We start from the raw sequence: 54,474 nt of genomic DNA, 5'->3' as shown, positions 1-54,474 counted from the left end.
TGATTCCTCTCGGTTCCATAGCAACGGTGCACCACAGAAATGTACCGGTATTTTTTTTTTTCAGCATCAGAAATACAATGTGTGGCGGGAGTGTGTGACAAAAGACCGAAAAGAGTGACTGTCACGCTCAACGCGTGAGACTTAAGAGCCCTGAGTGACGGGCCAGCTGTTTTACTATAGTGTACAGTTTTAATCGCACATATGTATAAAAGCCCAGGCTACACTCTTCTATATCACGATGATTACAGGTGTTTCCCTTACCTGACACGTAGGACTGACTGTGCAACAAGTCCTCACGTGCCGGTATCAACATCAGACGTGGCAGACCTGAGAGACGCGCGGCTCTGACGTAACCACGCACCGCGTACGCTGACTGTACTTTCGTTTTCTCAACTTAAGTTTTCACATCGAAGGAACAGAAACTTGGCTGAAGCCGCGGAGAAGGAAAGACTTTTGCGCAGTAACTACTCTAACATAACATAACACAGCACGACACAAGGAAAACGGCGTAACGTAAGTTCATCCTAAGGTGGCTGCTGAAAAGTGGTTTGATTTAAAGCTAGCGCCTCTGGGCATTACTTTTGTTTATGCTAATCGGACAGCTCAAGTAGAAAGTTGGATTTAACTAATTATGTTAGTTTACTACACAACTTGCTGAAGTGTAATACATGTGGTAACTGCAGATGGCTGGAGAACCTGTTGAGAGAACTGTACTGGGAGATGAAGAGGAGGAGGAAGAAGAAGGGGACCTGACGCAAGACCAGACCGATGCCAAGCCTGACCGCAGAGGGAGATTCCTGCTGTTCGGAAGGTGACCTCCTTTTCAGCTTTCCTACTGAGGGAAACCTCACATTTGTTGTAATTCATTTGTGCACATAGTTTGGCTTGACAGTTTTGCAGCCGCAATCAGTGTGGTTGTCTATTAAAGTTCTATCTATATTGTTCTGTTTCTTTACTTCAGCCTTTCTTTCTGTTTCAACTTCCTCACTTGTGGGGTTGCTCAGCAATTTGTTGTTTGTCTTGTTCCTCTTTTCACAGCCTGGTACTCTTCCAGTGTTGTTTACGGTTTCATTTTGCAGTTTAGAAGAAACAGAAATGCGTTGTTTTAACAGCAAATCTGCTGCGTATATGTCTTATTTTATAATTCCACCTTTTCTCAGGTGATGGCTGCGAAAGTATTGCTGTGGTGCTACACCGCTTTCAGATAAACAAAATGTTCATAGACACTCATATTTATTTGCTCACACACTTTCTTATCACAGTGAGAACACATGACAAACTTCAAAAACTTCACACTGTGAAGTGTGCTTTCAGTAAGATCAACATATCTGTACCTTCTGTACATTTCTGTATAAGAAATACATACCCTTGTTCTGACACAGCAGCCTATTTTTGGATAGTCTAATTAGTATTATGGGGCAAGGAACGTGAACACAATCTTAAAGTCAATTTTAGGACTGGGGTCAGTCCTCAAGCGGCAGCTCAAAATTAGACCGTACCACATCAGGGTCTAAAAAAATTCATTATGATATCATAGAGTGTGAACCTTTTACAGTGTCTTGTTTCTGATGTTGTTTTGTCAAGGTCTAAAACTAGGCATCGTTATTGTTGACATGAGGGAAAAGCCTCTGTTTGTTCCAGTCTGACTCACAAGGTGGTGCTGTGAACCTTTGTAGTGGAGGAACATATGTCACCCACGATTCTCCCAGACACAAAGCCTGTGTCCTCTATCCGTCTCTCTCTCTCTATCTTTAGATTTTTACCCCAGACTGTCAAGATAACAATGGATGATTTTTATTTTTTAAACCATAAAACAATTAAAAAAAAAAAAAAAAGAAGCATTTATTTGAGATTTATACTAATCAAAGACAAGGGTTTTTTTTTTCATCAGATTATTTAAAGACAAATAATGTCATAGTATATTAAAAAAATTAGCATGCTCTGACATTGTTTAAAAGCTGTATTCCTAATCTGCTGAGTGATATGTGTTTTGCATAACCGCTTAGTCACAGCTACCTCATAACAAACATGGGCTCTATATCTACAATGGTACGAAGAACTGATATTGCCTTATCTAGAGTACGATGGTGTGTTTCGTTTACTTTGGAAAAAGGACGTGACTAACAAACAGATCAACTTGCGATACAATGCTTCTGAAATCATGCCTGTCATGCTTTATCATCTGTAAAGCAACTGTATACTGTATCATAAAGGCAATGATGATAACCATCTGTATTTCCTTCACTGGTTGGATTTAGGCCAGATCTTTCTTTAACCAAGACAGAAATTATTAATCACTAAGACTGTTTAGTTACATGTAGTATGTTAAGGTGATGAGTGAGGTGGCGATTTTCTTAGGAATTAATGTGTTTTTGGTGGCACCCCTTCTTGTCCATGTAGTGTAAAGTTTGAAGTAGGTAGGCACTCACAGTATGTATGTCGGTACAGGTGGATTCTGTGCCTGTCAGCAGAGGAACAACTTGTTGCCCTGTCTGACCTCAGCAGGGATCGAGGTGCAGGGGCCATGTGTGAATAGGCCTTTAGAAAGCGCTGGTGTGGTGGCGAGGCTGCTGACTCAGGGGGCTCACAGTGCGCCGCCCCTGTCCTCAGCACCCGCTGGCCCAGTCAGGTCTCCATCCAGTACAGAGAGCATGTCAGTATCCTAGCACACAGCCAAAAATTAAGCTGCCAGATCTGGAGAAACATACTCTTTTGGGGGAAAAAAAAAGAAACGAGACAAAACCAACGCGTTTCAGATGCAGAGTGGCGTAGCGCTTAATGACGAACCCAGGTAAGACCGACAGAACCACCTCATGTTCCTCTTCGCCGTCCTCCTAACTGCTGCTCTTTCTGCCAGGCCCAGCCCACAGCAGAACAGAGGTGCAGCTCTTTGCCCACCCTCACGCAATTGTTTGGTACAGTATGTTGGCACAATTTGGAGGTGGGAGGGGGGCTTCAAAAAGTTCTGGATCACATGTTTATTAGAATATGGCTGTGCTGCCTGTGAGTGCATGTGTATGAGACTGTGGGTCCACATTGCTGTGTATTGTTCCTGTGCTTGAGTAACCTGATGACTAGGCTCTTCTGGAACAAGCATGGATTTTTGTGAGCCCCCAGTGGGCCACTGTGGGCTTAGCTATCTGGATGGATCTTTTAAAGAATGGAAATATGACAGGTCTGTTGGAACTCGTGGAAGATTTCCCGTCGGTCAATCTACTTTGATGTGGTTCTGATTTTTTTTTTTAAATCTGCGCTAAGCAAAAATGTTTTAGTTTCTTCTTTAACCCGACGGTGGATTACTGCGACCAAATTTGGCCGTGACGTTAATGCCTTATTTGAAAATGTATGTACTCTTGGGTGTCTGAGTAAGTTGTTCAGTGTCACTGTGTTTTCAGTGTCATGTACGTTTTACTTGTATTGACTTTTAATTATGCTAAAGTTACTGTTACGTTTAGAAACATTTCAACTTAAGAGACGCTGTCATGCTCTGTAATAGTCAAGAATATGTAATTTAGAAAACTTGTGGCATACAAAACGTTGCCATGTACAGTAAGTTTTTACTGAGCTGACCTGTTTAAAGATGAGTATTTCTTTTCTCACTTGTAGCATCTAAGAAGTTATGTTTGGCTGTATCGAAATTCACTTTTTGAAATTGAAAGGCCAGTACATTTGTTATTTTTACATTTATGTTGGGTTTTTTTTTTCTTCATTTTTATTTCAATTCTAATTTATGTTTTGTTTATTCCTGAATATTTTGTTCCTTTCTGACTCCACTAGAAGGAAGAATAAGGATGGCCAGACGCGGGAGCAGGACTACTCTTCTGAAAGCCATTACAGAATTGTTTCACCAACATTCCAGTATAAGATGAGCCACCAGCGAGTTGGCAAGTGTATCATCATCAACAACAAAAACTTTGATGAAAGGACAGGTACAGCGTATACGTTTCAAACACATTGTACATTTAAATACATTTTGACTGTGTATTCTAAGCACACTGTTTCGACAGGGATGAATGTACGCAATGGCACGGACCGAGACGCAGGTGAGCTGTTCAAGTGCTTCAAGAACCTGGGCTTCGACGTCTTCGTCTACAATGATCAGACGTGTGAGAAGATGGAGCGTCTTCTCAGAGAAGGTAAGTCCTCTGTCATTCAGTGCTGGCACCTTGGAAAAGTGTTAAAGAAAATGATTGCTGCTTCATAGTGTACTCGCTGGCAGATCTAGTGACTGAAAGGGATGGAGGCCCATCATAAAAATGTGTTTATTAATACACATGAACATATTGTAGTGTAGTGCATATTGTAGTGTCATGTGGTGATTGCTGACAAGTTGAACTTCACCCAAACCTCAGCTGCTCCTCTGTAGCTCTCACTAGCCACTGGTCAGACCTAAATAAATCAATTTAATGGTGACATAATGACATCTTTACTGCAGCTCATTAATAAAAAACCACTGTGGTTACATCATTTTTAGTGGAGGGAATGTGAAAATTTATGTTTTAAAGTCCTGGAAGCACAGATACTTTTTTGGCAAAGACACAGGACTGATACCAGATTTGTTTTCAGCCCTTCATTAGTTTTGATACACACGCTGTCAGGTGCTGTTAAACATTATTACTCTTTTAGATGCATTGTTATCTATTCAAGATTGTTCCTCTCAACAGATGTTGTATGTTTCTTCTTAGAAACACCAGGTCAGACAGCTGGTGGTGCTGTTGTAAAAGTAATTGCAGAAATGGTAATGACTCCTTAAAAAGTTGAAAGGTCACATCTCATCTCATCTCATGTCATGTGCCTGTAGAAACCACTGTAAATTTTTTGTTTGATACGATATAGCATTTAATGGACTGCTGTTCTTTAGAATTCACACAGTTTTTTTGTCAGTAGTTGGACAACTGAGTGTCTTGAAAATAGAACGGCTGGATTTCCATGATATTATTGTTGATACTCACTGTGCTCAATTCACAAATCCTAATGATTTTGGTTACTCTTTTTTTTCCCTAATGTCAACATCAATCCAAAAATTTAAGTTTTACCAAACACATTTCAAAATCTAACAGTGTTTGTAATTTATTTTCATTTGCCCATTAATGATGCCCTGAGGACAGACACTTGACATTTTGTACAAGTCAGTTAGCTCAAATGGTCGTCAACTCAATATTAACGTAAAAGACGAATGGCCAAAGGAATTCCACGCGACGCCATTAAGTTATTGAGATTACACATTTACTCTAGAGAGGTACAGTGAGGCCCGAGCCGAGCTAAGAGCTGAGTATTTGTTTGTGTGTGTATGGGTCAGCCTCGGAGGAAGACCATAGTGACAGCTCGTGTTTCGCCTGTATCCTGCTAAGCCACGGTGAGGAGGGCATGATCTACGGCACAGATGGAGCCATGCCCATCAAGACCATGACCTCGCTGTTCAGGGGGGACATGTGCAAAAGCTTAGTGGGAAAGCCAAAACTCTTCTTCATCCAGGTATGCAGTTTCATTTATAAATGTTGCTGTGATTAAAAAAAAAAAACAACTATGCTTTGTAAGGATAATGTTTGAGTTAATCTTATAGATTTATATGTCAGGTCAACCACCTTTGATCCAAATGGTCATCCTAATGGCTTTCAGTAGCTTCCCATGGACAGATAATGGTTACTGTGTAAAATGTTGCCCATCCCAGTTTTTAAAAACAGTTAATGTTTTAATTGCTTCACCAGGTCATCGTTGAGAAAGCTACTCAGGATCACAATGAAATGTCATTTCATTTACTTCACCAGGCTTGTCGGGGTTCCGAATTTGATGATGGTATACAGACAGATTCGGGTCCGCCAAACGACACCCTGGAGACGGATGCTAATCCGAGACATAAGATCCCTGTAGAGGCAGATTTCCTCTTTGCCTACTCCACTGTGCCAGGTAAAGCACTGTTTTGAAGTGAAGTCTCATTTTAAAGTGTATATTTTTATTGCCACGTAAATGAACAGTTGAAGTGAAAGTGTTTTGGATGTGTAACATTACCTTATCAGTGAGCAGACACTTTGGAGCATAGTTTCAGTGCTGAGTCGTGTTGATTTTTCCAGGGTATTACTCATGGAGGAACCCTGGACGCGGCTCCTGGTTTGTCCAGGCGCTCTGCAACGTCCTCAACGAGTTTGGCAAGCAGCTGGAGATAATGCAGATCCTGACACGGGTCAACTACATGGTGGCCACCAGCTTTGAGTCGTGGTCCGAAGACCCGCGCTTCAGTGAGAAGAAGCAGATTCCCTGCGTGGTCTCTATGCTGACGAAAGAACTGTATTTTAACTAACCGCCAACCTGACTGACTGTACTGTATGACAACAATGACTGACTGACTGACTGACTGACTGATTGACTGTTTCAGTTACCGGCTAAGCGGTTAAAGCATTCAGGGATGATTCAGGCCCAGCATTACACTGCACGTCTGGAGCACATTTTAACATTTTGCATGTGTAGTTGGGCCCGAAAACCAGCACTCTGTTAGGGAAAAAAAAAATATTTACAGTGGCACTCCGCGTTCATGTGTTGATGGAGAAATTTCTTCCTCTTCTTCAGGTTGTTCTTCAGAATAATGGCGTCACATTTGATCTGATCTTTGTCGACAGGCATTGTGAAATATCCATGTTATTCTACCAGCCCGGAAAATTTGCTGCCAGTTTTTGTGGGTTTGGGGAATCATATCTGAATATGTGTCTCTCCATTTTCTAGCACTTGCTATAGATCTTGACAGAGACTGTACCTACTGGACAGGAGCAAGCAGGGACAGGCAAACGTTGGCACTTGCATTTATTGCATGGAACCAACTTTTGTGTAACTGATAGAATTGGCATTTGGTGTTCTGAGAGAAGTCTCTCCAGAAACTGATAACAAATCTGCATCTGTAGAGTCTACAATAGTGTATCACTATTACACTATAAAGAGATGAGGGACCTGCCTTGGTTACAAACTTGGTCCACTGAATTGTTAAAAGCAAAAAAAAGCATCTGGAAAATGGATCAGATCATTTTCAGTTATCCGTGTTTAATGTTTTCAGCTGTCAGTTTTCAAAAAAAAAAAGATACAAAAGAAAAAGACAACACTCCTCTGAGCAGAAACACGTCACGATGCTCTTGCCAAAGGCTCAGTGTCTCTGCCTTCCTAGCTAGTTTAAGTTGGTAGCAGCACGCTGGCATCCTCAGGTTCTTTAATGTCCCATGAAGTGGGTTAATGTAATGTTAAAGAATTTCATATACGTATGGCTAGGAAGGTGTGATCTTTTGCTGTGTAGTGATTAGTTCTATGAGATTTTGGGTCAAGTGCATAGTACAGAGTCCACCCCCATGAAAGCGAGCATCATTTGCAACTTTTCCAGTTTTCTCAGCGTGATGTTGAAGACTTCACTTGCTTGTTGTTCAAGCCAGAGAAGGTGAAGTTCGTGTATTTGCAAATGATCAAAATAATGCACTTGTCTTATTTATTAGTCAGGGTCTAACAAATCAGTTTTCTGAATTTCCCTTTTTTTTTTTTCTTTTTTTTTTTTGGAATACTTAAAATTAGACATTCCTCTTAAATATCTTTACTGAATAATATGATTCACGCTGCAGGAGTTTTACAGCAGATAGAGAATTTAAGAATGTCTAGAACTGTCATTCATTTTGGAAATATCATAGTGTAAAGCTGGACTGGGGCCCAAAGCACAAATGCCACATCATATTACTGTATATTAGTGTTGTACATTGTCATAACGTACTCTACACTATAGTAACAAGACAGGTACCAAGCAGTGTCTTACTATTTTAAAAGTTATTAAAAAATTAAGCTTTGCTTTAGAATGATTAAAAACCCAAATCATAAAAAAAATTATATATTTTTCTACAGTGCTCAGTGCACTTTTCCAAGTTTTTTCAAAACAGTATTGCATAATTAAGTAAATGAATTGATAGAATTGATTTTATACTGTAAAATCTGAAAATCTTTTTTTTGAATATATAGAAGGCACTTGCTGGTCCTTACAGTTTACACAAAGTTTGTTAATGCAAATACACTCTAATTGTACCAAAGTCTGTCATTCACAGAGGCAGCTATTACCGGTGGTGACAAGTCTGAGAACACACACAATCCACATGTCCACAATACACACTCTCACTGTTGCTGTGATGTTTTTACATTATTCACATGATTGCATGTATCAGTAATTTAGGGGGGAAGTTCAGCAGTAGCTTTTATTTCTTATGACACACACTCTCCTTTTCTCACTTTGTATTTTTTATCAGTCATTTTTAATTATTTTAATGACACTCGCATAATATTTATCGGTGCCAGGAGTGCGATCAATACTGGCATTCTCCACTCTTGTCCAAATACAGCCACAACTCTTGAGTCCTCTCGACACATGGATCTCTGATCAGTGATGTGGTGCCCAACCTGTGCTGAAAGGAGTGTTTGCTCCACTTGTTTTGGAATGGAATTGAATAGAGGGAAAAAAAATTTATTTTGAGGGGTAAAATTTTAAATGCTTTCCGGTGTTAAATGCTGTTGTCCTCAGGAATATATTTGAAAATATTTGGAAAAATGAATTACATTGAAATTATAATCTGGCCCAATATTTTATAAGTTGGGGCAATACCTTGTTTAAGTAACTTCAAAACAGAGGAATGCTCATGTAAACATTTTATTGTATTAAACATAAATAAGTTATTGTGTATTAAGTTGTGTGTCATTTTTCTTGCACATCTATAAACACAGGTCCCCAGCAGTTGCGCTATTTATTGCTGTTTGAATAGCATGATAAAATTTAGACTGCCCACCTGTTTTTGGAAAATACTACCAATGATGTTGACTCAGTTTAAAAGATATACAGGGGAAACAATGGTTTTGGGGATGTGTGCTAAAGATAGGGTTTTGGAAGTTCAAAAGTATTGAGCGGTGGACTAACATATTGTTTGTTTTTGGTATTTTCATGAGATTTGTAATAATAATAATAAAAATAGTTTTGTCATATATATAGAACAGCTTTAGTCCTTAAGTTGAAGTAATGGTAGGCAAATCCAAAATCCTGATCACCTGTTGAAAGCAGGTCTGTCCTATCAGATATCTTTTTCATTATGTCATCTGGGTATTCTGACTCATTGTAGCATTAAAAATAAACCTTCTAAAAATATCCTTCCGTCCTTCGTTCCCAGGATATGAAGGACAGCTCTAACGTTATGTCAGGTTTGGTATGTCCATTATAAAGAAAAGCATGAATGACTGGAAATAAACAACATCACTGGTGATTGTAACCTTATATTGAAAGAGACATTAAAAATTCCTTACTGTCTCCAGTGACGGTGTTAGGTCATAAGATAAGAATGTAAGATAAGGCATCTGATGCGCATGCCCCACGGTGCAATGCATTCACTCCTCTGCCCCATCCTTTCTGCCCCAGGCATTCCTGCCCCGGCTCAGAGAACAGGAGCTGATCGGGAAGCATCGCACACTTTCAGGGATTTCCAGTTTGTGCCTTCATTGTCGTGACCGGGACATAATGCTAGATGCAAGGTGTCCGTGAAGGTGCCAGCACAGAAGCAGTAGAGGGGGGTCATGGTATCAGCTCCTAGGAAGCACACCAAACCCCCGGGGAAGCTGCAGTACACCCCAATGCGAGTGAACTGTTTTCCTGCCAGCAGAGACAGCTCATGCTGGACACCGCCATGCCATGCAGTGTAGTCTCCATTGAAGTATTCCACACACCAAGACTCTTTGCCTCTGCCCAGCCAGCAGTCCTCCTCTCGGCCCTTGCGTGGGATGCTTGGGTATGTGAGCCCCAGCTCCCAGTAGGTCTTCCCACTCACCTCCACCTCCCAGTACTGGCGGCCCTCGCTGGAGCCTTTCTGGCTGATCACGTTTAAGGTGTTGTCAAAGCGGGAGGGAGTGTCAGGGACATCCTGCCAGGTGTCTGTGTAGGTGGCTGAGTCGCCTTTGGGAGAGACGATCAGCTTGGGGTGAGCAGTGTCAGCATCAAGGACACCATCTGCAGCATCTGTGTGAGAGACATGAGAAAACTTGAAATGTGTCATACAAAACATAGTGCAATGATCTGTCATGTTCTCCTCACAAGTGTAACAGTTGTAACCTTTGACAAAACTGGAAGCAAGACCCCTTCACATGTCAATCTACCTGTCTTTTAGGGTGAACTCACAGCTCTGAAACAGTTTCTTGGTGACAGGGACCTGGGACCTGATGAACAGCAGCAGGTTGATAGTAAGACTCAGCAGCTGTTCATTCTTAAACTCGTCCACCTGAATCAGGTCAGGGTCAGTCAACTTCAGCGTCTCAGAAATTCTAAATACAAACAGAACAAACAGTTGATGCCAGTCGCATAACTTAGAGGACTAACAAAAATTAGACATTCACAATTCACACTGACAAATATTTATCATAATAATAAATTGAAATATAAAAAGATATGTACATGAGTCATCAAATTTAATCGGCATATCATTTGATTAGAAATTTGTTGTATGAGCATGATCATGTATCGTCCAAAATATGTTAAAAAGTTTAAATTTGTCCTTCAAGTTGACAAGGAAATGTTGTTGATCAAAATAAGATGTTGATTTTCAGTAAGTGGGAAACTGACTGCTACCTGTAAGTTATGTAGACTACTAGATACCAGGTAAATTACACAGCTTGAATTTCTTCTAATTTTCCCCTTTGGTATTTCCCTTTTGAAAAGGAAAATACCAAAATGTTTGGTATGTTTGATAGTTACTGATGTACTCTGACCTATTAAAGCCACAAATGAGAGATATCTACCTCACACAAAAAGATTTTGTATTAAGCTTTACATATACGAAGTTATATGTATTTCTAGAAATGTAAACATACCTTTTTTCTGTTTCAGCTTTCTGTAGAGGATATAAAAAGAATACATAATCACTGAGCTTTATTCCACCGAAAGAGAGTGAGACACAGTAAAACGTATTATATGTCCCATGCTTGAAATCCTAACTTTGGTCTACCTGGATGTTAATTTCTTGTGTGTCCTTTTTCACATGGGCGCTGAGCTTGTCCAGTTCTTGGTTCAGTTCCTGGGTGAGGCGGTAACACTCCTCTATCTTCTCCTCCACTAACTTCTCTGTGGCCTCGTGCTCTGTGTCCAGCTGGGTCAGAGTGATGCGAAGATCTTCATCCAAAACCCGCTTCATGTCCTCATACTTCTTCCTGATTTTCTCCTTCACTGCATTGGTCTTTTTCTAAGGTGAGAGAAATACATTTGTAATGGTTTACAAATGACAACTGTACACTTATGATCTGGTGTGGATGTTCTTTTGTGAATCATAACCAGCAAACTCCACTTTGAAAACCATGAAAATAATCCATTTACTGTCACATAAGATGAAGAAAAAAAACTAGATACTAACAACTGAGAAGCTGGAGCTGGATTTTTTTTTAAAATATATTTTTGTTTAAAAAATTACTTAAATGATTAATCAATTATCAAAATAGTTGCAGATTAATTTTCTGCCAGAAGACTTTTGGATTAATTGACTAATCATTTCAGCTCTAGACCACAGTACGTGATAACAACATGTAAAGTAGTTATGAAATGAGTTTTCTTGCAGCACAGATTTTACAGAGTGCAATAAATAAAAACAAGCCAAATTTATGGGAAACAATTTGTGGATGGAAAATGGCAAACTAGAAGGACCACAACATGCAAAAAAATTAGACAGGATAGCAAAGATGTTCAATTTCAGAATTCATAACTCATTTAACCTTGAGGTGAACGTGCTTCAGAAGTACAAGGACAAACTCTATGTTCCACTGCCGTCAGCTAAAATCATGAATGTGAGGCACTGAACAAACTAAACAAACCCACAAAATATCTTGAAGGTTACACGGCATGCATTGTGATTTGAGGAATATGACAGTGACCCTTGGGATGTTTTGCAACATAATGTTCACAGACACTGACGCTGAAGGGACAAGGTGGACCAAGATTCCTGTGTTGATTTAATACCCCGAGGAATTCAGCCCCTCCTTGCAAATGTTCATTAAATGTTATCTTATCTCTGAATAAGGCACAGAGAGTACTGATTGCAGAGTCACCACTTTCACCATGTGGTCCCCACCCTGTATGATTTAGCAGGTGTTAGCTATTAGGCCGCAGGCTAATAGCTAACCAGGTGGGAAATATCTTAACTAGAGACAGATCTCTGCAAGCAATTTGTGTTGCATTTGTAAGTCAAACAAAATAACGCACTTACTGTTATCTCCTCCTGCTTGGCCACCAGCTTCTTCATCCTGTAGGTAATGACATCTCTTTGTCGCTGCAGGTGCTGCTGATGTTTCAGAAGGATTTCCTTTGAAACACATACAGACAGGAAAATCGAAAGAAAGAGTGGTGAAAACAAAGCCTGAGAGTGGTGGGTCAACAGCGTCACTGACATTTCTTCTAGAAAAGAAGCCAAAGAGGAAGTGCTTACTTCGTTTGTGACCTTCCCTCCAACCTTACTATTCATCTTCTCAACAGTAGCACAGATTAAACTCCACCAACCGGTGACAACATGACCGTGAGGGCTTTTATAGGCCTGCCACAGATGTGAAGGCTTTGGTATGGGGGGAGGGGGAGGGCAGGGTTTATATCTGCCATCCGCCACCTCCACAGTCCCAGTGCACTTGCAAGCATGTGCCTTGTTTTGTTAATGAGAGACCATGAATCTAAACTATGAAGACAAGAGGAAGGGAACAAGGTTTAGGGCAGAGAAGGGCTGATGGAGCAGGACAGAGCCAAACTCTTAGACTCGAGGAAGAGTTATTTTGTGTCCTACAAATCGAGAAGCGCATAAGAGCTCTATATATACCAACCTGACACTGACCTTGATGTACTGTAAATGTGTGTGTGTGTTAGATTGCGACCCACATGCTCCTTTGAAGGAGTGATATCCGAGTGTTTTTTGTTCATACACAGACCACACTTTTTCGCAAATATTCCATGTGCACAAAGTGATTTAAGAGTCTGTTGAAATTCAGCATAAGAAAGTTAAATTTGTCTACAGCTCGTGCCTGTTTAAATGCTTGCCAAGACCCATGACCTTTTACACGCATAGCACAAATGGCCAATGAGAATGCACGAGCAGAGGGACGTCAAATGCACCAAAAGCAGCTGACTCCCGTTCGTCTAATGACTAACAGGACCAGGTCAAATTTTCGTCATGCTAACGTCACTGCACAGAATATCCCTCAAATCTGCTACTTCAGGCTCTAACTGACCTCCTCCAGTCCCCCCGACTCCCAACGCCCCCCCTCAGTTATCCTGACACATTTTGCATCAGAGGACATGGAAAAAGTGGCACGGCACAGCAGGGCCACATGCCTCCATCTGAGTGCTCCATGGAGACTGTGATCACTCAGACTGACATGCCCATTTGCAAGATAATTTCTGAATCGGAAATGGTGAAAGCAGCTGCTTTAGAGAGACATTTTCTTGTCTTCTTAGATTCCTGGATACATATGACCCATGCCAAAGTAAATTTAAACACATTTCACACTGAAAAACATCCATGTGTGCATAAACCTTTGTGCTTTTCAATGGGTTTTCAAAAGGATTTATAAGACCAGGGATTGGTACATGTGTCATACTTCCCAACAGAAAGTTTGCAAAGGAATGCAAGCATATTTCCTAAAATGTGAAAAAAAAAGAGTGAATGTGTACTTTTTCCAAGGGGAACAGGGTCCTTCAGAATTCTGCAACCCAAAGAACATATCAGGTCAACTAACAGCAGGTAAACAAATCAAGCGAATAAAACACTTGAAGCAAGTAAACAACTGAAGCGAGGAACCAGAAACTCCAGTTCCCATTATGAATATCTTGTTACTGTTTGCCAGGCACAGGAAAGTATCTGGCTTCCTCATGCAGTAACACTTATTGTTAAAGACAGTGAGGTGAGCAGAATCTCTGAGCGGCTGCTCCACAGGTAAGCATTCTATGTTTTTTTTTTTTTTTTTACACATATACACATTTATATATTTATACATGTACATGTTGTGATGTGTTGTAATGTGTTGGAATTTTAGTTTTTTTCCATCTGATTTACATTGAGATGTGACAAATAAGTAAACGTGCATCCACCAGCCAGCACATGTTTGGTTCTGTCTTAGAAAAGTGAGCATTAAATGATGTAAACCTTAACAATGGTTTGTTAAAAAGAGGATACTAAATATTCTTGAGTAAGCATTGCTGAGATATTGTATGGTGATATTTATTATTGTCTTTTTTTTTTTTTAAATTAGTGCGCCAATGCCGTTACAAGCAACAGTCATAAAATCTTTTTTTTTCTCATACATGTACACATGAACCTTACACACCTTCTTTTGGTGAACTGATCTGTTTTGACTGCTCTGCTTGCACAGAGGCATGAGCCTATTTTTAAACCCTACATTGTTAGTTTAAAAGGTTAACTATTTCCTATGGATATTTTTATACTGTTTTGAAGAGACAGAGATGATAGATCCCTGTGTTGTGTGTGTTTTTTTTTTTTTTTTTTTTTTTTTTAGGTGCAGTGTCACAATGAGTAAGGCCCAGAAGAGCACAGGTACTGTATCTGGATCTGGAAATCAGACTTAGGCTTTGATTTAGGTGCCTGTGGTTATTTACATTGGCATTTTGGGTTTGTTTAAAGTGTATCAGGAAAACCTGTTTTTACAGCTGAGCTTGTCAAGTCATAAAAGATTCATTTGACAAGGACACCTGGAATGTGCTAATGTACCAAAGTAATGCATGCCAGTTTTAACCACTTAGTCCTTTGTTTAAACTACTTTTTGAAAAAAAAAAAAAAAGTTATTTTCAGTTTTCCTTGACTTGTTCATTCTTCCTCCATAAACTGGTTTTCCCAAATAGTGCCAACAGGAAAATAAACTTATAGATTTCTGGAAATAAAAACAAGATTTAAGCAAACGATTACAGAACAACTGGATTTTCTTTTGCCCTCAGGTGGAAGTACTGTCTTCTACAGACCAGCTGGAGTTGTGAAGGAAATAAGATCTGGATACCTGTTCAAGTCTCCTCCTACAAAACGGTTGACGACAGAGGTAACAGCACAATGAATGTAACACATTTCATTAATCACATTTCATTAATCACATTTCATTAATTACTTTGTTGTATTTTTCCTTCAGAAATCATGGAAGAGGAGGTATTTTGTGCTGTTCAAACTCAGTGATCAGGAGCATCACCTAAAGTATTTCAGGAGTTCAGAGGAAAAGGACAGGCCACTTGGAGGGATAGACTTGTCACAGTATGTCATTAAATGGGCTATTTAATAGCAATTTATTATTGCTATAATGGTGTATAATGTAACCTAAAAAGGACATTAAATAAAACATTAAGAATATAGAACAACACACGTCTCAAATCCAAAGTAAATGTTGTTTTCAAAATCTGTATGTTTTGTGTCCTTGTATCAGTATTTCACTGTTGAATGTGAGTCCTCAAAACCACCAGAAATGGGGATGGATCCAGAAGAGCTTCAAGTGCCCTCCTTCCTGTGTGCTCTACATCAGGGCTGCTGAGCGGGACTACTTCCTCGTCGCGGAGAACAGGTCAGCCATCTGGTTTTTTTGAAGGTTTTTACGGGTGATATTGAGCACCAAGGTGGAATTTATAGCTCCTTTATCAACTTCAATGAATTTTATGACACTGTACTGTAAAAACACCTGACATACCACAAATACACAAGAATGTCTTTTTCTATGACTGTAAACAGCCGATTTACTAGATAATTAGGTGTGCATGCTTTTGCTCTTACTATATTTGGACTCTGCATAAACGATATAACTTTTTCAAATGAGATTAGGTTTGGATTCTGCAGTGGCAATGTGCAGAAAAACAGTCCCAAATACGTAAATGCATTAATCTGAAAGTGAGTGATGGCGTAACCGAGATTGAGGCCACAGCTGAGTTGGCCAATCCTCCTCTCAAGGCCCCCGCTGACACTTTCACAGTGCCTCATAAAACACTTCCCTCTGCCCTTTACACCATCGACTATTTTGGGAGTCCTAACAATCAAAATTAAATTATGATGCTGCCTTCCTGTTTGGTAACAGCCTATCAGCTGGTAATGATTTTGCCTTCCATTTTGCCCTCACTAAATTGTTGCTAAATGTCACTATTTCCACTTTATATTTGACTTTATAATTGAATTTTAAATTGAATGTAATAGCCATAATTTGTTGGGGGGGCAGGGGGGGGGGGGGGGGGGTGATTTTTATTTTTTTTTTAAAAAGCTTTTCGTATGTCCTCCTTTCTTCTAGTGATGAAGTGGACGGCTGGTTTGCTGACCTGTTTGAAGCCCTGAAAAACCGGCCACATAAATTTGTGAGTTCAGAGGTACATTTAAACTCCAGTTCTTTATAATATTTTGTTACAGCTTATGGAGACCAAAACAACTTCTTCTTTCTTTTTTTTTTTTTTTTTTTTTACATCTATCATGTTTGCTTACCAGCTATGTCACTGTCACTGACAATAATTATCTGATGTATTTTCTTACTCTTCAAGGATATGACTGATGGGCAGCAAATAATTGAGGTAAATATTCACATCACCTGGCTCAAATGGATGCCAACAAGTTTTTTTTTTTAATCCAATAAGTTGCTTTTTTCTTCTTCCATTCCTTTCCATTCACTTGTTTCACTACTACTTTATTTCCTTCTGTCGTCCTCTGCCTCCATTCTCACAGCACTTCATGTGCTCAGTCTAAATTCTCCCAGTGTCCCTGAGAAATCCAAGTGAAATTCCTCACCCTACAGTTTCACCAGTCTTCTATTAAGCGTGCTTATCAGTCAGGTCTTTGTTTGACTTGAAAATAGAACTCTCTTCCTGTTTTACCAGGTTATTTCAAAGCCCCTTACACGGAAAAAGAGTTCAGCTGTTGGGTGTGAAAAGGTTGGTCCATTGCAACTAAAGCTCTGCATGTATTTGACTAATTCTCTCTAAATTAATCCATCCTGTCAACCTAATACTGACTCAGGCAAATCAAGACTGTCCGTTTGGGTTTGAGTGGACAAGACAAGACAGGATGATCCGGGCCTTTAGCTGTAGTGTCACGTTTGTTATCCATGTGGATACCCAGGTACCTCAGAAGTCCACCTGAGCTACAGTATGATCATGGATAACCACTGATGAGTGATAATCAAAGGGTTTGGGGTCAAAATTCATCTCCTCTCATCACCTCTCACAGTCGTCATAGTCATCGTTTTAGAGCTCACCATGGTTTTCAAACTCATAACAACACTCAAAATATTCAGAAACAGAAGGCTCCGCTTGATAATTGTGCTGTTCCAATCCTAGCTTTATTTCAGTGTATTTAACTTTTTTGCTGCAGCGCCCTGGTAGATGAATGGTTACAGTGCACGTCACATGCGTGGCTTGATTCTGGCTGGGGACCTTTGTTGCATGTCAAAAACCCTTCGCTCTCTTCCCTTCTTTCCTGTCTCCCTCTTCACCATCAACAAATAAAGGTAGAAATGGCAAGAATTATTGGCAACCGGAGCATGAAGCACAACCGTTTTACTTTTCTGTTTATATATCTTTATATACTCATATATATTGTCTCATTTCTTTACAAACAAAACCCTCTGCTGTCAGAACAACATGTGACATGCCCTAATCACAGAAATCACAGGCGCTTTAATGTGTGTTTTTGTTGTCTTTTTCAGGCAGCGAAATATAAAATACGGTCCATGTCAGATCCATCCTCAAATGCTCTGGGTAACAGCACTGCAAAATCAAAGGTGCAAAATGTTGACTTGATTGTTTTAGTGATATTAGTTGGGGGAATTGGAGGTTATTTTGCTTTTGGTGATATATGGCATGCTGCTCTCTGATTTGCCAGCAGGATGAAGTTTATTCCAAAAGACGTGCATCAGAGCCTGTGAATCCAATCTACGACTACCCGAGATCCTACTTACAACAAGTACAAGTAGGGCTGCAGCTTTTAATCGTTTTCAATACTGACTGCCAGTTATTTTCTTGATTGATCAACTTATTGTTTCAGCTCTAAATAAAGTGACTACCAGTAGAGCTGAATCAGATATTGGGATTGATTTAAATTAACTTTTGGCTGTGATACTGCAACTAATGTGTACTGTAGCTGATAACTGTTGTAATTTCTGCCCTTTTCTTTCTGGGAATCAGGTCAGGGAAAATGGTTCAACCAATGGCAACGCCGTGGAGTCACTGTGAGTGTTAATTACTGTTTCCCTTTGTCAGACAAAAACGTTTAGTGTCACTTTTGTTCAAGTGACATGTGATGGAACTGTGATTTTGACTACTACAGTATTTTATATGGTTTGTTTCTCTGTTGATTTGAAAATCTGTCTCTTGTAGATATGAAACGATGCTGCAAGTTAGACATAATGGCCAGGTGGTTCAGGAAGTGTAAGCGCCAGATCACTGAAAGAAAAAAAAGATCATATTTTGTAATATTGATAAATAATTGCTGGTTAGTGTTTAAACTGACGTCAGTTCATTGTGCCAAATGCTTCTAGGGACCGTGAAGTTGAAGAGGTTACCGCTGGCAGTCTGATGAGGACTGTTACTCAGGTCTTTGACAAACTGAAGACCCAGATTTCCCCACTGCCTCCGTTCAGTGAGGAGGCAGACGCCGAAGACAGGTAGATCTCAGATTAATTACAGTCATTTTTTTTTTTTTTTAAGTGGGCCGTGGGTGTGTATTTTTGACTTTTCTCTTTGTCTTCGGTGTCAGTGCCCTATGCTCCTTGTGCAACATGTTTTGTCAATGCCCTAAATACCAAAATAGCTCACTCATCAGAGGCAATCACAGCCTTCCTGGCTCAAAGACCTAGGCTGACAACAAGGAGGGTGTTATTTTTACTGCATACAACTGTTGACACTTCAGGACTAGTCAAGAATCTCAAAGGGCACCTCAGAGCCTGTTTAGCAACTTATGCTTTCAACTAAATGAAAAGGTATCTTATCATCTAGTGAAAGAGGTTATACCTGAACAAGATGGCACTGATCATCTTCACTGATTTATATACAACTGAGCCATGAAAACATTGTATAAGCTGTACTTGGTCTTACATGTCAGGTATAACTGATTAACATCTACCTCATGTTAGCTGTCATTTATTCCACCACTGTATCTCATGCGGTTTGCATTGTAGATAACCAGATGCTCACCAGAGCCATGCAAAGTACTGTATTTAAATACAGTAAAAATACAAGCATTTAAAGTCAACTTACGTGACTTTTGCTAAAATAAAACACACTTAAACCACAAGTGGCAATCAAGGGATAAAGGTAAAGCACATGTAGGCTAATATTAGCCACCATAAGCTACTATTCATACCAGGTGAAGTAAGACTGTAGCCGGAAAATCTCTGCGTGTAGTGAATTGAAAAAGGGTGTGTTTCATTGCTTATGAGTCAGCTTTTAGTTTGGAAGAGGAGCAATGTTTCCTCTTCTAAATATTTCTTCTTTCTAAATCTGACCTTGTCTTGCTTCAAGGCCGTGAACATTAAAAGCAAAATAAAGAAAGCAAACATTTTCACAACATTGACCTTATAAATCACTGATGCTCTATTTTTTTTCCATCAAAAAAAAAAAAAGGTTTTCTGTATATTAGATGCTCAGGAAATCACACATATATACACAATATATACACAATAACACAGTCACCATTTTGAGTGTGCAGATCCGACTTTGTGTCTGTGTAACAGAGCTTCTGTTTCCTATAGGGCAAGTTTTAGCCAATCAGATTTGACCTTCCTGTTTATTAACACCATTGCATTAATCACCAACACAGCAAGTGATCACATCCACTTTGCCTCTGTCAGCTTTTTTTATATCATCATCTCCTGTATAAAAATACTCTTTTCTGCTGTTTGCTTTCTTAAATCTGCTGTAATATCAAACTATGTGATAATGTTGTGTTTCACACTGACGTCTGATTTCTTTCTAAGTGGCCAACCACTGTGCTGCCTCCCTGAAGACCATCACCCTCTCCCATGCTGATTTTATGAACTATTTAAAAAAAACCTCAAGACATCTGGTCTCCTTTTTATGTAACTGAGAGAAATCTATTTTGGTTTCTGGCGCATACACCTTTATCAACCATTTCTTCTTCCGTTATTATTTTCTGCCACAAGGGCAAATGTGGACTTCTTTCCATCCGAGGCTTCTAACACAGTGCCAGAGACTGTTGTTATGCGATCTGGCTGTGAGTCACCCTCCATGACAGTGCATGCAGATTCAGATGGTTCTTCCTTTGTGTCATTTCATAGCTTCAGTGAGTGTGGTCAACATGAAGGGTTGGTCTTGGTTCCTGCTAAACAACAGCCTTTTTGTGGTTTATCCTTAGTCTCTCTCCAAGCTGTCTCAAGGCCTTTTGTTGGATGCCAGCCAACAATACATAAGTGACTATGTACCCGATACAATCTCTGACGCTATTACTTGGTTTCACAGAGAAGAAACACACCCTTCGGACTTCAGCAGCAGCTCCAGTGACAACGGGGCCATGTCTCCTGTACAGATGCTGGAGATTCACAATGTGCAAAGCTCCACTGAGTGGTGAGATTATGAAGTAACTCACTCTGAAGCCAAAAATGTAGCTCCACGGTGGGAGGCACTGTTTGAATTTTAAGGGCCTCTTTTGCAATGAGACAAACACTAGAGATAAAGACATTTATGTGCGATGTGATGATTAGCTGAAGTGAAGAGTTAGAGTGAGGCATGAGCGCTCTCGTTCAACAGTTGCTCTACTTGTGGAGTAATAGTACAAGGACACAACCCCTGCTGTGGCGCCCTCTGAGCTACTGCCAATCAAAAAGTCAAAAACAGCTTTGTAATGGTTACAGAAAACAAATAAAAAAAGACATCATCACATTTAAGGTGACTCAGTAAAATAAATAACCAGAAAAGGAATGCTGGGACCAGCGCTGACATGTTGCACGACTGGTTAGAGTAGTTCCTGGAGGCTTTTGCAAGCAGAGGGGGGTATAAAAATAGTCGAATAATAATAAGCGCTGCTCCACATTAAACATGAATAACTCAGAGGACTTTGCAAACAGAATTTAAATGAGCTGTTCAAAGAAAATTAGAAGTCCTTATCTATACAGACACTCATCCCAATGTAATGGAAGAAGGAGACAATAATAACCGCAAACGTCTGCTTTCACTGTACGTGCCTGTTCACCGCATCCCCAGCAGACAAAATTTCATCTTAAGAATCAAAGGTTTCACTTAGTTTTTCTTTATTAGTTGGAATTTTGTGCCTTTAAATCAGGGAGTTGGTTTCGTAACTTATGCCATAATTTCTTCCCTAACATATACAATACCATTAGATAAAGCTTTCGCTGCTGTTATTTTTTCTTTCAAGTCTTGAACCCAGCACCGCGGAGGAAAGAGATATTGAGGTCAAGCAGGCAGATTTGAAAAAACACCTGACACTAACAGAAGTGGATGGGAAACCAAGGTGAGTTACTCAGTGAAAAAGGACAAATTACCTGTTGTTGTTGGACAATAAAGTTTTGCCATGTCTGACATATTGGATTGCTTTGACTGAAATATCTGGAAAGGCTTAACCAGTGCATCCCAAAGAAAAACAAAAAACAAACAAATGTTCCAGCCCTTTTTTAATCTTATTTTTCAGTGTTCATTAATAATAATAATGAAAGCACTGAAACCACCGATGTGTGTGCCACATTCACTCCTGTCTGTTCTATTTCAGATTTGTCTTCATCCAAGTAATTACAGACTGGTCGTAATGCTGCACGGCCTTGTTTTCTCTTTTTGCAGCTGAGAAAAGTCAAGCTCAGTGCTGTGCTGTGCTGCAGGAGCTGTCTATTCATTGGTGCTGGATGCTTCAGAGCATTCAGCTGAAATTTATAAACTGCTCTTTGCATTAATTCTTTTAATTGCACAAAATCCAAATTCTTAAACATCTTTTGTGATGTAGAAAAAACACTAGTTCATGCACAGTGTTCAGCGTTAAGTGAGGATGAAATGCGGGCCGTCACGCCTGTGTAGACAGCTGGATTTATTAAATAAAAGCATGTCTTGTTTTGTCAGACGTGAGAGACAGATGCGTGAACAACGCCTCCAAAATGCCTCCTGTGTTGACAAGCTGTAAGACATAAGCCAAACCTGCGGTAGAACACACAGTAGTACTAGTGACTGTGGCAAATATATTAGTGGGTTTTTGTGGCGGCTGTGAATGAAAAGCATGATGATTACAGGGGCCCACAGCTGGAAGGGACTGACAAAGGGCCAAAGAATTCCTACCTGAGTCTCTGCTAGTCCTAATGGGGGATTTTTTAAAAATTATTTTCACCTTAACACTAATAGACATAGTGCCTCTGACTTAAAAACAACGTATATGTGCTTTTGTGTGTGTCACAGTGTGTCTGGGTGGACAGGCCAGCCACAGTCGGTGTGCCTGTTCCACAAAGGAGACCAGATTCTGGCAATTAATGACTTGCACGTCGGCAGCATGGAGGACTTCAACATGTACATCAGCAAGTCACTCAAGAATGAGGTACGTTCATTACTAGCACGCGAGGTGCAAAGACGCCAACACGTTGTCAGTGTATGTGTCTGTGCATTCTATGATTTGAGAGACGAACTATTTCTCTTTACAGCTAAAGCTGACCATCCTGCGTCAACCTGGATGCCATCCGCTGCATTCCCAAAACTCTATCTGCTGTGACTGACTGCAAAATGACCATTAGAGATGAGACGCTCACTTCCACTAATCTGCCTGGGTGTGTTTAAACAACTCTTTGAGGCACCTCCTGTCTACAGTCGGTGGGTTTGTACCACTTTAGACAACAGACAGTATTTCCCCAAGGCCTGGTCAGTTCCTATCGATCTGTCCTTCTAATAGTTTACTCGATTTAAAAGTCTACAGGAGCTTTAAGTGAAGGTGAAAGGTAAACAAATATACTTAAGTTAGTTTACCAATCTCATACACTATGACTCACATTATATGTACAAAGATATTTGGTATGTAAACAATCACTTGCAGTCAGAGCATGATTTACGACTTCTTGATTGTGTGTGGTATTTGCTGTAAATACTTGTTATCAAATGTTGTGATTAGACCATATTTTCCCATTATTGGAGAGGGATACACAATGCACAGCAAGTTTTTTTTTTAAATGTAAAGGGCCCCTGGAAAGTAAAGTGGAAAGTAAAGCCAAATACTTTGGGACTGTACCTCAAGAATGGTTGAAAAGAGATGGATGGCTGGTGACCTGGGAAAAGACTCCTACCAGGGAATCAGGAGAGCCAACCTGTAAGTGCACAGAAGGAAATTACAATGGACATTTACAAAATGGAGAAGAAAAAATTGGTTAAATACATTATGCCCATCAGGCCTGATCCCATTTTCACAGATCAATGATTATGGTGTAAAGAACAGACCACTCCCTACTTGTACATAGTTTTTTTTTTTTTTTTTTTGTTTCTTTTTCCATATGTTTATACCTTTGATAAGTACTATTATGAGACTACTGGCAAACATGGATATATGATTGATGTATCTGAAAGACATCTTATGGAAATGTTTGATGCTGATGCCAATAAAAAAAAAATTACAAAAGGAAAAACAAAGTTGTGCTCAGAAGGAAACAGAGAGCTGTTTTACAGAAACATGTTTCCTCATACCTCTTGTATGATGCCAAATTAAAGGGCATTCTCATGGCACAAATGTGTAAGGGAGATAAAACTATGATAAACTGTGCATGTAGCACCAAAAATGGGGCAATATGCAGACAACTTTAAAATCCAATGGCAGCGAAGGTTTCGGAGGATTCTGGGCATGTGTTGGATCTTTTCTTGCCGCTGATTGCCTAATGCGAAATCTTCTATTTTTAGTAATCAACTTTAATCCAAGATGAAGCAACAGGGAGCATAAGTAATTCAAAGAGCATGAGGATGGTGTTAGGCATAAACCAACATGCCAGTTGTGGCCAGAAATATTGAAACCACATTTGCATCTTAAAACTGACTGGCTTGAGGAGGAACAACTGAGCTGCATGAATTATCACCCAGAAATGCTGATTCATTTCCAGTTTGCTCAGTATTCAGCACCTGTGATGCCTTTTCTTTGTCAGCCTTTCTCAGCTAATGACACAATTTTAGAGCATAAGTGGTTAAACTGCATGTTAAAATGTACATGCTATTAGTATTTGTTTATATGAAAAAAAAGTCCTAGATACATTAAGATTTTAATAGTTTGACAGCAGTTAGGGCTGGATGAATAACCAAAGATGTACAAAGAGACTGGTGTTTCTTGTTGCCCACACCTTAGGGAGAGTTTTGTGAATTAAAATGCCGACAGAATGGTGTTGCACCTCAGGCTATGTTTCACCTGTTTCTCTCTGATTTGAGACAGAAATGGTGAGTCAGAGAACGGAGGATGCTCTGCGGAAATGTAATTATAATGTAACTTTGGAAGATGGTTTTCTTTTTCAAATTATGCCTAGTGACCAATGCCACTCCCGAACAAAGACAACATTATCTGCATGGCGTATTCTCTTCAACAGGCCCTATTCTCTCTCTCTTTTTTTTTTTTTTTTTAAACTAAAATCCCTTTTTTTGTTATGTCCAGTGACCAGTGTCCACAGAGGGCAAGGATAAAACGTTCCACTAAACTCCTAACATCAAATATGATCAGATACTGTTAATATTCAGACAAGTCCTTATCCTGAGACATCATGTCAGCTTTTCCAAGGTTAATGTTTCAAGCTTTAATGGAGCTATTAAAGCAGTATGAGTACTGGCAAAGAAATGATTCAGGACATTGATTTTTTTATAGTCCATTCTTCAACTGTGATATTCAAACTGTGCTGTATTTTACAGACGCTCCATTATAAATAAATGCATCCTTCCGTTCGTATTTCTTTAACAATTTTAACTGGGTTCGAGGAATATAAAATACACAGCACATAAAATGGGCTGCTGAGTTTATGCAGCAATATTTCATAACTCAGGGGGAATTGTTTTGAAAACTTATTTTCTCTCAAATAAGACACCTGAAGACACTCCTACAACACTGTTTTTGACCAGTTTCATAAAAGCTCTTCTTCTTCAAAGATTATCAGTTCATTCTGGTTTTAACTGAAGATTACAGCGAGAGCCAGAGGGTTATCTCATTATAAAAAGTTGGCAGGGATTCAGTACCAGGAACAGCCGGGTGATTACCCAACCTGAACATCCAGATTCATTTCTTATCTCGTCTCATCACCCTTCAGGCCACAATGTATGGAGCCATCAAAATCATCATCTCTTAAGGATACAGGATGATAGTGCTTGGGGATTTTCTGTTACCATGACAGACTCCTCATTATTTGTGGACGCTATTCTTTTTTCCAAAATCAGACACTAGTAAGTGAGACATACCTACAAACTGAAATAGAAAGATACTTCAACAAGCGTCCCAGTCAATCCAATTTCAGTTTGGCAAGACTTAATATCACTCATGCCTAGGGGAAGAATACCAAATGACTTTATTATTAGACGCGGCTTACTGGGAATCGCTTGCTGAGAGCAGATTGTAACAGTGGTTATTATATCAGTCACCTAGTAAAGTGGGTGACAAGCATGGAAACACAAGCTGGACATAAAATAGGAAGCAATAAGTAAGAGGCAAGAGGTGTAATGAAATGTCTAGAGATGGCTGTAAAACAGCAATTTCCTTGACTAACAACTAACTTAATATTAACACTGCAAGAGACTGTGTACCCATAACAAGTGATGGAAACTTACAAGGAGCTCATGGTCCTTTTGCAGGAATCAAATATGAAAATCAAATCCTCATCCTTAAGATTCAAACATAATACACTGCATACATGGGGACATATTGTAGGAATCTACAGAACAAAAAAACCTTTTCAGTGTTTAGAATCTAGGTTTTATGACCAACAATTTCCCCACTCTTGCCTCTGAGATTGAACACGCAGCTCAGGCAGATGCAGAAAGTTGTTCTACATGAAAGGAGAAACCACGCAGAGATTCTGCTGAAAAGCCTGCTTTGCAGAGAGCGAGATTCAAAAAGCTCTCCCTCTGTGCCACGTCTCTGCTGTCTCAGAGATAAACGACTGGCAGATCTGACAGCAAACCCTTCAAAAACAAGCATTTTCAAAGCCACGACACAAGAGTGGCATTCCTCCCTACCACTACGTTTTGCCAGAGGAAGCATTGACTGTACTGCACAAGTTCATCAGTATGGAGGATCTGAATAGCAGAGATGTCAGTACGTACAGTAAGAGTGAAAAATCCAGATAATGCAGCCTTGAAAACTACTGATTGTGACAAAAGAAAATAAAACGTGTAAATAATGTATAATAAATAATGTGGAAAGTGTTAAAGAATGTTTAAAATTTATATTTTCAGCATAAAAATTTTGATTACATACAAAAAAAAATACAGACATTAGGAAACAGGAATTGCACAGTATCAGAGCAGCATTTGCATTTTGGTGACAAACAGTAATATAACTGGAATTGGCCAAAGCCACACATCCAGTTAATTCGGTTCCAATGTAAAATACTTCTGGGTGAGGGAGGTCTAACTGTGGGTCGTGATACATGTATGACCTCAGATCATGTTTACACACAACAGCTTTAATTCAGGACACTGTGGATAAAAGAAAAACCTTTATATCTCTTTAGTCTGCGCTGAAATGCTACTGTCATGAGCTCAGCACTCTGAAGCAAGAAACTTCAATAAAAGTAATAAAATAAGTAGTGTTGAATTATATTTGTTAGCCGTGGTCATACAGCGTTGAAGTAATGAAAATTAACTCGTTTGTTCTCATTACCAACAAGCAGCAGAGTTTAGTGCATTTTAACGGTAATAAGCTACAGTTTAGCTTTAGTTTCCATGAGCCACTCACTAAAGCACTTCTCCATAGCCTTCCTGTTAGACCAGCTGCCATTGTTGACTGTGGGAATGATCTTGAGAGGCTGGATCCACTGGACAAAACGCTTCAACTCCAGAAAGCTGCTGTGCTCACTGTATGGGATTCCTGTCAAGAAAACAGAGGAGATGCAATTTATCATGTATCCAAACTTTGACGCTTTAAACAGATCGTTGCTTTACAAGTCGGATTTGTCAAACAAATTCAAATGTAGCCCTGCTGAAAATGACATAAGCCTGAAGATAACTCACATTTTGCCATTCTCTCTCAGGGTTATTTTAAGTGTAAGCTGTAATTATCTTCATTTCCTTAATTTATTAAGGAGACAAGTCCTAAAGAGGCCAGTAGTGGTTTAGAACAGAACCCGAGGGACTTTTCAAACATTATTTTCAATTTCAGCTCACCTGCTTTGATATATTTTCTTCCTCGTTTCTCTATTTTGAAATGTCAAGCTCCTTGAAGAGATCTGATTTAAGGTCTCTGAGCCAAGTGTCTAAAAGTATGGGGAAGCCAGTCAGACCAGCAACAGGGCAGAGTCTCAGAGTAGGGATCACAATGTTCCCCTCTGAGGAGACAAGGCACATTTCAGATGCTGAAACATTAAGGCTATCAAATGCCATGATTTTTGTTTGGAGGTGAAAATAAGAAAACGGCTTGGAACTGCTGCAAAGAGCAGCCGCCTGTTGTTTGTCCTCTTTCATCCCTCCACAGGTTTTAATGTGCTCCACCACTGCTTTTTTTAACAGATCTAGCTGAAACTAAGCCTTCTCAAGTATACAGTCAATCCTCCCACATGCAGAGAACAATATTAGGAGCAGTAGTAGCATATGGCTAGGAAGGGCACGGAGGAGGAGATAAACACAAGGCGGAGAGAGAGAGAGAGGGAAATGGAGAGAACGCGCAAATTGGCTTCCGCCTGAGTGACACACAAACTGCTGAGGAGGAAGAAATTATATGCGAGTGCTCATCGCAAAAGCCTTTAGCTGGTGATTGTAGGTTATGGGCCAGATGGCTGATGCTGCTGATGGATCTATTCAGAGCAGGAAACAGAGTATAGGAAGAAAAACAAGCTAAATCTGCAGTGGCAAATCAAATCCTGACCCATTTCAGCACTGGGGTTTAATGCCAGACTACTCTCCAGTAGTGCTGTCCATGACTGAAGATACAACCCAGCATCCTTTTACTTATGTGCATTCTGGTCACCAAGCTGAGGTAAACTGAAACTGAGCCATGGTCTGTTGTTAATCCTCACACTCCTTCCCTGAGACTCCTCACCTTGCCAAAAGAGGGAGCTGTAGGATAAGTACAATAATGTGAGGGAACATGTTTTTGGCAGGGGAAAAAAGCTTGTAGCCATTCCTCCTCACCTGTGACTCTTTAACTTTTTAGACATTCATGGTTGTTCTGTGTGAATGTATGCTTGTAATGCCTTCTGTCGAATAACCGGATACAAGGAAAATGAATGCGTACCATAAATGGAGATGTTGCCACTGATCTCAGGCTGAATGGCTTCCACTGATTCCACCTGCTGGCTGAAGGTCCAGCCGGTGGGTTTAAAAGCCACCAGCCGATCATACCGTTCGGAAAACCGTGCCAGGTGATCCTGCAGTTTCTGGAGACCAAGTGAGGGTGAGAAGGGGATCCATGGATATGAGAACTTAAATGTTAAAATTCAGATTTCCAATTTACAATAAAGTTAATGTAAACATCAAACTTAAAATGTGGCTTCACACAGTTGTATCCATTAATGATGTAAGTTCTTAGTGCAAACCTAAACTGCATCTATTTCCCCTCATGTCAGCCTTTCTGTGCTTACCGATGCGTAAATCATACCAAGTCTGGGACTTACCCATGGTTATACAGATGGAAAATTTAAATGCTTTAGTCCTTTTGGAGAGATGATGTGCTTGGGTCATCATAATTAGCATTTCCTTATTATTTTACCTCCTGTCACAGATACTTGCACAGGAATAGAACACAAGCAGAATAAACGATGTGTTTGCACGTCACAATAAACTGTCCAGAAATAACTGGGAACACAGCAAGAAAAGTTTACACAAAAAAGTCTGCAGACCATTTGAGGAATAATTTATAACTACAACAGCCAGCTCTATTCCTCTTCATCTCACTAAGTAGTTTATTATTAAATGGAATAGTTAAACTCTTCTCACTGAGTGTTTATCACTGGAGTACATGGACTCATGCCATGAATAAACAAAGAAACTGAGGGCTATGTTTGATGTGATATATTTGCTAGTTGTGTTACTGTAATTACTGATGTACTGTTTCCTAAACATGCCCCTAAAATAGAACATTTTAATACTCCTGTGGGCTCAGAGTTTCCCCGTAACGAGGCTGCTGCACCTACTTTGAAGGTGAGCTGCATCATGGGCAGCACATGGACTTGGGCCGCCTTCCAGTCGGTGGTTATACGTTGTCTGACTTGCTCTGACTCCAGGCAACACATGGTGTTGTATTTGTCTCTAGAGAGGCACACTTTAGACCCCAGGACCTCTGCCAGTGCTGCGAATGAAGCAGAACAAGGTTTGAGTAAGAACCAGGAATGTGGGAAACTCAAGTCTTTTTCATTTTAAGACCCAATATGTACTTGCAGTTCAGAACCCGTTGCTGTTGTTACCCCCCACTGACAATTTGTACATTTTACTACAGAACAAAGTTCACCTGTCCTGGAGAACTCCAGAAAAACAACTGATTTAACTTCAGCTTCACTGGAACACATTGTACAAAATCTACAGGCTAAAACCAAATTAAAACAAACAAAAAAAACAAACCAAAAAAAAAACAGTTCAATGCCCCCTCTAAAACAATTTGAATTATCTGTATTGCTTTCCCTGCCCTGTAAAGTGTGTGTTTTAAGTGTACAAATACTCTGTGGATGAGTACAGTCATACAGACAATTGAATCAGCTGTCATTTTTTTTTTCCTGTTCCAATTTCATGCAGGGCTTGTTGAAGCAAAGTTGATTAGAATGAACGCATGCTGTTCACTGTGGTGAGGACATTAGTTTTTGAGTACTTCAGTACATCAAAGTGGAACAGACGATTATTCATGTGTGTCACCAGAGGACCGTTTGCCTCCACATGAGGACAATGCATATTGAGTGGCTCTTTTCTCAAAACACACTAATCCACAAATTCTTCAAACCGCTCCCATTTCAACAAAAGGCTTATCTGACGACCTTTCAGTGGAAGGGAATGTCAGGTAGTGATATAAGGCTACAGAAAAATCCACTCACCTTATTAGTTTCAGAAATACATTTACTTTCTGTCCATCAGTCTTATTTGTAACACGACAGTCACTTCACTATTCAGCTGCAACAACTGCAGTTTAAGCTGTTTTAAATGTTTTAAAGTGACTTAACAGACAAACATTTTCATTAGTGCAGGAAAAATTTTAAAAAAGCCACTTCATAAACTTAAATGTCATGGTCAAGATGAGAAAAATCAAATCTCTTTAAAAATCCTGACAATGATTGGAGATACAAGGATGTCACCCCAATGCATTAAGATTCTTTCAACTGATCCCCTTCATGTGAAGTTAGACATCAACTGAGTCAAAGGAGTTACTCTATTTAAATAACAAAACTCATTATTCTACAGTCCATAATAATCTGTAGTTATAAATCATACAAAGCAGGCATGCTTTGTCTTCTGGTGGCAGATGCACGCTTTAAAAAAAAAAAAAAAAAAAAAAAAGTCAAATATTAAGTCTGCATAAATTCCAGACGCTTACCTAAAAAGACCTTCTCTTTCCCCACAGAGTAGGACCCACACACCACAAGCGTACGCGGGTTGAGCGTCACCAGTTCAAAGGCTGTGTTGGCTGCAAAGTTGATGGCTTCTTGCTGTCTGGGGAAGGTGTACTGAGGGTTGCAGTAGCTACAAGGATAAGAGAGCTTACATTGGAAATCTGAGTCTCCTCCAAGCTTCTGCATCACTTTGACTGACTCTTCTTGCTTTCGTAGATTAAAGACATGGAGTTGTGCACAGTTCACCACAACAATTAGAACTAGGGAATCATCCTCAGGGAGTGGTTGTCACTGTATGTTTATGTATTAGCTAATATTGAGCCATGTTGACTGATAAATTCTATCTAAATTAACCCAAAAAGGTGATGCACACATCTGAAAGCAGTACAGTACAACCACAATCCTGCTTTTGGTACTGGTACATAGACCGTATTTAGGAAATACTTACGTGGTGTCCAGATAGAGCGTCTGAACCCTGCAGCTGAGTAACTCAGGGTAGGTTTCCATTGAGGGATCAGCTCTAAAGTCTCCAGTGTGGAGGACTGTCTGTCCATCGGGCAGGAAGAACAGCAGCATGGCAGCTCCTGGACAACTGAAAGAACAGCCATTTATTTTCCTCCACTATTAAGCAGATGATCTCTACTCAGTGGCTAATGTTGATGTCAGCTGGATGACTCACTGGTTGGCGTCCAGGAGGATGACATCGACCCCCTCCACGGTCACCCGGGTGTTCATGGGAAGGATGTGGACATACTGCTCTGCCACCTTCAATTTGCTTTTCACCAGGTTCCCTGTAATCTGACCACAAGAAGCAGCTGTTAGTCAGCTCACATCACACTGATTTAGCAGCAGTAAACAGAATGATTGCTCTATACATCGTACATGAACTTACAATATAGTGAGAAACACATGGAATACAAAAATTTACAAGTAGGGATTCTTAACAACTAAAAGTCTGCAAAATAAGAAATAATCTCAGCTACTAATGCCTCAGCATCAGTGCTCATCATGTCGCTGTTCACTGTGTAATTCGCCCACAAAACCCTTGAGATCTTATTTCCAAATCTACAGGGCAAATTTCCTCAGTGATTCTGATCAAACTTTTCTGGGCTATGACCCATCTAGCGCCCATGTGTAATTTCTGTGACCTACCAAATAAACAAAACCCCAGTGGAGTCCGTTTTTAGTTTTAACCCCTAGAGAACACACACACCACTGTGATAAAACATGACCTAATTGACAGGAAAACTATCATATGTAACATCCACTTTCCCCAGAACATTTTATTCAGGAAACCATCTAACAGGTTATTAATTTCAGAGTTTTTAAACGTCCCAGTAAGATAAGAAAATGTAAAAGAGCTGAAGTTACGACTGTAAACAAATTATATGTCTAAACTAAAACACGAAAAAGGCAATTTAAGTCTGGATATTATACTATACCTCTATTCATTCAGTTTATTGCTTAATTCACACCTTTATTGGTGGCAAAATCTACACAGTGACAAGAGTGAAAGAAAAAGACCTATTGAGACCCAGACAAACCTAATTTCCTGGATATTAAGTGTTTTTCTGCATAATTGTGGAAAAAAAAACCCACAAGGATCTTCAAATTTCAATCAGCTCCAATATGGTCTGAGCCACTGGCAAATTGGTATTCATAGCTGCCAAAAGCAAGTGAAATTTTCATTAGTCTGAGTCAGTGCAGTGCAGTGAGATAACAAATGGATCAGGCATTTACTCTATGAATTCTTTGGAAAAGAGCAGACAGGAAGCTTTTTAATGAGGTGCAAATAAATAGGATTTCTGAAGAAAAAAAAAAAAAGATTTGTAGCAGTGAAGGGAATATCTTCCATTGTATCCAAGGGCTAACAAGCCTTTGGAGGGACACTCCTATTTACTGCATAAAACTTGAACCATCATCCATATCAGTTTCCTGTCCAAAAGGCACAAAAAGGACAGTCTTATGCAGATCAAAGCATTAAGTTGGTTATATAGTAAAGTATTTGACTCATCAACTAATGAAATGAAATAACAGACGTTATTCCTATTTCACAGTACAAAACATGACTTACTCTGTTACAGTAGATAGGAAATGTAGAGTTCTTGGTCAACCCCCCATAGTGGTCTGAGTGGAAATGTGTTAGGAAGTATGCAGTTATGCCCTCGATTTCCCCGTACCGAAAGGCGTCTACGACAAACTTTGTACCTGAACACAATTAACAGATGCTTTAAATTACAAACACAGAACTGCTTAACCTTCAGATTCATGCAGCAACATATGATATATGGTCCCTCACTGACCTGGAATCTTCTTGTAGAACGGACAACGTGGTAATTCTACTTCTCCGTCAGCGTTCCCTCGGTTCCACCTTCCTCTTCTCCATCCTCTGGTCTGACCTTTCCTTTCTTCTCCCTGAGCATTCGCTACATCACTGCTATCTACAGACACTGTCCCCTGTGAGGTATCCGCAGTTGTGTCAGCCTTATTTTTCCTCTGCCTGTCTCTCCTTTGTCGTCTGTGTTTTAGGTTCTCACCAAGTGTTGGAACAGAGGCGGAGGCGACTTCATTTGGTCCATTCTTGGCCTCTTTCTCCTTCTGCTTGAGGGGTTTGAGGCCAAAAAACACCCCAATGTCCGTCTGCTTGAGACAGGAGGCCTGAACAACCTTGCTCTGGCCCTTCTGTGGTGGCATGATTTCAGATGTAAGGGAAGTGGAGATTTGAGTTGAAGGCACTTGATGAGAATTTGCGTTAGGCTGCTCTAACTGAATACTGTTGTTCAAATTTTTAAAATGCAGGCTATCTGAGCTTAGAAGAGTTTCTCTCAGGCGTTCTAAAACAATACTCTGTGGAGACTGAGCACTAGTCTTGCATGGACTGATGGCACTGTGAGCTTGGTTTTCAGGAACCTTAGCGGCTGCAAGCTGATTAGTAGGTGCTAATGAGGTAACTGACTCCAGCTGGGTGTTTGAGGAAGACGGGTCCTTTCCCAGCACATTATGGGTTTCCAAATTATCTATAAACTGAGTTAGGATCTCGTCTTCACTTGAGAAGCCGTCACTAAATAGCACCATTGAGTCCTCATCCTCATTTTCAAATGCATCCCTATTAAAGAGGACTGTTCTGCACTTACTATTATTGACTTCAGTTTCTGTAGGAAACTCAGAAAGAGGAGAGTAGGATATGACTTCATCACTTTCAGGAGAAGGCTCAGTTTTGGGAGAACTTTCACAAGCTTGTTCTCCACTGTCTTCCTTTACAGGAGTGGATGAAAGCTCTGCTTTACTTTCTTGTGAAGCACTGATAGACTTGTGGCCTTTAGTAGAGGATGACCAGCCTTTCTTTTTCTTAAAATCCTCTGGGCCAGGTGAGCGCAGGAACATAAGTCCATTTGTAAGTTTAGACGGAGGTGTTCCAGTGATATCATTGCAAGGGGATAAGGCAGAAAGACTGACAGCACTGTCCTGTGAAGAGTCTAAAGCAGAGCCCTCCACCTCGTTGTTTTTCAGTCCTGGGAGACAACTGAGGCTGGTCTCCATGCTGGTTTCAAAATGCTGGGACAGACTGAGGAGGGCTGCGTCACTGTTTGCTCGATTGTGGGCCAGGAGTGTGTGGTTGAATTTCTTGTAATGGTTTGGAATGGTGGAGGAGCACTGTAGACCATCTGGACACTCTGTATGAACAGATAAAACATCCAAATATTACAGGTACAAATGGTAATCAATAACCAAAAGGTTATTATTGTATCACATTGCATTATGGGAAATGTAGGATTTGGTGTTTTTGTCATACATTGTTAATCTGAACCTATGTAAGAGCTTTTTATTTGGTAAGAAGTGTATCAGTCAACATTTAGATGAAGTATATGATGTAGTATGGGTGTCTGTACCTTTGCATTTGTCCCTGGGGGTGTCAAGACATTCAGCAACATGCCACCTTTGAGTCTGTACCACCAAGATAGAAAAGGGCATCTGACACATAGGACAAAAGTCTCCCTCTGCAGCATTGTCTGTTTCAACTGTCTTATAAGTAGGTGATACCTTTGATGGTAGAGTATGGGTCTCTACGTTAACAGCATCAGTACTAAACTGTCCACTTTCAGCTGTCTTGACTTTCTCAGGTGCCTTGACTGAGAAAGCAGTGTCTCTCTTGGAGGTTTTTCTGGAGGCATATCTCCTTTTAGTGACAGCTGTAACTGCAGAGGGTGATTTCTGTCTCTTCTTTTTCTTCTCAAGAGGTTTATACTCCCAGATGTCATTTTCAGAGTCGCCCTTTTGTGACATTTGGAGGAAAAGAAAGCGTAACGTCCGTGATATTATACAACGACCTCCTCAGAACCACAGTTATTACACAAGAGCTGATGTTTGGTAACATCCCGCGTTTGCCGAAAATTATAAACGTTACAGTAGACTAACGACAAAAGGTAGATTCCTTGATATTGCGAGCATAAGCGACTCTGCTAAAACAGTTTCTCATTATTAACAATTAAGACACGGAGCTATTTTTTTTCTATACATGCTCTGTGTTCCCGCAAGAATATGTTAGCACCAGGTTAGCGCTTACCGCCAGTGCACCAATGAATGTAGTAAAGACAGCTACAGAAACACAGCAGCACTTTCCACAAATTTGGCAAACTTCACTTACATCGTAGTTCAAATTAAAGACAAAGATATCCCCAAAGTATTTTCCTCATACTTTTTAATACCATGATTTAAATTTCAGAAAAATATTTCCAATTAATTGTATATGTATATTTTTTTTCACCGTTATGAATCTTCGTTGTGGATTTACCTAACAGGCTGGTTGTTGTTGGAAACATGGCGTCCCTGTGCAGCCTCTCTACTTTATTTCCTATCCAAAGTCAGTTGGATTTCGCCCTAGATGACGCTACATCATCACAGGAAGAAGAAAATCTGATAATCCAGTATTTGAAAAAACTGGACGAAAGAGAAGACCTGAAGATACCCGATTTCCAGACAGGTTAGACCATGTTTTAGCTCTAGCTCGCTTAGCACTGTCTCTCTCTCCACAGCAGCTGTTCGAGTTTTCTAACACTGCAAGTCATAACAGGACACTCAGTACAGGCTTTTCGGGTTGGCTTACAAGCCAGCTTAGACATTTATGCGTCCTATGTGTATATGCGTCTCACCGTTATCGCGTAACATGTACATGTTAATCTTAATTTGTCAATACTCTTAAGTATCACATCTGTCAGGTACTTTACTTGAGCATTTTAATGTCAACACTACTTAAAAACTGTGCACCACTACTTTTCAGAGGGGAGGATTGTACCGTTTACTCCACTACATTTATCTCAGTTAAGAATTTACATTAAAACATATGATAAGCTTATACAACATTAAACCAGTAGTGTCCACACTTACTGACTTGTGAACCCTCATAAGGAAAAACAGTCTGTAGTTGGTCCTACAGACTGTCTTCCACCAAAGACATTCCCCCACTTAACATCTCACATGGTTTAACTTCAGTAACAGTTCATATTATCGAGTATTTCTGAAAACGATTAGAGAAGGGTCTCATTTATTATCATTACACAATATTAGCCTACAATAAAGCCTCTTCTTACTCAGTGTTTTAGCCTGTGTTTACAATTTTTGTCATTACTTTTTCTTAAAACAATACTCATCAGCAGAATAAGAATCAGAATACTAGTATGGCAGTTTGCTATTATAGCTGCTACAACTAATTGATTGAAAAATTAAATTTTATATTATTGCTGCAAAATGATTCACTGTAACAGGTTATTACAGGATTCTGGTGTCCAGTAGAAGTTATCATTTATAGGATGGTCTGTAAATGCTGACAGGTTAAATCTACAGTTCTATGGCCCTCTGTTTATGGTCTGTTTCTGCATCATTTTGGCAGTATCTCATCACACCAGTAGATGGGGATCTACAGTAGTACATCAAACAGCCTATTAAACAGGGCTTTATAACTGGGCCCTCAACCCCTCAGGAGCAGTTTTTTTTTAAACTGTGTAGCAGACACAGGTTTGAAATGTAAGCCTTTTTTTGTATTGAGAGTAATTTAGGGTCACATTTTCCAGAGTTTTCCTTGGCTCAGCCTGAAGTTATGTAACCGCTGGCAGGGCACCAATACAAAAAGGTGTTGCTTACTTTGATTACAGTGTGTGTTGGAAATTTTAAATTCTCCAGAGCAGAAAAGGGTCAAAAAGCATTTATGGGTGTTTTTTGTCACTATGACTGTGCCCTCAAGTCATTCATTTCACAATTTTCCTTAAATTTGCCCAATTACTTACTTATATGAATAAGAAATGGGTTGTTAGACTTTGAAACCAGGAGAGCTGTTTCTTCTTTCTCCTACTTGGTCTCTTGGTCTGCGCTTGCATCATTCTGAAAGATAGAAATAAGAGGGATAACTCTGTCTCTGTTATTTAACCTTGATTTAACCAGGTCAAGTGTTACTGAGGTTAAGAATCGTTTTTCAAAGGAGACATTGCAAAGCTAGGCAGCAGCACAAGTAACACAAAGAGTTTCAAACAGACAGGATAATATTCGGAACAATTAACAGGCATGCCATGTAAGAGAAGTTAAATGTGGCGGGAAGGGTTGGGGATTATACTAAGTAATACATGGTCATGTGTGTATTAGATTGCAGTAACATATAAAAGTGTTAATCAAGTGTGGCGAATGTAATCAGACCCAATCTAGAGTGCATGTGAGGTAAGAGTGGAAAAACTTATCAGACACAATCTGTAATTTATGGTATTTGATAGCTTCAGCATTTCTAAAGCTGTGAGTTTTTCGACGTCAAGAGTATTTGTTCCATGAAGTCGTCCAACTTTTTTCCCATATGACATGAATTCTGTGTCAGGCCTGAGACAGATATAACCCTCAGGTATTTTGTAACTATTAACTTTACCCTCCTAGGATCATGATGGGCACTGTAAAGCGTTTGCCTACACTGTGACTAAACATAATTAATAAGATGACAGCGTCATTTTCCACTCTGTGATTTGCTCCAGGCTTGGAATGGCTGAACACGGAGGGGCCTCTGTCTTTGAATAAGGAGCTGGCTGGCAAAGTGGTGCTGCTGGATTTCTTCACCTACTGCTGCATCAACTGCATTCACATCCTGCCTGATCTGCACCAACTTGAGAAGAAACACTCTGTTAAAGGTATGAACTTTAGGAGTTTAGCTTTTAAAGCAGCAGCCAGGCAAAATCAAGGTAAAATTAAACTGTCAAGTGTGAATTTTAGGCCGACCCACTGTAAATTTCAGGCACAGCCTACTTGTCAGGGAATTGGCTTTTTATCTCTGAAAGACTGTGGCAGATTAAGTTACAACACATTTTGCAAATCATAGTAAAGCTTGCAGACGCAGTTTAACTATGAGAAACTGTGCCCAGGGTCTGTAAACAAAGAAATGACTGGTTCCTGTCCAGTGCTCGTTAACCATAGTTATAGTTAAATGTGAGCCAGTGAAAAAAGTATCTTGCTGTGGTGAGTTACGATTTGTTTGCCCTGCACATTGAATAGATGGAAGATAAAAATAAAGCAGGTAAAACAAAATTCTGATATGTCTAAGCTTTGAATGAAGTTATGGTAAATTATTAAATGTTAAAAGATGCCTTTAGAAAAAAGTGCTGGCCTGCCAGACAATGTTTTTTAATATATTCCTAAAAGTCAGAGCCTAGCAGGAGGCAGAAACCTGGCAGGCCTTACTGAGGGCACACAAATGTGCCCTGCTGCGTCATGGGAACATGAGGAAGTTCACTGGGGCAGAAAAACTGTTGTACATCAGCTTGTCCTCCTCTGTCCTAAGAGTATGAAGGCCCTTATCTCAGCTGTGAAGAGACAGTGACTAAAAATATTTCCAAGCTGCAGTGTCAGTGAGCACATGGCCCATAATTGTACCCTGCTGCAGCTCACTGTATGGTACTTTATACTGCCACTCCATGTAAAGCATAATCATATCCCACTGACTCTGGCATCCTGCTGGTCCTTCAAGGGATCATCTGAGGAAGTTGTGCAGCTTGAAATTCGGTTGTGAGCCACGCGGGACCCAGAACACACACACCGCACATTATCATACTTGCCTTATCTTTGGCACTGCTATGGGTACATTCTGTTTGCTGCTCTGGTCAGTGAGGTGTGGGAGCCACCCTGTCCAGTCACTCCCACAGTCCACCCTGCCACCCACCCATCGTCACTACAATCTGTGCTCGTACTATACTGCTTGGCAGAGGCAGTGGGTGATGACATCCACTGTAGGCTTTGTTGAGCTTTAAGGTTTGGAATTCTATGTTTTTACGTCTGTTGAGGAAGTGTCCCGTAGAGTCCATTTATGGAGGACCGAAGGCTTTTGTTTGCTTCATTGCCATTTGAAACGGCATGTAGTGTTGTATGCCAAAAGAGGCATTATGAAATCTAAATTAAAATATAAAAGCTGTACCTGTTTTGTGTAACAAACACCAAACTAAATTAGAGTTAATGAATGCATCGTAATTATAAAAATAAACAGATTTCAAATTGGGGTTTTTTTCACTATTTCACTAAGCTGTGCATTTTACTTTGTGAGTTTTACTTGTTTTCCCATTTCAAGGCCTGAGTGGATACAGGTTCAATTTCAGCTTCTATTTTTTTTGATTAGAGTTAATATACTAGTTTCAGACTGTGCCTCAATTCCCTGGATTTGCACATTAATCTTGTATTTTAACCTTTTATTGCCTGCTGTTTTTTTTACATTATGTAGAATTTAACAAACTGTTTCTACTATGAGAAGTTACATGAATATGATCAAGTAGGTTAAACTCTGGTCTTTTCAGTCATTGGGTATAACACATGTAGAGTATGCAACAGAAACCTTAAATATAAGGTGTTTTTTTATTCAGGTGTGTGATAAAGGGTTAACAGCTCTATATAGAATTGTCTAATTATAGAAATATTAGATAACTGATGTTCTCTAGGAATCTCATTGTCAGCTGTCAAGCTTGATTCCATGTGAATAAAGTATTTCCTGAATGAAAAGGTGGCTTTGATATTTCTGTTGCTCCGCTCTGGCTGTTTTTTTTTTTTTTAAATCCAGTTTTTGAATCAAGGAATTACACAAGTACAAAAGTGACTGTATTTGTGAGTCACTTTCATCAGTGTGAGAGTCCCACACTGATTGGGAAACAGGAAGGAAACTTACCCAGATATGTTATGTAAGGACAATCCTGTCAGAATTTTAGCACCACAAAAGGGTCTGTTCAAAAAGGCATCACAAATGTGTATTTTCTACAGTTTTTAGGCCATGCGGTTGCATAACATTTGAACATCTGCTGGCCTTGTCAATAGTGAAATTATAACAAATTGCCCTCACTGTCTGTACAATAAGCATAGTGTTGGTAGACTTTGATGACTACTAAGAAATGACTGAAATAATCATTTACAACCTCAAGGCATTAAAACATTTGCAAGGACCTCTATGAGACCTCTGTTATATAATTCCTGAGGGTCACCATCAATTTAACTACGGAAGACCTTTAAGGTTTTCAGCTGCAAATCGCATTTGTGTGTTCTTTTTCCCAAGCATCTTTGACATCTGCTGCATCTGTGTGTGCTGCGTGTGCTGTGTGTCTTTGTTAACTTGTTATTGATCAGGCTTATGCAACTTGTTGACACAGTGATTTAAAGAAAAGATTCTACACAGATATTCATGGGATTAGCAGACGGACACAAGTTTGAACCATTTCTGTATATTTACACGTCTGCTCAGACACTAAGGGAATAAAGCTCTAAAAGCAAAAATCTGTCCTGAAATTTAAAAAGGCTAATTTTGATTTTAAGCACTTCTTTATCTCTATGTCTGCTTAATCTCTCTCTCTCTCTCAGATGGATTGGTTGTTATTGGTGTGCACTCTGCCAAATTCCCCAATGAAAAGGTAAGTGGTTGTTATTGTTCATCATTTTTTACCCTTGGGAAGGCTTTTCTGGTAGTGCTTTCTATCTGCTTTTACATAACAGCTAACTACCAACAAATATGTGTAATTTTGGGAACACTGTTAAATTTGAGTGTGATGCATGTGATGCATACCCACATTAGAATCTAATTATCATATCTAAAATAAAATCTCTTTTTAATCAGTTTAAGACCAGAAAATGTGCAAAGATCTTCAGAAAATGCTCCTGATACTGTTACTTTTTTTCTTTACTTTTGCACACACACGCACACACACACGCGCACACACACACGCACACACACACACACACACACGCACACACGCACACACACACACACACACACAGCAAAAACTGGAGTGTTTGAACATTTCCATCAAACATGTTTTGAGCAGTTTTGGTTTGTGTATTGTGATGAAATGGTAACAGATTATACTCTTGGTTCTGTGCATTACTCAGTTTGGGTAAGAGACAGAGGAACATAAATGCCTTAATTTTATAAAAGATTTTTTTTACGTTCTTTCATGGAATATTAACTGTTACTTAGCTCCATTTATAGGCTGAGACATCTTTTCAGAGCATGGTGATTTACTCTAAACTTTAAGTTGCCGAAAAGACTTAATTAATAATCGATAGGTAGAACAGAGAATGAATCTCCAACTAATATGATAATCGATTCATCATTTCGGTCATTTATGAAGCAAAAATGTTGAACATTTGCTGGTTCCACTACATGATAGTGAACATCTTTCAGTTTAAAATTTTCACTATTTTCTCACATTGCAGGGAATAATCATGGAGAGATTCATTGGCCGACTAACTGATAGTAAAAAATAATTTATAATTTCTTTACTCACAGTTCTTTACTCATTTTGTGTGTCACCTACCTCTCAAAGGTCTCGGACAACGTTCGCAGCGCTATTCTCCGCTATGACATCTGCCACCCGGTGGTGAACGATAGTGAGGCGCGCCTCTGGCATGAACTGGAGGTGTCCTGCTGGCCCACACTGGTCCTGCTTGGACCACGCGGCAACCTGCTCTTGTCTCTGGTGGGTGAGGGCCACCGCGACAGGCTGATGCTTTTTACTGATTGCGCCCTCCGTTACTATGGGGAGCAGGGCCTGCTGAAGGCTCACACGGTGGGGATCAAGCTGTACAGAGACTCCCTGCCACCCAGCATCCTGTCTTTTCCTGGGAAGGTGGCTGTAGACAACAGCAAGAAAAGACTTGCCATAGCAGACACTGGGCATCACCGGATTCTGGTGGTGTCTTCTACCGGACAGCTGTCACACATCATAGGAGGTAAGAAGTGAGATACAGGATAGAGATATACAGTCTCTCGAGGTTGTCTTTCCATATGATATTATGAAACAAAGGACACAAATCTTTATGTGGAAATTTTAAATAAGCTCTGGATGAAAGCGAAGTATTGTTCATCTAGAATCTTTACGATTTAAGCAATATTGATATTTTTAGATTACTCACATGCTTCAGCAACCCTCAGAGGAGCCACATGGTTGTCTGTGTTCTCCCCAGACCAACAGAGAGGTTGGCAGCAGCAGGGACTAGTACACGCTGGGAACTGGCACTGACCTAAGTGCGGACAAAATGAGGGGAAGAAAACACAGCATTTGTTTTATTTTTGTGGGTTGACCTCATCTCTACACACACATAATATTTTTAATGGGCATAAAAATGAATTTCAAAGCGTGAAGCAGATCGAGTGTTGCTATTTCTCAGGACAAATTCTTAAAATGTCTCTGGTTTGTTATGTCTGTACAGATGGACAATGAGCTCTTGTTCAGGTTGTCCATTTAACACTGCCTAAAATAGATCACATTTTCCAGAGCAAATTTGTTAGATACATTATAAGCACTTTACATTACATTATAAATAAACCATAGTCATAAATTATTATAATGGATCCGCTTAGAGCCACTGAGTTAGTGTGGGAAAAAAATGGAGGTTCTATAAGTAAGGTAGTTTAGTTTAAGTGGTACATCCATAATGTTCATGGTGTCATCACTTGTATCACAGGTCCTGAAAGTGGGAGACAAGATGGCGACCTGTCTGAAGCTTCCTTTAACTCCCCTCAGGGTGTGGCCATTAAAGGAGACGCAGTATACGTGGCTGACACGGAAAACCACCTGATCCGAAAAGTAGCGTCCACCACTGTCTCTTATAGTAACTGCATTTTTATTCCTCTGAGTGATTATCTCTGCATTTATGACTGTGTCTGTATCTGTGTGTTAGATCGACCTGTTAGAGGGAAGAGTCAGCACTCTTGCTGGCGTAGGAGCTCAAGGTACAGACAAAGAGGGTGGGGCCACAGGACCTCAGCAGCCAATCAGCTCCCCTTGGGATGTGACTCTCGGCACTGCCGGTGAGTTTTATGGAGCAGACCAGAACTTGAAGGGCAACATTTACAAGATTTTATTGTCTTTCCCCTCTGTACGTGCCCTTGCTCTCTCCGCCTGCTGTACACAATCCCCTCTATGCTGCTGTTTGTATTCTTTGCGCATGCTGCTATACAATCAATAACTCCTGAGACAGACGTCACCCCTCCCTCCCTCCCTCCCTCCCTCTCTCTTTCTCTCTGCCTGGGCATTGTTGGCTCTTGCTGTTTCTTAGATCAGAGTTCAGGCAGATTGAGGTGACAGTGAAGGTGGAAGGAAAACAGGAAGTAACTGCATCTCACCCCTTTTGATAAGACTGGGGGTGTGAGTTCTGGTGTGATCACACTGTTTGCACCTTGCATATTTAGTGATATTAGGGAATAAAATACACACAGGCACTAAACAGAAAATATTTTCTTGAATAAAACAAAATGACATCATATATCCAAATTATATCTTCCAAGCTTTATGTGATTCACCTTCAAAGCACTTCTACTGCTTGTAGGAGATGTCCTGAATTGCAATACGAAAAGTGATTTGCCCATCAGAAGTGATTTTTTTTTTTAGGCCAAATTGTAAGCATTTAGACATTATCATTTGAATCCTTCTTTTTTCAGACAATGCTCCTCAACCTGATTGTGAATAGAACAGGTATTACTTTACAAATCACACGTAATGTTTAGGGATCCACAGAGGTGGATAGGCAATTGAATGAGATAATGAAGTTATTGGAAGATACCTTTCAATCTGTGAGATCTAATTTATGGGGCGCACTCAATGGGCCTCTTTAACAAATTCTTCTTCTACTGAGTCATTTTGAGGTAAAAAATCATTAAGTGAAAACTTTGCAAGTCACAAACTTCTGTCAGCTACCTGACAAGGTCTTTCATATTCTCACAAAGTAATCTGAGACCTCTACTTCAAATTCAAAGTTCATTCCCTCTTAATGCCGTGCTTTTATTATTTTGCCTCTATTATTAATCTTTTTTTAATATTTGCCTTTTGTCTTAAAGTAAAAAGCTTTTTAAACTTTAACTTTTGAATCTCTCAGACCTTTTATCTCTAAATGTTAGTTTATGTCTTGTGTTGCCATAAAGCCTCGTTATCTGTGAGCATTCAGGCTGCAGATTTAAAATCAGTCAGAAAACAATTGTTATAAACAGAGACACCGTATCAGCAGATCCCTCAGACACACTCATATATTCTCCTGTCAGTCGGTACTGAATGTTGCTGCTTAATTTGGCAGAATTGTTTTGTTCTCCAGGTGGAGCTGGAATCAGTTATGAATATTAAATACAAGGTCATTATGTTATGTTATGTAAGAAATTTGAAGTTTTTCTTATAGCTTTCTTGCATCAGGTTTACACTGGTTACTATTAGGTGTCTAAGTGCTTCTTCAAGTCTGAGAGGTTGAAGGAAAATTTAAGCACGTTTGTTTATTCTGCCTGTGGTGAGTACTCATCAGTTTTCACATTTTAAAGGTATGGTGATCGATTTATTGATCCCAGTCTTGTCACAAATCATTTTTTTTTTGCTTTTAGCACCATTATTTAGGTAATCAGTCTTAGTCACATTTTCTGCACAGGCTGATGGATGACACAACCTGATGCTTTGAAACATCACCACATGGTCTGAGGATGTGGCATCAGACCTTTAACTCCACAGACATTCTCCTCTGAGAGTACATCCAAACACTCATTGCTTATTTATGATTTATTCACCATGTGCATGAATAATTAAATTGACCAAATCAAGAGAGAAAACCTTCTGAACTTTAAAGTACTATGGTGTCACTCAATGCTGTCATTGAGTCAGGTGCCAGAGATGTCAAATGTTCCTGACAGTCCTCCTCCTCCTCCAGCACTGCGCTCCATTAAAAATACAACTGAGATACTGTATGTCTGTAAGGCTTGTGTATCCATCATGATGGCAGCATTGTCTCCGCTGAGTGCTTCTGAGGTGGCATATGAGCTTTGTCGGACAGGCTTCCATCATTTAAACATGCATAGCTGCACTTCTGACTCAGTTCTGACGCTCAGAATACGAGTGGAAAATTATGAATGAATTCATTTTTTAGGTTTCTTTATGTCACATGAAAATCACAATAGTTCCCCAAGAAAACTTCCCAAACACCTGAAGGAACTTTTTACACTTAGGACGAATATTAGTAACTTGCCACCTGCAAGCAGTGACACAGGTTTCCTGCTTCAAAACTCAGTGTGTTTTTGTGTGTGTTAATCTGTTTGCGTTTCATTTGAGTGTGTAGGTGGTGTTGAAGATAACGTGCTGTGGATAGCCATGGCAGGGACTCACCAGATCTGGGCTTTGTTCCTAGCAGATGGGAATCTGCCCAAAGGAAGGTGAGAGACTGGTACATGACCACCATGGCCACCTGGCAACAGGAACCCTTTAAAGCCAAGAATGAAAAGCAAATTAAAAAAATCTACCCACTCCCCCAGGTTACTTGTTTTACCTATGCGTGGCTGGCCATATCTCAGGAAATAACTGACAAAAATTATGTAATAATATGTCCACATTGACCACAAATAAAGAATTTCCAGCCGAGGGGATCTCCCTCTTGAGAAGTAATCTAGGTTTGGCATCATCAAGGAAGCCATGTCTATGATAGATAAAAGTCTGTTTTCGAATATGAATTCTGCTTACTCAGCAAAGTATTACACTTTTTTGTCCTTAACTTCTATTTTCTAACATAAACAGTGTGTCCAAAGAAGGGATGTGCGTGCGATGGGCAGGCAGCGGCAACGAGGAGAACCGAAACAACGCCTACCCCCACAAGGCCAGCTTTGCTCAGCCCTCGGGCCTGGCTTTAGCCCCAGAGGAGCCTTGGAGCTGCCTGTACGTGGCCGACAGTGAAAGCAGCACCATCCGCACACTCGCATTGAAGGATGGAGCCGTCAAGCTACTGGTTGGGGGAGAGAGAGACCCGCTGGTGGGTGTACAACAGTTGATGGATGGATGACTAGATGGTGGATGAATTTAGAACTGGATGGATTTCTTGTATTTACTACTTTTTCTCTCTTCTACTAGTCCTTTAGTTCATTTCTTTACATTAGGACAATATGGCCAATCCGGATGTTGAACAATCCAGCCACAGAGTACAAGTAAATCCCAAGTGGCGTTCAGGGAGTTTCCATCTTTGGTTTATTTAATGTCCATAAATGTTCTCATATATTCTGTCCATTTTAGTGTTGTTATTAATGTTTAAAACAATACAGTGAACACCATCTTGAACAGAAGATGGAGGAAATTAAAACCCTGCACCCAAAGCAGCCTGCAAAAAGTGAATAACCTCTCGTGCAGCGCTTTCAATGATAATATGTCCTGTACCTTGCTCTGCCATCATCCATCAACAGCAAACACACAACGTAAAAACCTGCACATTAATCTGCTACATTTCCAGCCTCACAAAACACTTGTACGCTACTTTGGATAAGTCTAAGACAATCAGTTTTCAGGGGCCGTTTCTCTACAGATAGAAAATATTGATTTTTTAAAAAGCCATAAATAAATGCAGCATCTCAGCAAAGCCTGAAAAACAATTTTTGGTAGTACTTTCATGTCCTCACAGCCTCTGTGCTGTAGCTTTTTTCCTGCCACTCTGGTGTATTTTTGGAAAGTCCCAAGAGCTCTAAAGCTTGTAGCTCTCACCCATGAGAATAGGGAGTAATTAACTGGAGAGTCATATACAGTTTATTCAACATGGCGGTGAGCCAGTAAAAACCATTATTATACTGCATGGTCTAATGCTTGTAGACATTTTAGCTATTGAACTGAGACAAAGAAACATAAAACCTTAAACAGGATTAAAGCTGTTACATTTCTGCACTTTTAACTGCATTACCTTTGTGTTAGCATGTGTTGGATTATTATGTAATCACTCCCCAGCTCCTTTAACTTTTTTGTTAACGCATTCTAATGAAGGGCACTGATGTTCACTAATTAACCATAGACTGTATAAGACATGGACGTAGCACCCGTGACGTCACCTATTGGTTTCGGGGAGTCCGTTTTGTGTCCAAACCGTGGGCATTTGAGCTGCGCCATCTTGGATTTTAGCGGGAGTGTACTTTCCATATTTGGCGGAGAGGCGGTTACTATACGGACGAGAACCCGCTCACTTAGCTCGGAGCAATATTTAATATTTACCGGCGTTCAACGCTGCCTCCATCCACTATCCACTTACAGTTACAGCAGCACACGAACAACAGCAGCCGCTTACTGACGGAGATGCTCTGTCCATGCAATGTCGGAGTTTTTAAACAGAAAAATTAGACGAAATAAAATTGTAACCTAGTATTCCCGCAATAAACGGACTCTGAGAGCAAGGAATACACCGGAACAGCATTCCTAACATTAGTTGCTCCGGTCCTCTGTATCTGTATCAGCAGTGACCATGAATCGGCAATGAAGTCATAAGCCAGCGGCAAATATGCTAATACATGCTAATTAGTGCAAACATTCAGGTTAAATAGTGATACTTACCGAAAAAACAGCAACACGGACTCCTTCGACGGTCGGTTAGTACAGTCTACACTACAACAAGCCATAGTGTCACAAAAAACCTATCCGAACATTAGCAAACAAACATGGACACTGCAGCACCCGTCAATGGCTGGAAGTAGCCGGAGGCCTCTGGATGTAGCCGCCTAGCCCAGCCGTTGCTTTAGCAAAGAGCTAACTGCCAGTGCCTGTCTATGAGCTGTCACTCAACGTAACTACGCCGTAATGTATGTAATAATTTTAAGCCTAAATAACACTAAAACGATTGTGGTACAAAAAAATATCAATAGAGACTAAAAACAAAAAATGTACCAGGCTGTTGCTCACTTCTAGAGCCAAGCCCCAGCGGCAGCCGAGAGACTGCAGCTTTTTGAACGCGGAAGTGATCCTCACTGCTGAAACCTACAACTCCCCCCTTGCAATTAACGCGTTTTGTTACCTTCAGCCAGAACCAGGCTAGCTGTTTCCCCCTGTGTCCAGTTGAGCACTTCCTTTGCACTATAGAGATATTTTACATTTCTGCTGCGTCACAATCAGAAACACAGGGCACAGTCCTGCAGTGAAGGTGAACATCTGAGCTCCTGTAAACCCACTGGTGTTTGGAATAAACTCCACAGCTGTGGGGAGTCAGGGGGCCATAGAGAACCATGAGACTTCTTATAAGATTGTTATCTCATTGTCTTGTTTATTGACCTGAGTGATACAGAGTCAGAAGATATTTATTTCAGTTCTTCCCAATTTCTCACAAATTGGTTGTTGATCGGCTGTAATAGTAATTTGTTTGTGTGGGATCGTGTTGGCCTGAAACAATCTGTAGTAATACTAAACTGTTTTCACTTGCTTGCTGTCACTTTCAGAAAAAAACATGAAGAAATGCTTTTTAAAAACAATTACTTATGCATATTTAGAAAAAATTCCCCTTTGTAACATTTAACATTAATGTTATTTTACTTTTCTGCAGAACTTCTCAAGAGTGACTCATCCCACTATTTTTGGAACAATTGCAATTTAAAGGTCTTTCTGCTGTTTCTTATGAATACGGCATAATATTTCTTGTGTTACTGTTCCCGTTTGAATTATTCAGAAATCCCTGAAATAATGAAGCCAATTTTGCTTTCATGTTTTTATTTCAAGTATTCTTCTAATAGAAACCGATAATTTATAATGGGTAAAAAAAGGCTTTGGCTTGTATTTTCAAAAGAAAGTCCTTTATGTTGATGGTTAAAAAGACTCCCTTTCTTTTCTTTTCAAACGTTTTGGTTAGAGGCGGTTCACAGATTTAGATTGGATACTCTGTTCTTTGACCCACGTTGAGCTTAAACACAGGGGTCACAAGTTGCAGTTTGGGCATTTGTACGTCTTTATATCTTCATTTGATCTCATCTGAACATTTTATCTTCTTTGAACCAGAACCTCTTTGCTTTCGGGGATGTAGACGGCAAAGGGGTGGACGCCAAGCTGCAGCATCCTCTTGGTGTTGCCTGGGCTCCTGAACAAAGCTTGCTGTATGTGGCTGACTCTTACAACCACAAGGTAACTGTTGCATGTCACAAGGCTGTATTTCAAAGCTGCATTATGCTCATATTTTATGCTTCTGTCGTCATAAGGGGTTCCTTTAAGTTGTTGAGTGGCTACACAAAGCTTGACCTTTTTGTCTTAATAACCCTGGTTCTGCTTTTTGTTTCATTGTGTTTATTTGCCTGTGTGATTCAGATCAAGGTCGTGGATCCAAAGACAAAGCAATGTAGCACGTTAGCAGGGACAGGAGAGACTGGAGATGTTCTGGGTCCTGAATTGAACAAATCCTGCTTCAATGAACCTGGAGGAATCTGTGTCGGCGATGGCGGGAAGCTTCTTTACGTCGCAGATACCAACAACCACCAAATCAAAGTGCTGAACCTGGCCTCCAAGACTGTCTCACTGGTTAGACCCTTGTGTGTTGTTTCTGTGTGTGTGTGTGTGTGTTTCTGAGAAAAGTTCGCTTCCAACCTTGAGAAAGTTCTGAACATTTTGTCCATGTGTTTGTAATTAATCTATCCTAAAAGCTTTAATACATGAACAGTGTGGATAAAAGGTTACAAAGAAAGGACATGCTAAGTATTAGTAGCTTTCTTCTTGCTTCTCTTTAACCCAAACACCCAAATTTCTCTCCTTTTCAGTTCCCCATATCCATGGACTACACAGACACAGTACCTACAAAGCCTCTGGCTCCTGCCAATGCCCCCATGCTGCCTAAATCAGCTGCCAGGAAAGCAATGCCACCAGTAGCAGTGTCTGCGGGCCAAACTCTCATCCTGTCACTCACTCTGTCCCTTCCAGAAGGAGCCAAACTCACTCAGGAGGCCCCCAGCTGCTGGGCTCTCTCAGCTGAGGGTGAGACAAAGTTCAATCATTGTTACAAATGTTGACCATTAGCTAAGCCTCATCCTGTTATTGCTGCATCTGTCATGGTTTCCGTTGTTGCACGGCACATATGCGGTTTCCAGTGATTTCAGGAGCAGATTTAACACTGAAATAAAGGCTCTTTGATTTCACACAAAGGTGGACAAAGGCAGGCTCCATGAGTTGGTTGGAAACCATCAGCTGACTCATTCTGAAACAAGAACTCTGTGAAAGGGTTTTCAATATGGATTTTCTGGCTACACACATGACATCATGCTAAAACGCTGAGCCTATCCATGTAGAAGACATGGAAATAAAAGAGGCCATAGTTTTTGTATGGCAGTGCAAAGCTTAGCTCTAGTGTTACAGACAGAACAATATGACAAAATCAGAGTTAACAAATTTAAGGTAGTAAGCTAGTTAGCCAGACATGCTGATTTTTGCAGCTAATCTTAAAGCACACAAACACACCAATTAATTCATTTCTGTACATTTTTGTGTTTTTGTAAGGGTTAAAGAAATATGAATGTATACAGAGTGCCACTTTTGCTACAGCCCCATGCACACTGTTTCAACCTGTGGAGAAACTACTAGAAACTGGACGAGCTGCTGTGACTACTTATGGTTGTTAAGCTGTGATTGGACAGTCACCATTCGGAGGAGGGGTTCATCAAAGAGTTAATTCTGAAAAGACAGCAGTATTTCACAAAGATTTAAAAAAAAAAAAAAACAGCTGGAAAAGGTTTGTTGAGGAGAAGTGGAGGGATTTAGAGGACAGCCAGGAAGTTATAGTGAAGACAGGCAAATCCCATTTCTGCACTTTGGAAATTGGCTTCTCTTCTGGAAGTGTATTTGTGTCTCCTGTTGCTGAACAAGGCATCATTAAACCATATTATTATTCTTTTTTATTAAGTTTCGAAAGGGCAAAAAAATGTCTTCAGTTGCCTGCTTTGTTGAAGTTATTTCTACCTGTGAGAATAGCCAGAGTCAGAGTTGCAACCTAAACTTGTTCTCTACATTTATAATGACCCTGTTCTGGATGTGAGCCTCTCAACCTCTCCTACTAGACTTTATTTTTGTCTGTGATCTATGATGTTGTCAAAAAATAATGGAAGTGAATGATGCTTAACCTTCATGTCGTTCTCGCTGTACAACAAGCAGATCCTCACTCTGCCGGCCCACACCTTGGATTTATGGTTCTCAGCTGAGGGATGGAGAAAACAAAAATCTGTCAGGGACTCTTTTGAGGTTATACATGGCATGGATGATTTAATACATGATTCTCACTGCTACACACTCTACAAAGGCTTTGTTCAGTGTGCTCAATTTGTAATCAACATTAGTCTGAACCTAGGATCAAGTGTGAAGTGATCTAAGATATCATGCTAGTGACGGTTGATGGTCCGTTCATTAGGTTTGGAACAAAAGTGTTTCCATCATTCTGAGCGATGCAGCGTGCAGTCAGTGATATCAGCAGGCTATTTTTAGAACGTTTCGATAAGACGACATGCCTTGGTTCACATAATTAGCTACCAGGCTATGTTACGTGATCCTCCGCTGTCCGATTATGCCCAGTCTAGACTTATGTTGATCAGATCAGAGCAGAGGCAGGAATTTTAATGGATCAAGTTATAAGTGCACGCCAGATCTAAATTGTTTTTTGTGGCTTTTTAGAAATGGCTTCCCTGGGACCTCACACTAGTCATCAGCTTCATTAATCACTGCTGGCATGGATTTGACGGCCTCTCTGGCATAATAATATTTTCTCACCGTTGAAGTTCTAGCCCTTTCTTCTCGACTTTGATTTATCTTTCACTGGTCGTGTCTCTTTAGATGAGTATTTGTTTCTAAAAATATCTCCTGTGTTTCAGAAAATTCATGTCCTCGCCCTCACTCCATCTGATTCAGTGGGGTTATGCGGGTTTGGGGTAATATTTTAGACGACTCCATTTAGAAGCGCTGTGCAGAGCTCAGGCTCGAGCTAATGTAGTACACAGGGTGCACCTTGCCAAGCTCAGCAATAAATTTAGATGTCAGACATACGTTTTCTTTCAGACTCATCTGCACTTTTGGAATATGACACTTTGTGAATAAACTGGGTCCAAAATGAGAAGTCAGTCCTGCTTTTTGTGAATCACCTCCTCACAAGAACATCAGTACCATTGATTTTGTCCCTTTGGCAGCATTAGAAATACATTAGAAATATGAAATTCTGTTTTTTTTTTCACAGGTAACAAGTGGCTGCTAGACAGTGAGGTGGTGTCTGGTGAAATCTTGGATCTGTCAAAGCCCATCTGCATCTCAACCAAACTTCCAGCTGTTATGAAGGACTCAAACAGCAACAATCCAAGCCTCACTTTGAGTGTATGGGTGTACTACTGTATGGAAACAGGTAAAGCCTGTATGATGAAAGCAGCCTCCTTCACTCAGCCTCTTCAAATAAGTGCCAGTCCTGGAGAGGAAGAAGTCACTGTGGCGTTGACTCATGCCTTCTAAAACCGTTTACTTGTCTTAGTCGAAACAGCCTAAGAATCCACACTTTCTGAGCTGCTGCGACGTCAGTTTAACTTTGGATCTCAGCTAACTCCGTCTCGTATTTTGTTCATAGTTCTGGGAGAAGACAACGCAGATTGCTTCTGACCGAGCTGTCACTTTTGACAAAAATGCATCTCATACAAACCTGATTTTCAGGAGAATTTCATTTCAAGCTACTCAGAAGCCCTTTCTACTAAACACAATGCATCAGTGCTGTAATGTTCTTGACCGTGTGTGACAGTTATCGATAGGAATGCAAATAGATACATCCCCTGGCATCCTATAAAAGCTGTACAGCAAAGACAGCTGCAGCCTAAAAACCTATAAAATAGTATATTTATGCCACAAATTCCTAAGGACAGGCTGTACTTGCTAAATGTAAGAAAACTGTCTCCATTATAAATTGATGTTTTATGGATTAAAAAAAGCTCATCTCAAACTAAGAAATCATGATAATTGGAACGTGGCGATGATGGTGTCTGCGATGGATAAACGAATAAACAGACTTTCTGCCTGTTTATTTAAAGCGCTTTCAGATGCTGAAAACAAAGTAAAAGCCGACACCTCTGATTAGCCTCATATTTTCACCTGAAGGTGCCAGATGGATGTGAATTTCAAAGAGAAGACACAAAATTAGTGGAAACCTTCTCTTCGTGTTTGAAACCATTTAACAGTTTTCTCTTAGTCTCAGAAAAAAAGAGACATTTATTGGAGCTGATGTTTGATTCAGACTCAGAGAAAGAAGTTTTATTCTGCCTTTGCTCACACAAGCATTGCTTTTGAATGCTAATATCGAGTTACAGACAATTTCTCAAAAATATGAGAGCAGAACCTTTTCTTTAATCTGAGTCCAAGCGAAGAAGTAGTAAGTGGAAAAGGACAGAAATTAAACTTTATGAGGGATTTATGAGAAGTTATCTATGCAGAGACTCACATTTTCTTTTATTATCATTAATATATTAAAGATGTCTAGCACCAGAGTATTCATTCACATCTTTACTTTGTACTTTTTTGATTAATATATTTCCACGTATATGTGTGTGGTTGCTTGTGTTTACTGTCAGTCAGCTTCGACGGTGCGAGCGAGTTCATAGTCTCTTAAAAGTTACACTCACAGTTTAAAGCATCCTTCATGTGTGTCCGTCCTCGGTATGACTGATAATGTTTTTGATTATGATTATTCATGACACAAGGAGCCCTTTTCATTTAGGCTGTTATGTAAGTAATGAATAAAGTGCCTGTGTTCGATAAGGGGAAGCGACCTCTGGTGAACCAATGAGACCGACTCACTACTGCTTGCTATGCGCACTGTGCGATACTGTATTAAGAAAGCAAAGTCTTATTAAAATCTCTCTATCAAGCATTTATATACTTCATCTCTACTTTGCAAAGGGAACATAATTTGAAAGAGATGTGCTAATGACACGACACTGTAGTACGTTGTGTAATATAATATGATAATGTTGAAGATGTTATTGTCATTTTCCCTTATTGGTTTTCAAAGTTATGAGCTGTTGTCAGAAATAGGCCAGAGAGTGTTTTGATCATCGCTGTCATTGTGTGTCATAATGTAATTGTTCTTGTTTTTATTTGGTTTGGGTCGCACAGCCCAAGTGCCTTGGAAAAGGGGCGTTACTGTATGAATGGTGTGAATCGATGACACTTTTACTGTGTCAGAAGCAATAACAGTGTATTTCTGTAATGGGTGAAGTGTTTTATTTCCACAAATTATTTATTTCAAATGAACTGCAAAGGTTTTGCCAGTGCTCCTTCTCAGCGCTCGGATCCCTCTGGCATTTTTTAATGAACAGTAATGAGCTTGAGCTGCTGCTGATGGGCATTAAGTTCCTGATAGTGTTTTCCAACTCTCACTTGATTTTCTCTCGTTTTGGCACGCTTTTGTCTTCAAGGGTACCTTTTTAATACGTCTGTTTCTCTGTACTGCACCTTAAGATGCAGCAAAGCAAGAAAAAAAAAAACAAATAATTTTTTTTTTATATAGACTGGTTTGCATGTGTGCAATTAGAAGAAG

At 40.0% G+C, this 54,474-nt stretch overlaps 5 protein-coding genes across 10 annotated transcripts; 3 read left to right on the top strand and 2 right to left on the bottom strand.

Moving 5' to 3' along the window:
* Positions 1-380: 380 nt before the first annotated feature.
* On the top strand, positions 381-8,692 carry casp7 (caspase 7, apoptosis-related cysteine peptidase). The gene is made up of 7 exons (XM_041067343.1): positions 381-513; positions 684-811; positions 3,778-3,929; positions 4,008-4,136; positions 5,300-5,475; positions 5,769-5,907; positions 6,072-8,692. Exons 2-7 carry the CDS (start codon positions 684-686, stop codon positions 6,296-6,298), a joined length of 951 nt encoding a protein of 316 aa, XP_040923277.1. The 5' UTR covers positions 381-513; the 3' UTR covers positions 6,299-8,692.
* Positions 8,693-9,431: 739 nt separating this feature from the next.
* si:ch211-28p3.4 (zinc-binding protein A33) lies at positions 9,432-12,551 on the bottom strand. Its single transcript, XM_041029267.1, has 6 exons — positions 12,459-12,551; positions 12,240-12,335; positions 10,992-11,225; positions 10,858-10,877; positions 10,169-10,311; positions 9,432-10,009 (listed from the first exon to the last, which is right to left on the bottom strand). The coding sequence occupies exons 1-6, from the start codon at positions 12,492-12,494 to the stop codon at positions 9,432-9,434; spliced, it is 1,107 nt and encodes a 368-aa protein (XP_040885201.1). The 5' UTR covers positions 12,495-12,551.
* Positions 12,552-13,863: 1,312 nt separating this feature from the next.
* LOC121200967 (pleckstrin homology domain-containing family S member 1-like) lies at positions 13,864-23,616 on the top strand. Of its 6 annotated transcripts, none has more exons than XM_041066486.1 (17): positions 13,864-13,949; positions 14,530-14,567; positions 14,966-15,063; positions 15,151-15,269; positions 15,439-15,573; positions 16,285-16,348; positions 16,529-16,558; positions 16,862-16,915; positions 17,689-17,763; positions 17,865-17,951; positions 18,167-18,210; positions 18,359-18,409; positions 18,520-18,645; positions 20,459-20,563; positions 21,372-21,467; positions 22,394-22,529; positions 22,633-23,616. In XM_041066486.1, the coding sequence occupies exons 2-17, from the start codon at positions 14,543-14,545 to the stop codon at positions 22,702-22,704; spliced, it is 1,317 nt and encodes a 438-aa protein (XP_040922420.1). In that variant the 5' UTR covers positions 13,864-13,949; positions 14,530-14,542; the 3' UTR covers positions 22,705-23,616. The 6 variants fall into 6 exon arrangements, with proteins under 6 accessions (XP_040922420.1, XP_040922419.1, XP_040922418.1 ...); XM_041066485.1 differs by having other exon boundaries at positions 16,285-16,360; positions 17,868-17,951; XM_041066484.1 differs by having other exon boundaries at positions 16,285-16,360.
* Positions 23,617-26,372: 2,756 nt separating this feature from the next.
* Positions 26,373-35,248, bottom strand: dclre1a (DNA cross-link repair 1A (PSO2 homolog, S. cerevisiae)). Its single transcript, XM_041066481.1, has 9 exons — positions 34,575-35,248; positions 32,988-34,358; positions 32,759-32,892; positions 31,364-31,482; positions 31,133-31,276; positions 30,669-30,814; positions 29,284-29,438; positions 28,386-28,527; positions 26,373-27,023 (listed from the first exon to the last, which is right to left on the bottom strand). The coding sequence occupies exons 1-9, from the start codon at positions 34,966-34,968 to the stop codon at positions 26,857-26,859; spliced, it is 2,772 nt and encodes a 923-aa protein (XP_040922415.1). The 5' UTR covers positions 34,969-35,248; the 3' UTR covers positions 26,373-26,856.
* Positions 35,249-35,502: 254 nt separating this feature from the next.
* nhlrc2 (NHL repeat containing 2) lies at positions 35,503-54,144 on the top strand. The gene is made up of 12 exons (XM_041066483.1): positions 35,503-35,665; positions 37,692-37,844; positions 40,543-40,592; positions 41,505-41,910; positions 42,646-42,767; positions 42,862-42,991; positions 45,271-45,364; positions 45,723-45,954; positions 48,936-49,058; positions 49,239-49,448; positions 49,685-49,898; positions 52,138-54,144. Exons 1-12 carry the CDS (start codon positions 35,503-35,505, stop codon positions 52,401-52,403), a joined length of 2,163 nt encoding a protein of 720 aa, XP_040922417.1. The 3' UTR covers positions 52,404-54,144.
* The last annotated feature ends 330 nt before the right edge of the window (positions 54,145-54,474 follow it).

This window comes from Toxotes jaculatrix, chromosome 21 (assembly GCF_017976425.1).
Source record: "Toxotes jaculatrix isolate fToxJac2 chromosome 21, fToxJac2.pri, whole genome shotgun sequence".
In the NCBI taxonomy this organism is placed as follows: domain Eukaryota; kingdom Metazoa; phylum Chordata; class Actinopteri; family Toxotidae; genus Toxotes; species Toxotes jaculatrix.
This window is presented reverse-complemented; position numbering and strand designations above follow the sequence as displayed.

Bases quoted from the DNA above. Each gene is read 5' to 3' on its own strand.
- casp7 (XM_041067343.1), top strand. From the start codon at position 684: ATGGCTGGAGAACCTGTTGAGAGAACTGTACTGGGAGATGAAGAGGAG. The intron at 3,930-4,007 runs GTACAGCGTATA...CTGTTTCGACAG, and splicing joins AAACTTTGATGAAAGGACAG to GGATGAATGTACGCAATGGC. The intron at 5,908-6,071 runs GTAAAGCACTGT...TGATTTTTCCAG, and splicing joins TGCCTACTCCACTGTGCCAG to GGTATTACTCATGGAGGAAC.
- dclre1a (XM_041066481.1), bottom strand. From the start codon at position 34,968: ATGTCACAAAAGGGCGACTCTGAAAATGACATCTGGGAGTATAAACCT. The intron at 31,483-32,758 runs GTAAGTCATGTT...TCTTGTGGTCAG, and splicing joins TTCCTATCTACTGTAACAGA to ATTACAGGGAACCTGGTGAA. The intron at 29,439-30,668 runs GTAAGCGTCTGG...CTTCATTCGCAG, and splicing joins GAAAGAGAAGGTCTTTTTAG to CACTGGCAGAGGTCCTGGGG.
- si:ch211-28p3.4 (XM_041029267.1), bottom strand. From the start codon at position 12,494: ATGAATAGTAAGGTTGGAGGGAAGGTCACAAACGAA. The intron at 12,336-12,458 runs GTAAGCACTTCC...TGTGTTTCAAAG, and splicing joins GAGGGAAGGTCACAAACGAA to GAAATCCTTCTGAAACATCA. The intron at 10,878-10,991 runs GTAGACCAAAGT...TATCCTCTACAG, and splicing joins CACAAGAAATTAACATCCAG to AAAGCTGAAACAGAAAAAAG.
- LOC121200967 (XM_041066484.1), top strand. From the start codon at position 14,543: ATGAGTAAGGCCCAGAAGAGCACAG. The intron at 15,064-15,150 runs GTAACAGCACAA...TTTTTCCTTCAG, and splicing joins CAAAACGGTTGACGACAGAG to AAATCATGGAAGAGGAGGTA. The intron at 15,574-16,284 runs GTCAGCCATCTG...CCTTTCTTCTAG, and splicing joins TTCCTCGTCGCGGAGAACAG to TGATGAAGTGGACGGCTGGT.
- nhlrc2 (XM_041066483.1), top strand. From the start codon at position 35,503: ATGGCGTCCCTGTGCAGCCTCTCTACTTTATTTCCTATCCAAAGTCAG. The intron at 35,666-37,691 runs GTTAGACCATGT...GATTTGCTCCAG, and splicing joins GATACCCGATTTCCAGACAG to GCTTGGAATGGCTGAACACG. The intron at 42,992-45,270 runs GTGAGTTTTATG...TTGAGTGTGTAG, and splicing joins TGTGACTCTCGGCACTGCCG to GTGGTGTTGAAGATAACGTG.